Source organism: Cibotium barometz, chromosome 33 (assembly GCF_041138505.1).
Source record: "Cibotium barometz isolate CiBa-2024 chromosome 33, ASM4113850v1, whole genome shotgun sequence".
In the NCBI taxonomy this organism is placed as follows: Eukaryota; Viridiplantae; Streptophyta; class Polypodiopsida; order Cyatheales; family Cibotiaceae; genus Cibotium; species Cibotium barometz.
In genome coordinates, this window is record NC_141078.1 from 32,760,338 (window position 1) to 32,832,426 (window position 72,089).

Here is a 72,089-nt window from a genome sequence, read left to right on the forward strand (position 1 = left end):
TACGGGCGCCAGTCCAAGTTGTAGATTTGGACACCATTGCTTTATATCTTGAATGTATGACCTTTTGGTGTATCTACCTTGACTCCTTGATATAAGATAATGGTATTAGATCTTGTTAACCCTAGGAATGGATTAACATTCCCCCCTTCCTGATGCCGATCGCGTCCTTGTTGATCGCGTTGGAGACCTTTATGTAGGGAGAATTGACAAGCTTGTAGATGGCTTTGATGTTAATTGACATTCAATGGTCATTTTTCGGCTAGTTAGTAAATGAAAATGTTCCTGGTTTTTTGTGAATTCCTAATGGGTGTGTGTGTGGGGTTTTGGTGAATTCCTAATGGGTGGGTGTGTGGGGTTTTGGTGAATGATCTCATTTTTATATTTGTGTGAGCATGTTTTTTTGGGATTTTTTGCTTACAAAAGTGTTACTTTCATCAATATTGATTTTTATGCATAAATAGATGCATAAAAGAATATGTTTTTTTTTATAAAAGTGTTACTTTCATCAATACTGATTTTTTGCATAAAAAGATGCATAAAAGAATATTTTTTTAAATTATAAAAGTGTCACTTTCATCAATATTGATTTTTATGCATAAATAGATACATAAAAGAATATTTTTTTAATTATAAAAGTGTTACTTTCATCAAGATTGGTTTTTATGCATAAATAGATGCATAAAAGAATAATTTTTAAAATAAAAGTGTTACTTTCATCAATATTGATTTTTATGCATAAAATGATGCATAAAAGAATATTTTTTTAATAAAAGTGTTACTTTCATCATTATGGATTTTTATGCATAAAAAGATGCATAAAAGAATTTTTTAAATTATAAAAGTGTTTATTTCAATAAAATAGATTTTTATGCATAAAAGAATATATTTTTATTATAAAAGTGTTACTTTTATCATTATGGATTTTTATGCATGAATAGATGCATAAAAGAATATATTTTTATTATAAAAGTGGTACTTTTATCATTATGGATTTTTATGCATAAAAGTTTTTTTTTAAATTACAAAAGTGCTGCTTTCACCAATATTGATTTTTATGCATAAAATGACGCATAAAAGATTTTTTTAATCAAAATAAGAGTTCACTTTAATCCTATGTTTAAATCCCATGAATATTGGAAAAATGAATAAGTAAAAACTCAGTGAAGGAAAATTATATTGTTATATATTTGCTAGGATGGTAATGAGAAAATTCACAAAAAACTATCGAAGTCGGAATTTAGATAAATGACTAATTTATTCCTCATAGGAATTCGTGTTTAGTTTTGAATTCAGTAAAGTAGTAATTGAAATATTACATTCGAGAAAGATAAGTTAGGGAGAACCTTTCCAGACTCAAATCCTGAATCAGACTATGACCAAGACGTAACTCCTTCGTCAGTTTCAAGAAATGACGATGTGACCAATTCAGTAATCTACACTCAAATCACCCACCGAAATTGAAACTAAGTTGAGACCTTTAATTTTGATCTGAGGATGAAGAATTCAGAATTCAAGGAATTCTGCTTGGGAATCCAGACCTGTGATCTAGAAGTCTTGGGATACGGAATTAAGATATACTCATTGTATTCAATTGAAAATCAAAATTGAAAACTTGCATAGAAACTCTATTTTCTTAAAGGAAGGTCTTACACCAGAATGCTAGAGGGAGCATTTGGTATATGTGTGTTCTAAGGGAAGTTCGGTTGTAACAGCTGGCAGGGAGTGCTCAAAGGAGGGCTCAGGTAGCAGCAAAACCTGTCCAGGTCTTGACCAGCCTCGGTATGGTTAAAATGGTGTGCTTCCGGTACGATGGACCAGGGCCGACGAAGCGGTCCCTAAGTGAAGTGCCAGGACACCTAAGGAGGATCCTAGAGGGTTCTGACCAGGCGATGCATGGGCTCGTGGTGCCGAGGACATCCATGCGTATGTCGTGGAAGATACATATGTATGATGACGAGAAACTTATTGTAATCTGTACTGGATCTCGTTGTTGACCTGCTGGTCTCAACGAAGAGTCTAGAGTGATACTGTTTTGTGAGAAACAAGGATTGAATGGAAATTTTGAGTTATGACATCTGTAACCAATAATTGTTTGACAATGGATTGTTTTATAAATTAAAGTTTAAAGAGGAGTATGTGAGTATCTATTTTCTAAAGCAAAAGTTAAGAAAGGCATTCAATTATGGGTGGGTGAGTACTTGTTTGGTTCTACCAATTCCAGTGGTGGTTGGGTAGTGGCTAAGCCATGGGTTCGATGGGATGATGCTGGAATCTGTAGAGTTTTAACAATAAAATTGATAAATAGGAATACGTTTACAAATCGAATAGTTAAATAGTAACCTGAAGACTTCTCTAATGAATAGATCAATGGCTTTTCCTGATTCAATCAGGAAAAAAGTGTTGATTTCGTCAAGTTAAGTCTATAATAGTTTTCCTTCTAAATCAGATGAAGGTTAATTCAATATCCTGACCTCGTTAGAAAGATTCATTAAATAATTCAAAATGGTGGAATCGTCCTCGCTTTCCGGGCATGGGAATTTTTCCAGTTTCGGTTTTTGGAATGACCACGAGCTTAGTCTCGTGCCTGCACATTCGAGGGCGAGGCCCCGAGTGAGAAACCCTGCCCCGCGCAAGAGGAAGCAACTTTCGATGACTGCTACCATCTGGGAGTCCGGTGCATAGAGGGGATAGTGGGATCTCACAGTTGGTATCAGAGCGCTATTATAATCTACGTAACACCAACAGAAATTGTTTAAGAATTTTAAAGTAAATCTAGAAAAAAAAATGTTTTCGCTTGTTAATATTATGTTGAAGGAACTTCAAAAATTGAAAACTCATAAATTGAATTGGAAATCTATGGATGGATACCCCAAATCTATCTGGCATTTCTGAACTCTCCCAGAGTCAGGATATGATAGCCTTTGCATTCGACCACCTCATCAACTCTGCTATGACCCGAGTAAGCAGAGTGAGACTCGCACGTCATTTTGAGAGTCTTTACTTTCCTGATCCTCTGCAGCAACATCGGTATATGTGGTTCTGTGGAGGATGATGTATTAATGTCAGTACCAGTCAGCGTCATTTTGAGAGTCTTTACTTTCCTGATCCTCTTTAGCGACGTCGGTATATGTGGTTCTGTCTCAGGCAAAATATTTCCTTGGCCATGATTTTGATAAGGCTAGGGCTTGTTTAGCATGTTCAACTCTTTGATCATTCACCCAGGAACTTCAGAACTTCATGCCGATTTTTTAGGCTTCTTAGCTGCTTTATCCCTAGAGATAGAATTACAGCACCTCTTTCTACAATGAATCATGTGTACCATGGCATGTCTCCTTCGCAGTTTCTCTTCTTTATGTGAATACGATTGAGGCAGTGATTTTGGGAGCCGCTGTGATGCTCTATGTATATATCAAAAACTTTTGATAATAAATGATGTTTTGCAAAAAAAAATTCTAAATTGTTTTCATGATTGTGAATATGGTTGATCTTGTTTCATAAAGTATGATGAAATAATTATCTGTTAAAAGAATAAATTACAAAAATTAAATAATCATAAATCTGTTGTCAAAGTTAAGTTGACGAAAATCTTGTTTTGTCAGAATCATGAGGTGCGCAGCTTGTGCAAGGCAACCGGATCCTCTAACCGATGACAAAGAGCTAGATCTGAATGTTCGAAAAGCCCTACACAGATCCCAACCTGGTCCCTTCAAGGGTGAAGGGGAACAGCTAAGTGAAGTAGTGGAAAAGTGGATTGAAGCAATGGAGGAATACTTTGATGTAACTACAATGATAGAAGCAATGGAGGAATACTTTGATGTAATTGGCTACAATGATAGAAGCAATGGAGGAATACTTTGATGTAATTGGCTATAATGATAGAAGCAAGATGGCTCTCGCTAGGTTAAAGATTGTGGAAACGGCCACGGTCGCTTGGAGGAATCACTACAAGACCAACCATCTCGACCGTAATACCCAGACCTGGGCTGATCTTAAAGCTTACCTCAGAAAGAGGTTTTGTCCTCCGGGATTCCTTGAAACTAAAATGAATAAATTCTTGGAATTAAAGCAGGATAGCTGGATAGTTGAAGAGTACCATCAAGATTTTGCCCTTCACCTCAAATATTCCCCTCAGTTGGATGAAGAGCAGCTGATGGCCAGGTTCATTCGAGGAATGAACGAGCCATTGGACACCTTAGTAAAGAATGCCAAACCTGTCTCAATGGTCGAAGCAGTAAGAATGGCGAAAGACTTTGCCAAAGCCTTTGTTGTTAAGGTCCCGCCAAAGTTTGCACCCTCTAACTTTAAAAGACTCCAAACCCTGGGAAGTACTTCAAACTTTCCTCCCCCAAAGAGGTGGCAATGCCCAATTCAAAATCAAGATGCGGGAAGATTTAGAAGTGAAGGAAGACCCTTCCCCCAAAACACTTTCTCAGGAGCCCCACCTATTTCAAGGATTCAGAGGGATAAGCTTTGAAGTGAGAACCGGTGTTTTGGATGCGAGGGTTTTGGTCACCAGCTGAAAGACTGCCCAACTCCTGCCATGTCAAGGGGACAAGGAAGCCAAGGACCGAGAGTGCAAAGACCAACCCCTTCCTATCAGTCAAATCAAGGTCCATCTCGCCCAAGGGGACACGGAAGCCAAGGACCGAGAGTGCAAAGACCAACCCCTTCCTATCAGTCAAATCAAGGTCCATCTCACCCAAGGGGACAGGGAAGCCAAGGATCGAGAGTGCAAAGACCAACCCCTTCCTATCAGTCAAATCAAGGTCCATCTTGCCCAAATCAGGGAAATCCCAGGAGAACTCCAGCTCAGCCATCTTCCTCTATCCAGAGTGGCCTCTAAACTCCTTCCCAGAACTAGGCCAACCAAAGAGAAAGAGTTCCGCCTCAGACTGCAGCAGCCAGAGCAGTCACAATTGTAGAAGTAGTGGAAGAAGAAAGAGGGCAGATTTATCCTTTCCAAGTTACTGAAAGGACTTAGAAAGAAGCAGCGCATTTATCTTGTCAAAATGAATATGGTAGACTCAAAGTTAAAAGCTAAAGAACCTGAATGGTTAAGTGATTATGATGATTTATTCCCAGCAGAATTAATAGAGATGCCTCCAATTCGGGAAGTAGATCATGTGATAGATTTGACTTTCGGAGCTCAGTTCCAGTAGCCGTGTGCACGTACAAAATGCCAGTTCTTGAAGCCATCGAACTCAAGGAACAGCTTAGACAACTGTTAGAACAAGGGTTTGTAAGACCCAGTGTTTCACCTTGGGGTGCACCAGTTCTCTTTTAGAAAAAGAAAGATGGAACGTTAAGACTCTGTGTGGACTACAGAGGTCTCAATCAGCTACTGACAGTTAAGAATAAGTATCCTATGCCCAAAATTGATGAGCTTCTGGACAGGCTAAGTGGAGCCCAGATCCTCACAAAGATAGATCTCAAATCAGGTATTATTAGATCAGGATTAATGAGCAAGATATCCCAAATACAACCACCATCAATACTTGATTATGAATTCACTATCATGTCGTTTGGATTGACAAATGCCCCAGCTACATTCAATCGCTTAATGCAGGACATTCTCAAAGAATACTTGGATGATTTTGTTCTTGTTTTCTATGATGATATTCTGATTTACTCAAAGAATGCAACTGACCATGAAGCTCATGTCAGAAAAGTTCTTGAGATTCTAAGGAAGCACCAACTCTTTGCAAAAAAGATCAAATGCACTTTCTCTGCCGATGTTGAATACTTGGGCTTTCTGGTATCCAAAGATGGAATTTCTCCAAACTATGCAAAAGTCCAAGCAGTCATAGACTGGCCTGAACCAAAGACAGTGAAAGAAGTCAGAGGATTCTTGGGATTGACTGGTTGGTATAGAATTTTTATACCAAAGTATGCTCTCATAGCTTCCCCCCTGACTATTCTTCTCAAGAAGAATATTCCGTTTCAATGGTTTGATAAGCTGAAGACCGCCTTAGTAACGAATCCCGTTCTGAAGCTGCCAGATTTCTCTCTACCCTTTGAGGTAGTAACTGATGCCAATGGTTTTGCCTTGGGAGGTGCACTCATGCACGAAGGTCATGTAGTGGCCTATGAATCCCAAAAACTCAGAACGCATGAGAGAAATTATGCTATCCACAACCTTGAATTACTTTTAGTAGTATATGCCCTGAAGTTGTGGAGACATTAACTATTGGGTCAAATATTCACTTTGATGAGTGACAGATCATCAGAGCTTAAAGTGGATCTTCACTCAGAAGATCCTCAACATGCGCCAAAGAAGGTGGATGCAGACCCTCTAGGAATTTGATTTTGAAATCAAGTACCGCCCAGGAAAAGAAAATGTGGTAGCAGATGCCCTCAGCAGAAAAGCCTCATTGCTTGCAATTACTGTAGTGTCAAATCCTTTGATTATTGAAGCAAGAGCGAAGATCATGCAGGATAGATTCTTTGGCCCTATTGCTACCCTACTTATGCAGGAAAGCAAAACTCCACAGGAGTTGAACCGAGTTCAAGGGTACAACCTGGATGATGGAATTATGTATTATAATCGTAAGCTATGTGTGAGGTGAAAAAAAGAAGAAAGAACCTGCCTCTATAGCTCTTCCACCTCCCAAACTTGGAAAAACTACCACGAATGGGGCACCACCAGCCACCGGCTGGAACACTCTCTCAACATTTGCCACCCACCCACACCATAAGACAGCTCAGAACCACAACGAACAGATGATCATTCAACAAAAAACATATACAGCATCAACCATGTACAAACTCAGCAAATACACCAAAGACCAGGACTCTGGCTAGGATTTACTGCCAAGGGAATACACCCTTGCGTCTGACGACCAAGCCTCTGTCTCCCGGTCCCTGTAATCTCCAGAGGGCGCCCACACCAGCAACCCTTCTTCACTTCTTCTGTAGCTCGGTTACTCTCTGTCCCCAGCTGCTACCTGCCAATTGTCGTAGGCGAGCTCCACTGTCTCCAGCCCACACATCAGCACCTCTACTGCATCCAACACACACAAAAACCCAAGGCTCCCTCTCTGGTCAGCATCCACGCACTGCGTGCAATCACCGCCCACACAAGACCAGCTACTCTCTCCAGAAGGCGCCCACACCAGCAAACCTTCACTCAGCAGCTCCCACTCTCTGTATGTCGTGACCAGCAGCTTCACCAACCACCAGAGCCTCGCACAATCCTCAGCACCACGAACCACTGCTCACCGCCGCAGCATCCTTAGATATCTAGCCCAAGCCACATCACACAATCCTTTCCTAACAGCAGCCCTCTCTGCTGCTTCAATCATCAACCCATACTATCACGATCACCCAAGAGACCTGCAGCCTCTTCTGTACTGTCACCAGCCCCTCTATAACCAACACACACGCGTCCCCAGCTTCCAGTTACCAGGCGGCCATTTCCTTCTCTTCTCTCCTCACCTCTCTGTAACCATAATACCCGCCAGCCACACACCTGCAGAGCTGCCCTCTCTATTGCCAACACCCATCGCCAGCTGCCCCCAGGCGGCTCCCTTCTCATGCACACGACTGTGTCTTCTCTTAACCTGCTGCTGCGCCCAACTCCTCTTGCACTTGCGACTGTACTAGCCACTTTGCTCTCCACTCCAGAACCCGTCGCCAGCAGCTCGGCTTCCTTGGCGTCCACCTGCAGCGCCTCACGCACCAACACCTACGCCGGCCTTCACACACACAAGGCAGTCACTCGCCTCTCCACAGGCGTCCCCGTTTCAGCAAGGCGACGACCCCACTGTCTTTTTCCTCTCTCTGGCGTCTCTTTTTCTGCAGCGCCCGTCTACCTTCTTTCACGCCTTCTCACCTCTCCACCACCTTATAGATGGTGAGTTGGCAGCCCACCATGCCTTCACGTAGCACTCGCCTCTCCACAGGCGTCCCCGTTTCAGCAAGGCGACGACCCCACTGTCTTTTTCCTCTCTCTGGCGTCTCTTTTTCTGCAGCGCCCGTCTACCTTCTTTCACGCCTTCTCACCTCTCCACCACCTTATAGATGGTGAGTTGGCAGCCCACCATGCCTTCACGTAGCTTTTTTTAATTGGCCATGTCATATTATTTTTTATTTTTTTTTCAAAAAAGCCTCAAAGCCACAAGTAATGGCCACCCACTAATGTTTAATAACTCTCCTTCTCCTTATACTTTTTCCAGAAGATACGGCGCCCATAATTTCCAAATAAATGCAAGAGTTGCCCGCCATCTTCATCAGCATCATTACCACCAAGCCCATCAATTTCCAGTCGGTGCCCTCTTTTTAGTAACCACCCGCACATCACATAATTGCCATAAAACTTCAGATCTCCAGCGTCTGCTCTGGAAAACAAAACACGTGCATAAACCAGCTTTCTGCCAAACCACTCGGCCTGTACACTTGCTAGGGCATTCAGGGCAAATTTTATTCACACACCACACGCACCATATATACACTGACCAAAAACACCTTTCAGATTTTAGCCTGACATACTTTGCCCAACCCCTAGCCTGCTGAATCATTTATGATCAGCAGAAAGCATATGACCACGTTTCCCTCCATCAATTCTCTGAGCATCATACAGTGTAACCAACACATCTCTATTCCAGGTGATCCAAGAAACTCTGTCATTCTCCCCAGGTATAATTTTCCATCCCGCATCCCAGCACGGTATATCAGAACTTCTGAAAACAAAGCTCCTGACATATACACCATCCCGTCTCATCTCAACCCCAATATCACTGATATGGTCAGCACCAATATCGGAGAACCAATGCAGCAACTCTTGCTGAGGGTAAAAATTGATGAAAGCTTCATCAAGAAAAACCTGCTGTGCCATAAAATTTCCCTGTCCATTAGCATAAGAAGCCTCACCATCAAAACCAGCTACCACAGGCAAAACAAACTCCTCTTCAACAGGCACCATTGCCAAAGCATCCACCTCAGTTCCTGTATTCTCATCTTCATCAAAACCACCAAGAAATTCATGTATTACAGCATTCATAGACTCATCTATGAAACAGCAGCATCATTCAAAGTCTTCTGGTGTTTCTTTTCCTTCATAGCCTCAATTCTGGTCATGGCTTTCTTAACATTTATGCACATTTGGTCATCCAGCTCCAACTCAGGCGGCTCATCATCCTGTAGACTGTCTATTTCCCACTCATCCCACACAGGTTCATCATCCAAAGACTTAAAAGCAAGCTCTTTCACATCACATGCATACCTTTGCTCATGGTTCACTTGTACCTCCTCGCATTCTTCATGTATGGCTTCTTCCTGTTCAGCAACCTCATCACCAAGCACTTCCTCATCAATAACCAGGGCATCCATCTCTGCATCCTCCTCACTGGATGAAGTATCATCTGTTTCTTCACTAGTAGTGGTACTGGTCGTGTCATCACTCGAATCAGCTTCACTTTCCTCTTCATCATTGACAGGCTTCTGGTTATCCATATTAAACTGATTCTTATCCCCTCTCCTGTCATACAGAGTAATGACCCCTTTCCTCCAATCCTGCACAGCCTTCACTGCTCTCAACCATGGTCTTCCCAAAATAATGGGGAATGCACCCATTCCTGCAGGCATAACATGACAATCCACAAGCACCTTTACATCAAAAGCTTGCAATTCCAACTGCTTGATCATACCTAAGCATTTGACCTTCTGATGATTTGCCAACCGAATTCGAAATCCAGACGCTTCAGTAAAATCAAGACCAAGCCTCTCCACAGCTGCCAATGTGATCACACAAATCTGTGCTCCACCATCTATGTATGCCTCTCCCAGATTCTTCCCTTTATACCACACATTCACCACAGGACATATGTCAGGTAACTCCTGAATAGATAGAACAGTCACTATCCCTTTGGCAGGCTCTTTCTCTCTCGGGTTCACAAGTCTTTTCCACTGACGCTTCAAATTGGGAGCTAACTTTATCAATTGCCCAAAAGTAATATTAGCCTTCCTTTCAGCCATGTCCTCCTGCAAACTGTAGCTATCCTGCCCACCCCCTAGTGGAAAATCAGTTACCTGAAACTTCCTACGAGACTTCCGCTTCTGCTTGACCTTCACATCTTCTCCTTCTTTCACTTTTCCTTTCTTCTTGCTGGGCCCTGCAGCATCGTTGCTTTCTCTTTCTTGTGGCATTTGTTTTCCTAAGGGCATCACATCAGCTTCTGCCTCCTTCGTCCTCTCAAGGGTGACCACATCTATCACCTTAGTTTTTCCCTTCTCTTCAGCTGTGATTCCACTGGGACCTGCTTGATCCCTGATATCAATACCATAATCATTTGACCTGTCAGGTAGCTGTGAAGGTAGTGGGTACATATCACCACCCATACGCTGAGGCTTATCACAATCTGTGCTCAGATGACCAAGCTCACCACAGTTCCAGCATGTAGGGATGAAATGACGGCCCCTACCGTGACCATGTCCATACCTTGCTTGTCTATCTCCCCCTTCAGGATTATTGCCTCGGCCTCTACCACGTCCACCACCTGTACTTCCCATTAAATTTAAGCTCAAATTCTTCATAAGATCAACCATCTGTTTCATATCCTGTCGCAATCCCTCATCAGAACCTGCAGGAACCATAGGTACTCCCTGACTAGCTTGAGGCACCATCTGCATAGCTTGGGCTTCAGTGGGCTTCATCCTCTCAATCACTGCATTCATGGGTGTAGCCTCCACTCTACGAATCTCCGGCTGTGCTACAATTGGAATCATCCCCAACTGATTCATCTGCTGCAGCTTCCAATCTTTTGACTTAGCAATCTCTACCGCATCCTCAAAAGACGTGGGCTTCTTCAATTCCACTTTCCAGCGAATACTCCTCTTAAGCCCGGCTACAAACTTATTTTTCTTCATCATATCAGGCGGTACCTGATTTTCTCCCAAAGCCCTGCATAAAGTCTCCCATAGCAAAGAAAATTTCTTCATATAATCATCTATTGATTCAAACTCACCTTGTGTCAGAGCTTGCACCTCATGCCAAACCTTGTCGGGGTCTTCCACGTTCTTGAACCTGTTGCTAAGTGCTGTCTTTAATCCATCCTCAGTCATATCAATGCATGGAACAGCATCCCTCATAAGTCCTGTACCAGGTCCTTGCATCCCCTTTCAAACAGATGCTCAACAGCCGTAACACCTGTACCGACTCATTAATATGGTTGCTTATACACGCAACCTCCATCCTTTCCAAGAAATTTGCCACATTCTCATTCGGACCACCATAAAACTCTGGATAAGACATCATCTTGATCCCAAACTTCACTTCAATCCCAACAAAAACCTAAAAACACCTTCCTTCAATCTCTCACTCTGGGGCATACACCCTCGTAAGAGAAATCCCTGAGCAATCCTCAGTCAAACAATACCAAAAAGAGCCACTCCTTAGTGGGGGCACCAGAAGGATGTGAGGTGAAAAAAAGAAGAAAGAACCTGCCTCTATAGCTCTTCCACCTCCCAAACTTGGAAAAACTACCACAAACGGGACACCACCAGCCACACCGGCTGGAACACTCTCTCAACATTCGCCACCCACCCACACCATAAGATAGCTCAGAACCACAACGAACAGATGATCATTCAACAACAAACATATACAGCATCAACCATGTACAAACTCAGCAAATACACCAAAGACCAGGACTCTGGCTAGGATTTACTGCCAAGGGAATACACCCTTGCATCTGACGACCAAGCCTCTGTCTCTCGGTCCCTCTAATCTCCAGAGGGCGCCCACACCAGCAACCCTTCTTCACTTCTTCTGTAGCTCGGTTACTCTCTGTCCCCAGCTGCTACCTGCCAATTGTCGTAGGCGAGCTCCACTGTCTCCAGCCCACACATCAGCACCTCTACTGCATCCAACACACACAAAAACCCAAGGCTCCCTCTCTGGTCAGCATCCACGCACTGCGTGCAATCACCGCCCACACAAGACCAGCTACTCTCTCCAGAAGGCGCCCACACAAGCAAACCTTCACTCAGCAGCTCCCACTCTCTGTATGTCGTGACCAGCAGCTTCACCAACCACCAGAGCCTCGCACAATCCTCAGCACCACGAACCACTGCTCACCGCCGCAGCATCCTTAGATATCTAGCCCAAGCCACATCACACAATCCTTTCCTAACAGCAGCCCTCTCTGTTGCTTCAATCATCAACCCATACTATCACGATCACCCAAGAGACCTGCAGCCTCTTCTGTACTGTCACCAGCCCCTCTATAACCAACACACAAGCGTCCCCAGCTTCCAGTTACCAGGCGGCCATTTCCTTCTCTTCTCTCCTCACCTCTCTTTAACCATGATACCCGCCAGCCACACACCTGCAAGGCTGCTCTCTCTGTTGCCAGCACCCATCGCCAGCTGCTCCCAGGCGGCTCCCTTCTCATGCACACGTTTGTGTCTTCTCTTAACCTGCTGCTGCTGCTGCGCCCGACTCCTCTTGCACTTGCGACTATACCAGCCACTTTGCTCTCCACTCCAGAACCCGTCGCCAGCAGCTCAGCTTCCTTGGCGTCCACCTGCAGCACCTCACGCACCAACACCTACGCCGGCCTTCACACACACAAGGCAGCCACTCGCCTCTCCACAGGCGTCCCCGTTTCAGCAAGGCGACGACCCCACTGTCTTTTTCCTCTCTCTTGCGTCTCTTTTTCTGCAGCGCCCGTCTACCTTCTTTCACGCCTTCTCACCTCTCCACCACCTTCTAGATGGTGAGTTGGCAGCCCACCATGCCTTTACGTAGCTTTTTTTAATTGGCCATGTCATATTATTTTTTTTTTTCAAAAAAGCCTCAAAGCCACAAGTAATGGCCACCCACTAATGTTTAAAAACTCTCCTTCTCCTTATACTTTTTCCAGAAGATACGACGCCCATAATTTCCAAATAAATGCAAGAGTTGCCCGCCGTCTTCATCAGCATCATTACCACCAAGCCCATCAATTTCCAGTCGGTGCCCTCTTTTTAGTAACCACCCGCACATCACATAATTGCCATAAAACTTCAGATCTCCAGCATCTGCTCCGGAAAACAAAACACGTGCATAAACCAGCTTTCTGCCAAACCACTCGGCCTGTACACTTGCCAGGGCATTCAGGGCAAATTTTATTCACACACCACACGCACCATATATACACTGACCAAAAACACCTTTTAGATTTTACCCTGACACTATGCATTCCCAATGATGAGGGAACTAAGGGTCAAATTCTGAATAAAGCCCATGACAGCCTTATTGCAGGACATCTAGGTTTCATCAAAACCTACATGTCTGTGAGAAAAGATTCTTTTGGCCTGGTCTAAAAAAGGATGTACTTAATCATGTACGTCAATGTCTGACCTATCAGAAAGTCAAAGCCAAGAGAGAAAAAATGCCTGGGAAGACACATCCATTATACATCCCCCAGATGAAGTGGGAATGCATCAGTATGGATTTTATTACTGGATTACCTTCAGTGCAATCAAGTTACAACTCCATCTTCGTGGTAGTTGATAGACTAACCAAAGTTTCTCATCTAATTCTAGTAAAATAAACCTACACTGGAGCAGATGTGGCTAGAGTGTTCCTCAAGGAAATCTTTAGATTGCATGGCCTACCCAGAAGAATAGTAAGTGATTGAGACCCCAAATTCACGTCAAGATTTTGGACTGTATTTTTTGAAGCAATAGGAACCTTCTTGGATCTCAGCACAACTTACCACCGTGAGACTGATGGTCAAACCGAAAGGGTAAACCAAGTTATTGAAGATATACTTCAGTCATGCTATGGCAAGGAACCCAAGAAGTGGCTAAGCTATCTGCACCTAGTCGAGTTCACCTACAATGCTTCTTATCCCAGAAGTATTGGGATGAGCCCTTTCAAAGCTTGGTATGGACAAGATTGCTTAACTTCATTAACTTGGTCCAACCCATTGATTAGGGTCCCGATGTCCAGACAGATGCTTGATGACATGGAGCAATAGATACAGGCAATTTGTAAATATATAAAAGCTACCCAGGATAGACAGAAGCAGTATGCAGATAAGAAGAGGACAAACAGAGAATTTGAAGAAGCAGATATGGTCTTCATTTGAGTATGCCCCAAAAGAAGTTCTCTATCTCTTGGGAAGTACAAGAAGTTATCCCCCATATATTGTGGGCCATATCTGATTACAAAGAAAGTAGGTTACTTAGCTTACGAGCTTCTTTTGCCTCCTCATCTCAAAGTACATAATGTATTTCATGTCAGCCTTCTTAAAAAGTATGTACCAAGCCCGAATCATGTGCTTGATGATTGATGAAATCTTAACTTCTTCAACCCAAGGGCAGATGGAACTCCAACGTGAAGAAATCCTTGATGTTTGAGAAAATATTCTCAAGAACAAAATTCTGAGAGAATTATTGGTCAAATGGAAGTTCTATCCTTTTGAAGATGCCACCTGGGAGAAAGAAGCCGAACTGTTTACGGGACTACCCCCAGTTTGCGAGATGAGGACATCTCAAGTTTTTCAAGTGGGAGAGAATGTAAGATTCCTCCCCAGCCTCTCAAGATGTCCAGCATCTTCCCCTGTAATCAAATCCCTCTTCAGAAATATAAAAGATCTTGTTTCTAACCTAGAGAGAGAAAATGTTCTAGAGAGATATTATTCAGATTTTGAATATTTTTGGATAGAAAAATATCTCTTCTTATTAAAATAAGTTCGCCCGAAATAGAAGTTCAAAAAGATTTTCACAAGGTGCATTAGAAATCAAGTATAATAATCTGTTCTTACCCTAGGGGTCCAAATTCTCGAAAAATTTTAAATTAAGGTTCTGAGAGGCCAATCAGATTCATCCAAATGTGTGGAGAAGATAAATAGAAGAAATAAAGAAAATACCCCCCAAAGATGAGTAAATGCTCACATAAGATGAAGAGTGGACTAAGGACCAAAGGAGTTCTAAAAAATAGATTTTTAACACCTCACAATAGGGATTCCCCCCCTCATCAATGAGGCGCCTACTTCACACATGTGGTGGAGTTTTAAATCATCAAAAATTGAGATATTTCATCTCTCCTCTCTCCTAATTCAAGTCTAGTTCCAGAAAGTAAGCTAAACTGACCTAAAAATGGTCAAAATTGACCAAACTAGACTGGAAAATTCTAGAATCAGTTTGCTTGGTTAGGAGCTCACTTTTTCCTACAAATAGAAGCCTCCCCCTTTGTTGAAGCATAATAGTGTTTTATGCACTGTTACTCTACTTCTCCCAAGAGCCAAGAACTGTGAATTTCTTAATAATTCACTAGTTTTTTACCATTCCCTCTTCTAAATAATTGGTGGCCACTCTTGTTGCAAACAAGAGTAGAACCCTCAAACCATCAAGCCAAAGGAAAGCTCCCAGAATTCATGTAAGTTAGAAATCTTATATTTTTCTTTACTCTTTTAATGGTTTTCTAATTTTTGTTTTGTTGAAATGATAATCTGATACTATGCCTTCTTGGAAAGGGTTTCCCCTCTCTCATTCTTAAAATCAACCCTTTGTTATCCTAGTTAAGTGATCTAATAATTGAATTAAACTTTTCATATTGTTTCTCTCTTCAAAGTGAAAATTGATTAGTTTAGAATGCTTCAAACCAATATAGCTGCAAATGCACCATCTTTAGAAATGCATTGCTTTTCCACATTTTTAGTATCCATGGACTCTAAATATGTAAAAGTACTCTAAATATGACCTCTTATAACCTAAATTTGAACTTCTATTTTTGGAGATACTTATCTCTTAATAGAACTATTCTTGTCTTCTTATTTCTTTTAGGATTTTTGGAGCTAATATTTTTATTCTAACACTTTCCTAATGTTTTTAGCCTTATTGTCTCACTCTTCTCTAAGTGCACTCTCTTTTCTTATTGAAATCTATATTAAAAGAGACACATACATATATGGCTTGGGAGGGACCTTATAACCTCCCCCACTTAAAAGATTGGAGATGTCCTTATCTCGCGAGCTGGGGTAGTATCTAAGTAAATCCTCCTGTCTCTTTCAAAGTGGTGTCCCCACACTGGGTAGAAATCTTCTTTTATCTAAACATTGTTCCGAGACCCTTATTTCATGTGTTTGGCTTGTTTTGTTGTGCCTCCAAAAGGTCTATTATTCTAAAGTTAATTGGCCTTATTATCCTAAGTTCATGCATCCATATACCTCTCATATGATACGAACCTTCGAATTCCTTATTCTGTACCCCCATGTAATGTGGTACTTAACAAATTGTCATGGAAAAACGTAAGGGAATTAATCCTTTACGCAATATAACCTATGATAGCAATTTCATAATCTTAGTATCGTCTTATAGAATACCTCTATTCATCATGCACATTACTTCACATGAATCTTGCACCAATCCTATTCTATTTACTCATAGAAATACTTGTTGAATTCGATTATCTTTAACCCTGCTATCCCTATTTCTTGACCTAGTTTTGCTCTAGCTCTTGATTTCTTGTAGCCAAGGGTGGGCTTGACGTTCCTCTTGAACTAAGGAACTTGTTCTTGATTAACATGGAAGGACATATGTCCTTCTCGAAACTTTCTATATAAAAAAAACTTTATCATAGTCTCTGGCTATAATTATGGCTTCTGAAATAGAGGATAGTTTTGCATTCTTGACGAGGTTATTCAATGGTAGATTAAGCTTCCAAATGAGTCGATGGAGAAGAGTTGCCTCATCCATATCAATTGGAGAAGTTTAACAAAAGTTTGCTGGTATTCTTATAGGGTCTTTCATTCTTGGGTTAGCTCCAAAAATTCATTCATTTTATCCTTTCGAAATCCTGGAGGACAAAACCTTTCTCAGCGGTGTACTTTCATGGCATCCCATAACTGATTCTGGTTCACGTGGTTAGATTGACAACAGTGCTTCCAACTAATTTGGCATTTCTTATGATTTTTAGACGCGAGCAAGGGTGAACTTGCTTCTTTCATTGTATCCATTAAAAGTTCAAAACTATCAAATACTTATCATAGCACCACATTTGAAGGCAATCAGGACTAATACATCTGAGGTCTTCATTTTTTTGAGAATTACACATCTGGTGCCTTGGGATTGACACATCCAAAGATTATCAGGATTAACACGTCTGAGATGATTAGTTTTCTAAAAATTACACATCTAGTATCTTGGGATTAACACATCTAATAGCATGATCCTCTGGGAATTCCACATCCGAAGATTGAAATCTATATTAAACGAGACACATACATATATGGCTTGGGAGGGACCTTATAATCTCCCCCACTTAAAAGATTGGAGATGTCCTCATCTCGCGAGCTGGGGTAGTATCTAAGTAAATCCTCCTGTCTCTTTCAAAGTGGTGTCCCCACTGGGTAGAAATCTTCTTTTATCTAAACATTGTTCCGAGACCCTTATTTCATGTGTTTGGCTTGTTTTATTGTGCCTCCAAAAGGTCTATTATTCTAATGTTAAATGGCCTTATTATCCTAAGTTCATGCATCCATATACCTCTCATATGATATGAACCTTCGAATTCCTTATTCTATACCCCCATGTAATATGGTACTTAACAAATTGTCATGGAAAAACGTAAGGGAATTAATCCTTTACGCAATATAACCTATGATAGCAATTTCATAATCTTAGTATCGTCTTGTAGAATACCTCTATTCATCATGCACATTACTTCACATGAATCTTGCACCAATCCTATTCTATTTACTCATAGAAATACTTGTTGAATTCGATTATCTTTAACCCTGCTATCCCTATTTCTTGACCTAGTTTTGCTCTAGCTCTTGATTTCTTAATAGAGGATAGTTTTGCATTCTTGACAAGGTTATTCAATGGTAGATTAAGCTTCCAAATGAGTCGATGGAGAAGAGTTGCCTCATCCATATCAATTGGAGAAGTTTAACAAAAGTTTACTGGTATTCTTATAGGGTCTTTTATTCTTGGGTTACCTCCAAAAATTCATTCATTTTATCCTCTCGAAATCCTGGAGGACAAAACCTTTCTCAGCGGTGTACTTTCATGGCATCCCATAACTGATTCTGGTTCACGTGGTTAGATTGACAACAGTGCTTCCAACTAATTTGGCATTTCTTATGATTTTTAGACGCGAGCAAGGGTGAACTTGCTTCTTTCATTGTATCCATTAAAAGTTCAAAACTATCAAATACTTATCATAGCACCACATTTGAAGGCAATCAGGACTAATACATCTGAGGTCTTCATTTTTTTGAGAATTACACATCTGATGCCTTGGGATTGACACATCCAAAGATTATCAGGATTAACACGTCTGAGATGATTAGTTTTCTAAAAATTACACATCTAGTATCTTGGGATTAACACATCTAATTGCATGATCCTCTGGGAATTCCACATCCGAAGATTGAAATCTATATTAAAAGAGACACATACATATATGGCTTGGGAGGGACCTTATAATCTCCCCCACTTAAAAGATTGGAGATGTCCTCATCTCGCGAGCTGGGGTAGTATCTAAGTAAATCCTCCTGTCTCTTTCAAAGTGGTGTCCCCACTAAGTAGAAATCTTCTTTTATCTAAACCTTGTTCCGAAACCCTTATTTCATGTGTTTGGCTTGTTTTGTTGTGCCTCCAAAAGGTCTATTATTCTAAAGTTAATTGGCCTTATTATCCTAAGTTCATGCATCCTTATACCTCTCATATGATATGAACCTTCGAATTCCTTATTCTATACCCCCATGTAATATGGTACTTAACAAATTGTCATGGAAAAACATAAGGGAATTAATCCTTTACGCAATATAACCTATGATAGCAATTTCATAATCTTAGTATCGTCTTGTAGAATACCTCTATTCATCATGCACATTACTTCACATGAATCTTGCACCAATCCTATTCTACTTACTCATAGAAATACTTGTTGAATTCGATTATCTTTAACCCTGCTATCCCTATTTCTTGACCTAGTTTTGCTCTAGCTCTTGATTTCTTGTAGCCAAGGGTGGGCTTGACGTTCCCCTTGAAATAAGGAACCTGTTCTTGATTAACATGGAAGGACATATGTCCTTCTCGAAACTTTCTATATAAAAAAAACTTTATTATAGTCTCTGGCTATAATTATAGCTTCTGAAATAGAGGATAGTTTTGCATTCTTGACGAGGTTATTCAATGGTAGATTAAGCTTCCAAATGAGTCGATGGAGAAGAGTTGCCTCATCCATATCAATTGGAGAAGTTTAACAAAAGTTTGCTGGTATTCTTATAGGGTCTTTCATTCTTGGGTTAGCTCCAAAAATTCATTCATTTTATCCTCTCGAAATCCTGGAGGACAAAACCTTTCTCAGCGGTGTACTTTCATGGCATCCCATAACTGATTCTAGTTCACGTGGTTAGATTGACAACAGTGCTTCCAACTAATTTGGCATTTCTTATGATTTTTAGACGCGAGCAAGGGTGAACTTGCTTCTTTCATTGTATCCATTAAAAGTTCAAAACTATCAAATACTTATCATAGCACCACATTTGAAGGCAATCAGGACTAATACATCTGAGGTCTTCATTTTTTTGAGAATTACACATCTGGTGCCTTGAAATTGACACAACCAAAGATTATCAGGATTAACACGTCTGAGATGATTAGTTTTCTAAAAATTACACATCTAGTATCTTGGGATTAACACATCTAATAGCATGATCCTCTGGGAATTCCACATCCGAAGATTGAAATCTATATTAAAAGAGACACATACATATATGGCTTGGGAGGGACCTTATAATCTCCCCCACTTAAAAGATTGGAGATGTCCTCATCTCGCGAGCTGGGGTAGTATCTAAGTAAATCCTCCTGTCTCTTTCAAAGTGGTGTCTCCACTGGGGGTAGAAATCTTCTTTTATCTAAACCTTGTTCCGAAACCCTTATTTCATGTGTTTGGCGTGTTTTGTTGTGCCTCCAAAAGATCTATTATTCTAGAGTTAATTGGCCTTATTATCCTAAGTTCATGCATCCATATACCTCTCATATGATATGAACCTTCGAATTCCTTATTCTATACCCCCATGTAATGTGGTACTTAACAAATTGTCATGGAAAAACGTAAGGGAATTAATCCTTTACGCAATATAACCTATGATAGCAATTTCATAATCTTAGTATCGTCTTATAGAATACCTCTATTCATCATGCACATTACTTCACATGAATCTTGCACCAATCCTATTCTATTTACTCATAGAAATACTTGTTGAATTCGATTATCTTTAACCCTGCTATCCCTATTTCTTGACCTAGTTTTGCTCTAGCTCTTGATTTCTTGTAGCCAAGGGTGGGCTTGACGTTCCTCTTGAACTAAGGAACTTGTTCTTGATTAACATGGAAGGACATATGTCCTTCTCGAAACTTTCTATATAAAAAAAACTTTATCATAGTCTCTGGCTATAATTATGGCTTCTGAAATAGAGGATAGTTTTGCATTCTTGACGAGGTTATTCAATGGTAGATTAAGCTTCCAAATGAGTCGATGGAGAAGAGTTGCCTCATCCATATCAATTGGAGAAGTTTAACAAAAGTTTGCTGGTATTCTTATAGGGTCTTTCATTCTTGGGTTAGCTCCAAAAATTCATTCATTTTATCCTCTCGAAATCCTGGAGGACAAAACCTTTCTCAGCGGTGTACTTTCATGGCATCCCATTACTGATTCTAGTTCACGTGGTTAGATTGACAACAGTGCTTCCAACTAATTTGGCATTTCTTATGATTTTTAGACGCGAGCAAGGGTGAACTTGCTTCTTTCATTGTATCCATTAAAAGTTCAAAACTATCAAATACTTATCATAGCACCACATTTGAAGGCAATCAGGACTAATACATCTGAGGTCTTCATTTTTTTTGAGAATTACACATCTGGTGCCTTGAAATTGACACAACCAAAGATTATCAGGATTAACACGTCTGAGATGATTAGTTTTCTAAAAATTACACATCTAGTATCTTGGGATTAACACATCTAATAGCATGATCCTCTGGGAATTCCACATCCGAAGATTGAAATCTATATTAAAAGAGACACATACATATATGGCTTGGGAGGGACCTTATAATCTCCCCCACTTAAAAGATTGGAGATGTCCTCATCTCGCGAGCTGGGGTAGTATCTAAGTAAATCCTCCTGTCTCTTTCAAAGTGGTGTCTCCACTGGGGGTAGAAATCTTCTTTTATCTAAACCTTGTTCCGAAACCCTTATTTCATGTGTTTGGCATGTTTTGTTGTGCCTCCAAAAGATCTATTATTCTAGAGTTAATTGGCCTTATTATCCTAAGTTCATGCATCCATATACCTCTCATATGATATGAACCTTCGAATTCCTTATTCTATACCCCCATGTAATATGGTACTTAACAAATTGTCATGGAAAAACGTAAGGGAATTAATCCTTTACGCAATATAACCTATGATAGCAATTTCATAATCTTAGTATCGTCTTGTAGAATACCTCTATTCATCATGCACATTACTTCACATGAATCTTGCACCAATCCTATTCTATTTACTCATAGAAATACTTGTTGAATTCGATTATCTTTAACCCTGCTATCCCTATTTCTTGACCTAGTTTTGCTCTAGCTCTTGATTTCTTGTAGCCAAGGGTGGGCTTGACGTTCCCCTTGAAATAAGGAACCTGTTCTTGATTAACATGGAAGGACATATGTCCTTCTCGAAACTTTCTATATAAAAAAAACTTTATCATAGTCTCTGGCTATAATTATGGCTTCTGAAATAGAGGATAGTTTTGCATTCTTGACGAGGTTATTCAATGGTAGATTAAGCTTCCAAATGAGTCGATGGAGAAGAGTTGCCTCATCCATATCAATTCGAGAAGTTTAACAAAAGTTTGCTGGTATTCTTATAGGGTCTTTCATTCTTGGGTTAGCTCCAAAAATTCATTCATTTTATCCTCTCGAAATCCTGGAGGACAAAACCTTTCTCAGCGGTGTACTTTCATGGCATCCCATAACTGATTCTAGTTCACGTGGTTAGATTGACAACAGTGCTTCCAACTAATTTGGCATTTCTTATGATTTTTAGACGCGAGCAAGGGTGAACTTGCTTCTTTCATTGTATCCATTAAAAGTTCAAAACTATCAAATACTTATCATAGCACCACATTTGAAGGCAATCAGGACTAATACATGTGAGGTCTTCATTTTTTTGAGAATTACACATCTGGTGCCTCGGGATTGACACATCCAAAGATTATCAGGATTAACACGTCTGAGATGATTAGTTTTCTAAAAATTACACATCTAGTATCTTGGGATTAACACATCTAATAGCATGATCCTCTGGGAATTCCACATCCGAAGATTGAAATCTATATTAAAAGAGACACATACATATATGGCTTGGGAGGGACCTTATAATCTCCCCCACTTAAAAGATTGGAGATGTCCTCATCTCGCGAGCTGAGGTAGTATCTAAGTAAATCCTCCTGTCTCTTTCAAAGTGGTGTCCCCACTGGGTAGAAGTCTTCTTTTATCTAAACCTTGTTCCGAAACCCTTATTTCATGTGTTTGGCTTGTTTTGTTGTGCCTCCAAAAGATCTATTATTCTAGATTTAATTGGCCTTATTATCCTAAGTTCATGCATCCATATACCTCTCATATGATATGAACCTTCGAATTCCTTATTCTATACCCCCATGTAATATGGTACTTAACAAATTGTCATGGAAAAACGTAAGGGAATTAATCCTTTACGCAATATAACCTATGATAGCAATTTCATAATCTTAGTATCGTCTTGTAGAATACCTCTATTCATCATGCACATTACTTCACATGAATCTTGCACCAATCCTATTCTATTTACTCATAGAAATACTTGTTGAATTCGATTATCTTTAACCCTGCTATCCCTATTTCTTGACCTAGTTTTGCTCTAGCTCTTGATTTCTTGTAGCCAAGGGTGGGCTTGACGTTCCCCTTGAACTAAGGAACCTGTTCTTGATTAACATGGAAGGACATATGTCCTTCTCGAAACTTTCTATATAAAAAAAACTTTATCATAGTCTCTGGCTATAATTATGGCTTCTGAAATAGAGGATGGTTTTGCATTCTTGACAAGGTTATTCAATGGTAGATTAAGCTTCCAAATGAGTCGATGGAGAAGAGTTGCCTCATCCATATCAATTGGAGAAGTTTAACAAAAGTTTGCTGGTATTCTTATAGGGTCTATCATTCTTGGGTTAGCTCCAAAAATTCATTCATTTTATCCTCTCGAAATCCTGGAGGACAAAATCTTTCTCAGCGGTGTACTTTCATGGCATCCCATAACTGATTCTGGTTCACCTGGTTAGATTGACAACAGTGCTTCCAACTAATTTGCCATTTCTTATGATTTTTAGACGCGAGCAAGGGTGAACTTGCTTCTTTCATTGTATCCATTAAAAGTTCAAAACTATCAAATACTTATCATAGCACCACATTTAAAGGCAATCAGGACTAATACATCTGAGGTCTTCATTTTTTTGAGAATTATACATCTGGTGCCTTGGGATTGACACATCCAAAGATTATCAGGATTAACACGTCTGAGATTATTAGTTTTCTAAAAATTACACATCTAGTATCTTGGGATTAACACATCTAATAGCATGATCCTCTGGGAATTCCACATCCGAAGATTGAAATCTATATTAAAAGAGACACATACATATATGGCTTGGGAGGGACCTTATAATCTCCCCCACTTAAAAGATTGGAGATGTCCTCATCTCGCGAGCTGGGGTAGTATCTAAGTAAATCCTCCTGTCTCTTTCAAAGTGGTGTCCCCACTGGGTAGAAATCTTCTTTTATCTAAACCTTGTTCCGAAACCCTTATTTCATGTGTTTGGCTTGTTTTGTTGTGCCTCCAAAAGGTCTATTATTCTAAAGTTAATTGGCCTTATTATCCTAAGTTCATGCATCCATATACCTCTCATATGATATGAACCTTCGAATTCCTTATTCTATACCCCCATGTAATATGGTACTTAACAAATTGTCATGGAAAAACATAAGGGAATTAATCCTTTACGCAATATAACCTATGATAGCAATTTCATAATCTTAGTATCGTCTTGTAGAATACCTCTATTCATCATGCACATTACTTCACATGAATCTTGCACCAATCCTATTCTATTTACTCATAGAAATACTTGTTGAATTCGATTATCTTTAACCCTGCTATCCCTATTTCTTGACCTAGTTTTGCTCTAGCTCTTGATTTCTTGTAGCCAAGGGTGGACTTGACATTCCCCTTGAACTAAGGAACCTATTCTTGATTAACATGGAAGGACATATGTCCTTCTCGAAACTTTCTATATAAAAAAAACTTTATCATAGTCTCTGGCTATAATTATGGCTTCTGAAATAGAGGATAGTTTTGCATTCTTGACGAGGTTATTCAATGGTAGATTAAGCTTCCAAATGAGTCGATGGAGAAGAGTTGCCTCATCCATATCAATTGGAGAAGTTTAACAAAAGTTTGCTGGTATTCTTATAGGGTCTTTCATTCTTGGGTTAGCTCCAAAAATTCATTCATTTTATCCTCTCGAAATCCTGGAGGACAAAACCTTTCTCAGCGGTGTACTTTCATGGCATCCCATAACTGATTCTGGTTCACGTGGTTAGATTGACAACAGTGCTTCCAACTAATTTGGCATTTCTTATGATTTTTAGACGCGAGCAAGGGTGAACTTGCTTCTTTCATTGTATCCATTAAAAGTTCAAAACTATCAAATACTTATCATAGCACCACCTTTGAAGGCAATCAGGACTAATACATCTGAGGTCTTCATTTTTTTGAGAATTACACATCTGGTGCCTTGGGATTGACACATCCAAAGATTATCAGGATTAACACGTCTGAGATGATTAGTTTTCTAAAAATTACACATCTAGTATCTTGGGATTAACACATCTAATAGCATGATCCTCTGGGAATTCCACATCCGAAGATTGAAATCTATATTAAAAGAGACACATACATATATGGCTTGGGAGGGACCTTATAATCTCCCCCACTTAAAAGATTGGAGATGTCCTCATCTCGCGAGCTGGGGTAGTATCTAAGTAAATCCTCCTGTCTCTTTCAAAGTGGTGTCCCCACTGGGTAGAAATCTTCTTTTATCTAAACCTTGTTCCGAAACCCTTATTTCATGTGTTTGGCTTGTTTTGTTGTGCCTCCAAAAGGTCTATTATTCTAAAGTTAATTGGCCTTATTATCCTAAGTTCATGCATCCATATACCTCTCATATGATATGAACCTTCGAATTCCTTATTCTATACCCCCATGTAATATGGTACTTAACAAATTGTCATGGAAAAACATAAGGGAATTAATCCTTTACGCAATATAACCTATGATAGCAATTTCATAATCTTAGTATCGTCTTGTAGAATACCTCTATTCATCATGCACATTACTTCACATGAATCTTGCACCAATCCTATTCTATTTACTCATAGAAATACTTGTTGAATTCGATTATCTTTAACCCTGCTATCCCTATTTCTTGACCTAGTTTTGCTCTAGCTCTTGATTTCTTGTAGCCAAGGGTGGACTTGACATTCCCCTTGAACTAAGGAACCTGTTCTTGATTTACATGGAAGGACATATGTCCTTCTCGAAACTTTCTATATAAAAAAAACTTTATCATAGTCTCTGGCTATAATTATGGCTTCTGAAATAGAGGATAGTTTTGCATTCTTGACGAGGTTATTCAATGGTAGATTAAGCTTCCAAATGAGTCGATGGAGAAGAGTTGCCTCATCCATATCAATTGGAGAAGTTTAACAAAAGTTTGCTGGTATTCTTATAGGGTCTTTCATTCTTGGGTTAGCTCCAAAAATTCATTCATTTTATCCTCTCGAAATCCTGGAGGACAAAACCTTTCTCAGCGGTGTACTTTCATGGCATCCCATAACTGATTCTGGTTCACGTGGTTAGATTGACAACAGTGCTTCCAACTAATTTGGCATTTCTTATGATTTTTAGACGCGAGCAAGGGTGAACTTGCTTCTTTCATTGTATCCATTAAAAGTTCAAAACTATCAAATACTTATCATAGCACCACATTTGAAGGCAATCAGGACTAATACATCTGAGGTCTTCATTTTTTTGAGAATTACACATCTGGTGCCTTGGGATTGACACATCCAAAGATTATCAGGATTAACACGTCTGAGATGATTAGTTTTCTAAAAATTACACATCTAGTATCTTGGGATTAACACATCTAATAGCATGATCCTCTGGGAATTCCACATCCGACGATTGAAATCTATATTAAAAGAGACACATACATATATGGCTTGGGAGGGACCTTATAATCTCCCCCACTTAAAAGATTGGAGATGTCCTCATCTCGCGAGCTGGGGTAGTATCTAAGTAAATCCTCCTGTCTCTTTCAAAGTGGTGTCCCCACTGGGTAGAAATCTTCTTTTATCTAAACCTTGTTCCGAAACCCTTATTTCATGTGTTTGGCTTGTTTTGTTGTGCCTCCAAAAGGTCTATTATTCTAAAGTTAATTGGCCTTATTATCCTAAGTTCATGCATCCATATACCTCTCATATGATATGAACCTTCAAATTTCTTATTCTATACCCCCATGTAATATGGTACTTAACAAATTGTCATGGAAAAACGTAAGGGAATTAATCCTTTATGCAATATAACCTATGATAGCAATTTCATAATCTTAGTATCGTCTTGTAGAATACCTCTATTCATCATGCACATTCACATGAATCTTGCACCAATCCTATTCTGTTTACTCATAGAAATACTTGTTGAATTCGATTATCTTTAACCCTGCTATCCCTATTTCTTGACCTAGTTTTGCTCTAGCTCTTGATTTCTTGTAGCCAAGGGTGGGCTTGACGTTCCCCTTGAACTAAGGAACCTGTTCTTGATTTACATGGAAGGACATATGTCCTTCTCGAAACTTTCTATATAAAAAAAACTTTATCATAGTCTCTGGCTATAATTATGGCTTCTGAAATAGAGGATAGTTTTGCATTCTTGACGAGGTTATTCAATGGTAGATTAAGCTTCCAAATGAGTCGATGGAGAAGAGTTGCCTCATCCATATCAATTGGAGAAGTTTAACAAAAGTTTGCTGGTATTCTTATAGGGTCTTTCATTCTTGGGTTAGCTCCAAAAATTCATTCATTTTATCCTCTCGAAATCCTGGAGGACAAAACCTTTCTCAGCGGTGTACTTTCATGGCATCCCATAACTGATTCTGGTTCACGTGGTTACAACAGTGCTTCCAACTAATTTGGCATTTCTTATGATTTTTAGACGCGAGCAAGGGTGAACTTGCTTTTTTCATTGTATCCATTAAAAGTTCAAAACTATCAAATACTTATCATAGCACCACCTTTGAAGGCAATCAGGACTAATACATCTGAGGTCTTCATTTTTTTGAGAATTACACATCTGGTGCCTTGGGATTGACACATCCAAAGATTATCAAGACTAACACGTCTGAGATGATTAGTTTTCTAAAAATTACACATCTAGTATCTTGGGATTAACACATCTAATAGCATGATCCTCTGGGAATTCCACATCCGAAGTTAGATCCATGTTTGTCTGAGATGGGTTCAACATCTTGGATGATCGTCCTAGTGTAAAGCATCTAATGGATGGCATTCACACGTCAACTGTTTAAACCTTAAAGGAGTTATAATCATAATAATTTATAATATGCGAACTAATGAGATATATCCTGAAAATTTCTCTAAACAAAGTTTCGGTCTATCCTTCTTGTCATTCAGTCTCTCACTAGTTTCTTAATTTGATCACCCTACGTTTTTCCTCAACAAAAGGTTTCCTCCCTAATCTTATTTCTCAAATTTAATGTATAAATATCTTGTGTGTGCACCTCCAAGATACAAGAACAATTTCATAGGATGATTGTCTCAACATGTGAGGATATTCAAATCACTTCTATGGCCAGTAGAGATGATTGATTCGTCCTCATATGATAAACAATCACTTGTTTTAATCCCTTGACAGCAGTTAACCTTTGAAAAACAAATCCTATGAACTAAGATCGGCTCTGATACCACTTGTAAGGTTTCCCCCTTCCAAAATAGAGAAAACACTTAAGATAGTCCACTAAGTCTTATCTTGGAGATAATTTCCTACTCATCGACTCCTTGACCATGCAGAGATTCAAGGATACGATTCATAGGTAGGACCTAGTTCTATCCCAGAAGGGGAGCGTGGTCTTCTAAAAATCAAATCACCCATAGGGTAATTGATCATAATTTGGGCAACTACTAGTCTTGATTCCTAGAGACAACGCTTTTTTCCTCATGCATGCAAGGCACAGCCGTTGGCCTAGCCTTCTAGAATAGAATTGCCTGAGAACCTATTTATCTAGCGTAGGGCTTTCACTTAATCTGTTGGAAAGCTACCCAAGTAATCGGGTCCACCCATCTGTAGGATGGTGTCGTCGGGGCATTCCATCCTCCCACCTTCCACCCTACTCACGCGGTAGTTTGTTTTCTAATTAATCCTACCACACTGTTTGACATAAATAAACATATTCCTTAATTAAGGCCCTTTTCACACAAGGTTTGTTAAAAAAACCTTTTTTCATAGTATAATAATGCCAAAGACAAGATTTATAAAAAAACTTTATACATGAATCAATTCCATATACAAGCCAAACCGGCTCTCTTATTCTTTTCCTTTATACTGCCGACAATGATCTAGAATTTGGCCTTTGAGCCTCTACATGTTGGGAAAAACCCTACAGGACCATACACCTCATCATCTCGGTGGGCGCGCTGGGGCGAGGACTCAAGCCAGCCTGTCACCCTCTCAGGCTCCGTCGCTCGATGCTCCCGCCCCTCAAAGAGATGTCTACGCAGCAGTAGCGTGGGTTAATTCACCGCACTAGCTTGGGCTCTCAGAACTAGGCAACATCACAATCACTCGCCTCAATCGACAAACCTCATTCTCCCAATGGTATGAGAAATACCATGGGCCAACTTCCGGCCTTACTAACGTCTCCGTCGTCCGGCTATATAAGCACCAGAACGGAGCAACGTCAAGGTAGGGAGAGTTGTACCTATACCTTAATTTAACCAAGATAACAATCCATTTACTCAACTAAACCATAGAACTAGAATCCATGTTACCTTCTTAAGAAAACAATCCTTTTCACAAAGATTTTTGCATTTCAACTTGAGATTGTGATAAGACATTCTTTATTAAGGCATATGCTATTGTTTAAAAGAATACAAACTTTAACTAGTAAATCAATTAAATAGATCACTATTAACAATTAATAGAGGAACCGGGGCCATACCCCAATCCCTAAGAATGATATATAATTGAAAAACAAAATATGTATATACCTTATAGAAATTTGTCGTTTATCGTTACCTTTTCTCTCAATAATAAGAGCTTTAGAACTTGACATATGAGAATAGAGTCTTCTAATACCTTCTCTTACGATTGAAATCATTTGATCATCCCCAAGCTTTATCTCCTCTTACTCGTACTGTGACTTTTCTCTCTTTCTTCGAAGGTCTATGGAAAAATAGCCTTCTCTTGCAGGGCTACGGCATACTATTCTTTCTTTAAAAGAAAAGCTATGGAGTTTTGGTCTCTTCCTCTGAATAGCAATCTAACCTTCTTTTCTAAGATATTAGATAAGAATGAAGAAGGGATATATACATCTCAAGCTCTAGGATTACCTTGAGGCGACTTGCTGCCTTCTTACAGTTTTCCCTTTGTAGAGACCCTGATAGAATCAGAAAATTGTTTCGGCCATACCTCTCTGATAAAAACATGGGTAGAATAGGCAAAAACGTCTGTATATAGCTGCAAACATGCCATCTTTAGAAACGTGTTGCTTTTCCACATTTTTAGTATGCATGGACTTTAAATATGTAAAAGTACTCTAAATATGACCTCTTATCACTTGAATTCGAATTTATATTTTTTGAGATACTTATCTCTTAATAGAACTATTCTTGTCTTCTTTTTTTGTTTAGGATTTTTCAAGCTAATATTTTTATTCTAACACTTTCCTAATGCTTCTAGCCTTATTGTCTCACTCTTATCTAAGTGCACTCTCTTTCCTTATTGAAATCTATATTAAAAGAGACACATACATACATGGCTTGGGAGGGACCTTACAGATTTTATCTTCGTACATGAACTTCTTGTAATAAGCCATTACATAAATAAAAACTTTTCTCTTTTTTAGTGTTGAAATTTTAGAATGTTAGTGTTGGTACACTTGTCTTTTTTGCTGTTTACGTATGTGTCATTTTTTCAATAGAAGACATTATTTTTTAGACTATCTTGAGGATAGTTCAACAATGTAGATCTATGGTAGCATAGTCCTCTTTTGAAGGTGCTTTGGCATGCAAAATTTGGTGTGGATTACTCCAAATTTTTTCATCATCTCAACCTCCTCCATGGCATAAAGGCAAGAGTACATTTTGGCTTAGAGGAGGCAGCGCTTATCTCTCTAGAAACATGTACTTTTCTTCTTAGAACTAGGCTAGAAACCATAGATCTTTGGATGAATATTAGGTATCTTAGGGTGTTATAAGAAGCACTTGCAAATTCTCCCAAGATTCCAACTATATGTCCTATGAATATGTTGTGAATGTGTAAGAGTTGTTTTAAAAGTGAGATTTGTGATGGATTAAGGTTCTAGATCAAATTATGACTATAACTGATGTGTGTTGAAATCAATGACTTTTATGTTGGATTTTGGTCTTTATGTCAATTATCATGAGTAAATGATTAATTATCTTGATTTAAAAAAATTCTTCCATTTTTTATTTATGCGACTTCTTGTACCCTCCATGCTTCTACATGCTTGTGTGGCTACTAGAAGCTTTGGAGTTTCTAAATTATATACATTTTCCCACAAAGGTTAAGCCTTGTACTATTAAGCTAAAAGAGGAAAATTCAAAATATTTATTTTCAAGGAAGGTGTGATTTTTTCAATATATGTTTTCAAAATGTCAACAATACAAAAAATGGTAGAAAATGGAAGCATGATCTTAGTGTTTGGATCAGCATCTACTTCTCCTCAATGTCTTGTAGACCTTATAACAAAATGTTTAGCAAGATTCGTTTGTGCACCTCCATGGGGGACACAATACACTGTTCTGTGGCCTTTAACCTTGTGCTTTACTTGCAACATCGGGAACTTGATTGCCAAAACTGTATCAGGATGTACCATAGCAGGTAGTGCATCATTTAGTAGGAAACAATTTCTTATGCCGATAGGGGATTTTGCATATAGATTCCATATACAACTTTGTCTCCAATGTTAAACACATTGCCCCAACCATTCTTCACTTTCTCTAAGAGGAATATTTTGGGTTACTTGCACATCACCACGTAACAGTCCTTGTCATCTTCATTTTTAGGGGACCTAAATACTACAAAATGGTCACCCATCTCAAGCATATCAACCAACTAGTCTTTATCCATTGAGTATGTTATATCATCCTGCTCTAGGTCTACTGCATTCTATCCATTGATGGGCTCTAGCTTGTGCAAGGTCCATGTTTCATCAATGCAGAATGAACAAAATAATGATAAGCCTCTAAATAGCGCTTGTGTAGGATCTTTGTGACTGAAACCCAATATGTAGTGTGTTGAGCGAGTTCCTTTGATGGTTTGGCATGTCCATGCATTAGACCTATCAACATCACCCACCTTTACTTCCACAAAGAGCCTTTGCTTTTCACATCATCTCCCATCTTCTAATTCAACCATTCCACAATGTCGTGTGCATTCTATAGCTTTGCACCATTTGCATCCTATTGTTCAATGGTTACTGCACGCTTTATGATTGCATCGACATCGTCATGTTCTCCCTTGCCACGGCCACTACCAAAAAAGCTCCACATCATCCGAATGCTAGTTAAAGAGCAGTACATAGCACAACTAAAAGAGAAAAAAACATGCTATATAGCACTCTAAAACATGTGGCATCTTCACAGTGATGTAGAAAAAACAAGGGGTTGTAGTAGGGAATGCCTAAAATGGGTGCGCTACCTTGCAATGAGATGCTGCCCCATCTAACCAAACCCAATGTATTTTAAAGTTAAGGCCTTTAGTGGAGCATAAATCTATGTTGTACGAACAGTGTATCATGTTGTTATCATCTGAAATGTAAAAGATGGCTTGTTTTCTCATCTCTCCCATTTCCTTCCAATAGCAAATCTGAACCATGATGGTACATTGGTCATTATGCCAATGCATTGATTGGAGTACTTCATTGTGCACTACCTTGAATGTATGACAAGATCTTCATTTCTCAGTAGAAGTATGCAACATAGATCTTGAAGGCATTTGGTATGACAGATTACAAGCCAATAAGTACACCGATGGAGATAAACTATAGGCTTTCTTTTGAGGATAGTTCACCTTTGGTTCACATCAAGATGTTAAGGAAGCTTGTTGGGAGTTGGTTTTCTTGTGAAATACTAGACCAGACATTTGCTATGCACTTGATGTGTTGAGGAGACTCTCAAAAAAACCAAGAGAAAGTCATTGGAATGCACCAATGCATGTGCTCAGGTACATCAAAGGTACCATTGAGTATGGAATTACATACATGTCTGTGGTGACTCCTTAGTGGGATATTGTGACTCCGATTGGGTTGGAGATTATGACACCAGAAAGCCACTTTATGGATATTTCTTCACACTTGGATCCAGTGTGTTCTCTTGGATTAGTAAGAAGCAACCCACAATGGCACTTTCTTTAACTAAAGTAGAGTATAAGGCCGCTTGTTTTGCTACCTATGAGGGATTATGGTTAAGGAGGATTCTAGCAGGTTAGCCATGACCTTACGATGCAACAATTAGAGTTGCACGACCATTGCAAATAATCTCATGTTTCATGCTCGCACAAAGCACATTGGTGTGGGAGTTGATTGAGTATGAGATTGTGGAGCTCTAGTATTGTTCTATGGAGCAGAACTGCATGCCTACATCTTCACCAAGGCTCTTGAGAAGGACCAGCTCATTTGACATCTTCATGGACTTGGCATTAGGCCAAGAAACTCTTAGGACATTGAGGGGGGGGGGGTGTTAGCATGTGCTTAATGCCCGCCTATCAGCATGTATCTCTCATTGATGTATGGTGCACATTGGTATGCCCCTCATTTTGAGGAGAAGACATTGGTGCACATATCTTTAGTGGGAACCCCAACTTAGTTGGGGTCTAGGAAATATCCCCTCGGATAATAATCTCATCATTAGTGGGCGGTGCTCGGTTGGGACGTGTAATGAATACACGGGCAGTGAGTTGCATTAATGCAACATATGCGCCCACGTCTTGGATGCATCCACCACACTACCACAACACTACCGTTAGTACACTCTTCCCATCCACAGTCTGTCTAGATTGCCATATAAGCTCTACACTAGAGCATAATGTGGACAATGCCATCATATTGTACCTATCTCTTGTCTGGTATAATCATGATTTTTAAGATTCTCTCCATTTTAGTGTACTTGAAAGATCTCTTGTTGTATCTTTTTCCACTGTGCCATATTCTGACATATTTTGACCTTTCTTTGTAGCAATTTTACCTTATGGAGGGATGTAAAAAAATGTGTTGAAGGAATTTCAAAACCTACCCTGTGAGGAGGGATGTAAAAGAATGGGTTAAAGGAACTTTGAAACCATTGGCTGAAGTAGAAAACGACCGAGAGGTTGATACCTCACAACATTTGAGGAAAGATAGTAATACTCCTAGATTCATCCAAATTCCAACTAATCAATTGGGACATCAATATGTAAATGATGACATAAATGATTCCATTCCCTATCTATCAAAATAGATATATTAGGCAACTGTGATCCTAGATGGCGGAGCAAGATTGAGTATCATTACTAAAAAATGTTGGGAAAAATGAAAAAAAAAAAGCCTTAGAACAAATGGATCTTAAAAATATGATGGATGGAACATCAGCAACACCCATGAGAGTCTTACAATGGATTAAATTGAAAAGAATCTCCTTCCAATCTTATTACATGTTTATAGTAATATCATCACTCATGCTGATATCATCACATGTTTTTAACGATGAATTCTTGCATCGACCAAATTTGTATGATGTCATACTTGGCATACCTTTCATGAGGGAAGTAAGGCATGATTGGGCCTTGGACCAAGTCTATTTACAAAAAGATGACCAAGTTCTAAAGGTGGATTTGCAAATCTTTGGAAATGAGTTAGTTACCGTCTCGCTGACCACACCACATTAGTTTAAGTGTGCAAATGAGAAATTGTTATAGACAAGGGTGAAGAGGAATATGTGATATATGCATTTCCTCCTCCTCTAGATTTTAGTGAAAAATGGAAGCACATGTTGCTAGCAAAACCAATGGACTTCCTAATAGAAGAACCACTTGATTTGAGTTCGACAAAGCACGGTCCTTTTAGACTTTCTAGATGGTCGAGAAAAACAAGAGAAATGGGGCCTTGGCAGAAGAAGAATAGGGAGCCAAGAGGATTTCAGCCCAAATTGAGGCAAAAAAAGATGATGTAATGGACTTAAAACCAAGAGGATTTCAGCCCAGATTAAGCTAACAGAAGATGATGTAATGGACTTAAAACTACTTCCTAAGCATTATAAATCATATACAATGGGGTGACTGAACAATTGTTTGCCTTAGAGAGCTCAATGATCTAAGAAGGAGCAAGAACGAGTTTCACATGACTTTTTTTATCTCACTCTAAAGTTAAGGAAATAGACTTAGTTGGACCTAGGGAGGAGCCCAAACTAGCATTCAAGGATCTAGCTCCATATGAGGAAAAGGACCTGGTAGGTTTGTTAAGAGAATTTAAGGATTGTTTTGCTTGGAAATACACCAACATGAAGGGAATACCACTTGAGATGTTATAGCATGAAATCCCTATAATTAAAGGATCCAAGCATCCATACCTGAAAGGTAAAGACTTTATCAAATGAATCCCAAGTATTTAACCATTTTACACAACAAGAGATTGACAACTTATTCCTCCAGGGGATTCATTTACAAAATTGAGCTCACTAATTAGGATTCACCCAATTTCATTATGCCAAAGAAAAGCGAGAAGTTGCAAGTGTGTGGGGACTTAAAAAAAGTTAATTCCCCACGTGAAAACATCATTACCCATTTTTGTTTATTAAACATGTTCTAGAAAGATTTTCTAGGATGAAGAGGCCCAAAGCTTCTTGGATAGTTTCTCTGACTATAACCAAGTTTCCATCACACTCAGATTAGCACAAGGCTGCATTCACCACTATGGGTGTGGCACATTCACCTATATTGGGTTATGCCCTTTGGACTAATCAATTCCCCATATTCCAAGCGTGACCATTAGGGGGAATTTGGACATATTTTGGGCCTTTTGCTAATGAAAGTAATTAGCAACAAACAAACCAATAAGAATAGAGGATTGTGCAGATTTGCTCTCCTTTGAATATAGGGAAGGAGACTAGGCTATAGAGGCTTTCAGTGTACTAATAATTACACTTGTCCCTTAAAAAACGTAGGGGGTTTAGGGTAGGTATGGTCCCACCATTTTTCGTGGCTCAAAAAATCCTTAAAATTTTGAAATTTTTGAGATTCCACCAAAACTCACATTTCCCCCCAAAAACCTATCTCGATTGTAATGAAAAATTTCATTTTCAAGTCTGCTTTCCCTCTTGAACGTCCAAATTAAACTCTTCCTCCCTTTCTCTCCCATCTCTATCTCATTTGCCCAACCCTAATGAAACCATCAAACCCTAAAATTTGTCCTCCATCTTAATCTCCCTCCCTTCATCTCTTTCATCTTCAAGGCTCCTGTAAAACCCTAGTCTGCACATCTCTTTCCTTTTTACTCTAAACATAACATTTCTACTCTAGCTTCGAAGAAGATATGGCCACACCAAGAAGACCAAAAGATGAGGTTGAGGAGATATCCTTACACAACAAGAAGGACGATGATGGTGCTTGGGTGGGAGAGGCATTTTGTAAGTTTGTTTTATCTACAACCTACTACAATCATGCCTCACCGAGTTTGACGGTGAAATGTACTGGAGCACCATTGGAAAGGTCATTTACAAGACTTCAAGAAGGCAAGCAATGGAAAACTAGTGGCCACAGTACAACATGTTTACACAGCACGAGATATCCATCTTCACCCCACAAACTCGATTTCCATACAATTGTAAGTATCGCAGGTAGAAAGGGGCATGTGAGATTTTTTGATAGAGATGTTTCAATCTAAGTCAACTTATTTTTTGTTTGCAGATATTTTTCCTTCAAACATGGTAGAAGAGTAGCCATTGGAAAGCCTTACCACCACCAGAACATTTCAAGCATTGCATGATGCAGACATTGGTTAGGCAATGTTTTCTTGTAAAACAAGTGCAGAACTTCTTAAGGAAAAGGTCTTCTTTTACCGGCACTCCTATTTGGTGCCAAAGCAGAATGGTGGGTTTGGTAAGCTACAGATAATCACATCTCCACCCCTATCTTCTATAGAATGGCAAATTCCAAATGCTTGGATTGTAATGGTCATGAAATTAAAGATGCTTTGTGATATACAAGGGTCTTTGAAGTTTGCAAAGCCCTCTCGATCTGTGAGTCTTAGTTGGGTATGCCCAATACATCTTTTTGCCAAGATACTCAATCAATTTTGTTTCTCACAAACACCTACCATGTGGGTGTGCAAGAAGGTATTACGTGATGACATGGCAACCTTGCTTTGGAGACCAGTGAAGGACTGTAGAAGGGATACATAAGGATGGCACATTCAAGTGCAATATAGTAGAGTGTCTCATTTCGGTATCTCAAAGCTCGTGCCACACTAAACATATGCTTCTATTATGAGCGGTGGATGAAAAAGAATAGTTGGGTCCCAATGCATGCAGATGAACAAGTTGTTTTGCCTCTCGATATATGCGTTCGGTTGCCCAGTGGTGCAGTGGAAGTTGTAGGTGCAAGTAGACATTGGAGCCTCATAAATATTAGAGAGCACCTCAATATCGTGAGAGGTGAGGATATTAGCAGAGCACAATTCAAGGCGAATAATAGGACGATTAAAAAACGACTAGAGCAAAAGACCTTGGTAGATCCCAATTGGGATGTTGATGGTATATCGCTCAATTAATGGGGATTTTGAATTTTGTGAATTTTTAAGCTACTTCAAGTATGTTAATTTTGTAAAGTACTTGCCCTCAAAAAAGTTTAGTAAGTAATGAATTTTTGTCTTATAACAGCTATGAATTTAGATTTTTATATTAAAGTTAACTCAACAAATTTACTCTAAAGCTGTCTTGTATGTGCACAATAATGGTGGTTAGCTCAATGTAGGTACTAGGGTTCCTATTCCAAAATGGTTTAGTGGCACACAGATTTACAGCACATGGTTTTTTTATGTCGATGGATTCAGAGTCCATCCAAAACAGTATATAAAGACCACTCCATAAGGGAATTGAGAACATAATATCTTACAACTTATAAGCTCTATACAAAAGCCGCCCATGGATGCAAATTCTTCTAATGAGAGGACTATTCCAAGCAAGGTTTCTAGGCCAGCTATTTTAGCTGTTTCTTCTGATGATGACTCCTATTCCTCTGTTGGGGATACAGATGACCAACCTATCTAGATATCTAAAAGCTTCAAAAAAGACCTTGAAGATGTAGACAAACTGATAGATGACGCCAAAGAGGTGCATCAAATAATTCTTCAGATGAACAACCTAGAGAAGAAGACGGAGAAAAAATCTATCGCGTGCAAAATTAGAAAGGTCTTAAATCGATGGACTTAGGCCCAATAGAAGTCATTGTTGTAAGACTTGTACTAAACTGTTGTATCTTAGCAATGACTAATGTGATGAAAAATTTCTACATGGACGTGTCTACTCTACAAAGTACTCATAACAATTTTGAAGCAAACGTCTTTAAAGTTCAATTTTAACCAAAGATAAGTTATGAGAATAAAAATTCTCAACAATCTATTTTATTATGGCAAAGCACAATATACTCACAAAATATAATAATGAGTAGGACTCAATAAAAATATAGAATGTTTATACAAATATGAGCCGAGCTCAATAAAAATACAAAATCTTTACAACATTGTCTCTGGACATACAAAATGCCTCTAAGCGGTTTTGGGCTCTGTAGCCTCAGCCTTGGCCTCCTCCTTTAACTCAGCCTTGGCCTCCTCCTTTGACTCAACCTTCTACACCTTGGCCTCCTCCTTTGTCTCCTTTGTTGGCACCTTGCCTACCGTGTCATCCTTGCCCTTGCTGCTGCCTGCAAATGGAAGCTTCCTCTTTGCCTTGCCCTTGCTTCCCTTCTCAGGGACTCCTTGTTTAAAGTTGAAATGCTTAATAGGGGAATGAAACGACATCTTTTTTCTCTTCTTTGATGCACTAGTGCTGCCAAACTGGTGGAAGTGGCGAGTCAGGGTCATCAGGCGCAATTGCATTATTGAGGATAATGTTTATTGCCTTTGCTCACACACTCCATAGCCAGAACTCCTCTCAGAGAACATACTACACAACAACATAAAAGTCAATTAGAATAATGCGGGATCTCTCATGAAATGAACATAGAGAAATTATATTATAGTGACACAAGAAACTTACACAGCTGGTCAAAATTAGTGTACTTGGAAAGGAGGACCTTCTAAAAATTTGCGACTATGTGCCAGCCACAAGAGTGCGAATCCTTTTGCATAGGAACGGGTTGGTTGAGAAATTTCCACTCTATATCCTTTTTCAGTTCAGGACATATAGTTTCAATCAATGAAATTTCCCTCTTACATGCCCTACACTCAACGATATAAAGAATGACTTACAATCAACAATTAGGAAGCAATAAGGAATGATATAAAGTATAATGACTTACAATTTAGACAGTCTGTGCATTCCGAGAAGTCTATTCATAAAAATTGTCTGGCATTTCATCACATTTATTAAACAAGCAGACCGGTGCCCTCTGAAATTGAGAAAGTAAACAAACATTATAAGAAACCTAACACACGCAACTAATAACTTAAATTTCATCAACAGCTTTAAGTCCAAAGAAAATACATACTTCTCTATATATGGCAGCACAACAAAGCTGGTACCCGAACTAACTCCTTGGAAATAAGGAGCAAGGTCCTTGTCACACCTCAACAGGTCAATCAAGATAGTTGATACCAAAGGATCACAAATATATATTTGCTTTGCCTGGTCTGGCAGCAAAAGCTCTTTCAATAGTACCCTACAGATTGAATTAAAAACATTAGGAAAGGGAAAAAGAAATCAAAAAAAGAAAGCATTCAAAAAAAAGGCGAAGAGTACACACCTTAAACAAGTTAGCACAATACTGTCATTGATCTCTCCATTCTTTTCAACGAGCATATAAACATCCATTGGAGCGATCTAGAGGTAATCCTCCTGCTCGGCACTGTATGAGACATTACATATAATCTGACTAGGCACCGCCTTCTTAAGTCTGTCATTATTCTCTCCCTCCCACTTTAGAAGGCTTTTGCCAAATCATCCCTATTGACATTCTCTTCTAATGTCTCCTTTCCTTTCAGATTCGCCCCCTTTACAAGCCTCTTAAGCCCTTGTTGACCTGCTGTTGTCACCTCTTCAATAACCACCTTATTGGAAGCCTTGTTCTGCTTCAAAGCAGGAGGAATGGAGAGGATTTCTGCTGCCTTCCTATCCCCAAATGGTAGAGGTCGCATGAACTTATCATACCTATACCTAACTCTGCTTACTAATGTCATGTCCTTGTCCATTAGTGTGACCCTCCTAGCATGGGCAACATAAATGTTACTATCATTTAATAAGTCTATTAGGAAGTCCTCGCATGACTCTTAAAGACATGCGACGGCGCTTCTCTACCATTTAAAGTAACCTTTCCACTTTATTCCATCGCTTAGGGATCTGACAATCCTCAAGAAAGGAGCTTTGGGGATGAGGAGATTGACAGCCACCTTCGCCTTCCTTATCTCCGCGAGCATTTTTCTTTGCCTCTACTGCAAAGTGACCTTGGCCTTTGGAATGTTCCTGCTACTGCTGGTGCTGGGTTGTTTGACATCAGGAAGCATAGGTTCACTTAAGACGTCCTGACGGTCTGTTTTCTCTGGAGTATCTGAAACTGGATCAAGCGCTGGATCTGGCTCTGGCACTGAAACTCTCCTAACGGTCTATTTTGTGCATGCCATTATAGTACTAGAAGAGAGAAGGCAAAGTAATTAGCCAAGTCACACGAACACCATCCACCACACGCGATAAGGGGAATCCAAATCTAGACCAATGTTCTTTTTGCACGGTGAACAAAACAAGAACATTTAAGTAAAATTTTCAAACCCATCCATGGAGCGATATTCCAATTCGAAAATATGGAGAATAGGTATATCGCAAGGTGAACAAAACAAGAACTTAAGTATAAATAAAATTTGAGACCCATCCCCACCACGGAGCGATATTCCAATTCGAAAATATGGAGAATAAATACATCGCACGGTGAACGAAACAATAACTTATCAATAAAATTTTCAGACCCGTCCCCACGGAGTGATATTTCAATTTGAAAACATAGAGAATAGATATATCACACCATGAACAAACTCTCTTATCAATAAAATTCCCCCAGCCGTCCCCACGGAGTGATATGTGGATTGGATTTCACATGGAGAATAGCCATATCGCACCATGAACGAAATCAGTGAAAGAAAAGGGGAAGAGAGAGAAAAACTTACAAGCGCTTGAAACAATGGCTGGGATGGATCGATTGAGCGAGCTGCAGGACAAAAGTGTGGAGAAACACAATTGGTAAAAATCGTGAAAAAACCATGGAAAAGAAAATATTCCTCCTTTTTATAAAGCAAAATGCAATCATACGTTGACTGCGTCAGCCCTACATGTGGCAATTCATGAATCGATGATGACATAAGCCCTTCAACACATGGCATTCGATCCTCGATCATGTGACGTCAACCCTATTATTTGACCTATATAAAGAGGGTGCGAGTTTTTTTTCTACTTTTCTCTACACTCAAAATTTTCTCGCTTTCCATACCGTCCACGGTGCAGTCAACTTTTTCCACAGCCATACCATCCACAGTGCAATAGGTGCATTTTGGCGTCATTTCTTTCCTCTTATCGCACGGTGAACGGATTCCACCTCGACATTTCGATTATTACTACAATGTCTTTCTGAGTAAGCTAGTCATATTTTTTGATCAATGGGTAATCGATGGAATTATCAATGGAACTAGTGTTTTGAGCCTTTTTGGCGTGGGGAGGTGCAAAATATGTGGGAAGTGGTAGAATATATTATTATTCATTTGGATTATTTACTGGAATTATCCCACTACTATTACTAACAGTTGTCGCTTCTCCAATTACTTAAGAAAGGCTCCAATTCATGTTCATTTCTTCTCACTACTACTCATCTTCCCAGGATCAGAGAAGCGATGGAGCTTAAAGGGTTCTCACTTGTACAATGCGGCATATGACGTGGATGATTTATTGCTGGAGGAGATTAAGAACGAGCCTAGCACCACAGAGCATCGCTTTGATCTGCTAATAAGGAGGGTTGGGCAGCAGGAGAAATCCCTTTGCCATGTAGAGCCTATGTTCAACGTTCCTTTTAGTCTAGAGGAGATTATCAAGGACATGGAAAAAGGACATCCCTGGAGGGAGAGTGGACAGACTATTGCAAGTTGGTCGGTGGAGGGACCGTCTCTTATGGGTCCATTACATATGTCCACATGTCAAGCCTCACAGTCACCTTGTCAGAATTCAGGCATGTCGAAGAGCTGGGACACTTACACAGATGATCAACGGATCAAGATTTGTGTTGACATGTGCCCAATGCATGGCAGGAAATGCAAGTTGCTAGAATATCATTTTGGGTGTGTTGCCTATCTCTTTCTTCATGCTGATAAGGAGGATTACACAAAAGAGGAGCTCAAAGGAAGGATGGATAAATCAAAACAGTCCTTTATTTCAAGTGCTCGGTCTGCAGAGTAGAAGAAGAGGTCATGGACCTTGTGTCCGAGAAGGAGGATGAACTTCTCAGCACAAATTTTGATGTGGCAGAGTTTAAGGCTCCACCATCATTGATGAAGGAACGCCATCCATCTGTAGGGAGCGATTGACATCCAATTTTGTCATGCCTGGGCTACCGTACGCGTCCTTTTCTAATTAATGGGAAGTATTACCTTCTCCTCTCCCACATTCAAAAACTCTACAATTTTAGGGAGGATTACTGTCTTGCTATAATAGTAGATGGTTGTGAAGCTGTGTCTCGTGTTCTTGATGTAGAGAATGAGCATAAGGATGAATTTCTTGCATTGGACATAGAAGTGACAGAAAACTTATTAGATGCCCCAGAAGCAATGTCCTTGTGCTTTAAAAAAGCTAAGGAGAATGAAGCTTCTCTTCCTTCATAAGAGGAAGAATTTCAAGCCCTTCAGCAAGATATGGGCATTTCTGAGTTTGTTAAGGAACCTGTTCCCGAACTTGACCAAGAAAATGAAGAGGGCTCCATCAACCTTTGGGATGCAGCGCGAAGTTGGAGGAGGATGAGAACCAAAAGGTAAATTATTGCTTCTATTACCTTAATTAATTATTTCTCTAGATTGTCTGGTTTAATTCTTATTGCTTTACTCTGTTTGGTCTAATTCTTATTGCTTCAGTATATTTGACTTATTTCTTACTTTAGTTTGTTCCCTCCTAGTTCTTTGTCAATGATGCAGATAGAGCTTGACAATTCCAATGGATTTCTTGGGGAAGACGAGGTGGTGCTGGTCGTACAAGATGTCGCTCTTGCACACTATGTCTCTTCTATCGACAAAAATATATTGATTATATATCATAGCAAGTACTCCAAGGATGCAGAGATTCGACTCCTTACACTGAAAGCCCTATCTAGGTATACAGGGTATGCATTTATACCTTATAATATACATAAAGTCATGCTTATAGAGAAGTGCACTGCCATCCGTATCTTTGGATACGGTCCTGGTTTTTGGCCTTCTCGAGCAGGTTATTTTCTATGTTATTTAAGCTATATCCTAGGTGCAGGAGTGGAGGATGTAAAGTTACTCAAGGCGATAGTTGTAAGAGGTTTTTGCATTATAGAGGGAAAATGCCTACCGAAGAGGGGGAGCAAGAAGAGAAGAGACTCAAGAGCAATTAGCTCTTTTTGTTGTAAATATTTTCATCGTAGATCTTCAATATAATGGAATGGTGCAATTATTTTTTATTTTCAAGTCAAAAAGCTTTATAACTTTCTTTTAAATGTTTACTTCCAAAGTCAAAAATGTTTACAACTTTATTCCAAATACTTTCAATTTCAAAGTGCTATTTCTACTTCCAAATTCTTCCTACGTGTCTTTGTGAAGATCTCCATGCTGCATGATGTGATGGTCCTGTGCTAGCTTTCCACTTTAGTGATCTTCTCTATTTGGCCTTATTTCATGCTGCCCTTGCTAGATTAATTATACGTGTCCTTTCCATGGATAATTTTTGCCCAAAAGTGTATATGTAAAACCAATTAAACATCTTCGTAAGGTAATTTGTACGAGTCTTCCCTCCTCCATGTCGGGTGTTTTTAAAATATACTCCCCTAGCTTGATTGTGAGATTTCTCCATTCCTTGTGTGATCCACATGTCCGGAGAACCATACTCATTCATGAAGTATGCACCATGAGCATAAAGAATGTGCTGTAAAAAAATTAAGAGAGTCAGTAGTAGTTATTCATACTCATTTCTTAATATCCAGTAGGAAGGAGCAAATGTGTTTACCATGTGGTGTGTAATGTCAGTTTCACCCCATGTATCAACCATGGACTTCGTAAAATTAGAAATCTCGTCTTTAAATTTTGGTTGCTCCTTTGTGGTTGTCCTGCTTTTGGTCAAAAGTTTCACCATCTTATTGAAGTCTGACCAAACCTTCTCATGTAGAATTACAAGGCTTGAGTTGGTGCAGTCAAATGTTGTACATTTACATAAATCCTTCCACAAGTTCCAAGGCTTGGTTGAGTCCTTGGCATTTTTTGGATTCTCCAAAAAACGTCTTGTATTATTTCCACTCATGGACACTTGTTGTGCAACCTCATGATTCATGCCAAAGGTCTTTTTATTAACAATAATCTGCACATTGCCACCATATGGCACCCAATGGAGTTGAGTAGTTGCTCTACTTTATGAAGAGCTTCTTCTTGTCCTTGCATGGTAAATGCATAATCTATGTGACACTTGAGCAAACTATCAAGCACACGCATGAATGCATGCAATGTACATAAGTGGACATTCTCTCAGTTGTTCAAATGGAATTATAGAATTCCATTCTGGGATTCTCAAATGCCTATTTGGCACAGCTAGCATGTTGGCAGACAAGACACCTCCAACCTAGTTGCCAGCATCGTCCATGGGGTCATGCTCAATATCTTGATTCTAAGCATCCTCTTCTTTCCCGACTTTTGTTTGTTTTCCCTCACAATTCTCATGCACCACGGACAAGGATTTGGGGTGTTATCACCTTCTGGGGACACCCAAGCAAGCACTTAATTGTCTCCAGGTCACCCCCCAAATGCCAATCTACTGTATAAGTGCCCTTGCCCTCTACCTCAAGTTTTTCTCCCTGAATTTGTGCTTTGATGACAGTGGTGATCCAAGGTATCCTATCAAACATCCAAGCGAGAACTTTATGTGTCTCTTTTTGTACTTCAAATGCCCCAAGCCACCATATCTCTTTCTCAAATTGGACACTATATGAGGGAAGGTCTAGCTTGCAAATCCTGTCCCTATCACAAGTTTGGTTGATCTCGGTATTTCCCTCAAATGTGTTTGCACTGAGAAAAGACGATAACTCTAAACTTTTTGCATATGCCATAGCCTCATTCATGAGTGTGGTACTCATTCGCTCTATCCTCTTTCCTTTCACAATCTGACACTCATTCATTTTCAACACAAATCTAACTTTATCACCTTGCATACAAACAAAATTAAATAAGCTTTGATTTTCATAGACTTTTTCAACTACTTTCAACTACTTTGCAGGAGATAAAGCTTACTTACAATTATTAGGTAATCCATAGAATAAGATCATAACTTTTTGAAGACATTGTAGATCAACAAATATATTGTTGAACTTGTTGTAAAGGAACCACAATATTACCATTGTTGCCTCACTTTTTCCCCAAGCTCTAATGGTCAGCACATCATTGACGCAGCAGTACTCTTCAATCTTCTGTTGCACATCTTCGTTGCATGTCCTCTTTGCTAATCTTAATCTTCTTGGGGTAGGAAAAATATTTTGTGTGATGCCTTGTTTTTGCGAAGTGTATCTTGCAGAGTAATTGATGGAGAGCCTGGTATCCTTTTGTGCTTATGCCCACCTCATCGCATGCATTCTAAACTTCCTCAATGTGTAAGATATTAGTTATATCTTTCATTATCTCATTTGCAAGTATCTGTCATACCTTCTTGTAGATAGCGTGGATCTCGAACTATAGAAAGAATGTCATGTTTTCTCACGCAGCTAGGTAACATATCTCCAATATCTTGAGGACCATTATCACCACATGCATCTTTAAGAAAGGTCTTGTAATGAACTAACAAATATTACTTATAGCAATAATATTATATATTAAATTAATAGTTAATGAAAAAAATCAAACAATAGATACACTCTAATAAGAATAACTTATAACCAAAAATCAAACAAACCTTACTGCATGAATTCTTTGCTTGAGAGCATCACCACCAATTGCAAGTGTCTGAATGTTGTTCATTGTCCTCTTTTGCTCTCTCGCTCCCATGGGTGTGCTCTTCATATGCGAGATTGTATCCTGTAACTTGAGGATGGGGTCCTCTTTCTATTTGCCCCCTCTCTGTAGCTGTAAAATATTATTCTGTGTAATTTCGAGAGCTTGTTGCACACTACTCAAAGTGACTTGCAAGCTATGAATTTGTGAGTTTAGAAATTGAATCTTCCATGCATCACATATACTTAAGCGTTTGCAATATCCAAGGAGCCCATTCTCACCCTCTCCAACAAAATGAATGAATGAGGATAGGTCTTTGAAAGGTGGAGAGAAATTTGAAGAAGGATCATTAGGATATAAATACCCATCAACCCAAAGATCCACATTACAATGACCCTGCTGTCTTCTTTCTTGCTTCTCTTGTGCATTTAGATGTTCTTTTCTGATAGGTGCATATTCATTCAAGATGCGAATATGCAAGTCTACCTTCCTCACTCATGATGAATTTGAGGTGTTTGTTATTTCTGTGAGTGCCATAGTAGACACAAATGGAAGATGGTAGATAGCTTGGATCCCAGAGAGAAACTTGAAAGAGAGACCTACTGCAAAGAGAGAAGGGCTTGGGAGGGAAAGAGAGAGAGAGAGAATCTTTTAGTTGTTGAGTCGGACAGAGAGGAGATGTGATAGTAATCAATGAAGAAAATGGTTTTTAGGTGGGTTTGCTATAAAATATAAAATTTAAATTACTAGCCTATCTGAAAATTTAAATTTAAATTAAACTTTTAAATAAAAAAACATTAGTTTTTCTTGTCTCTTAATGACTTGATTTAGAATCTGTGGGAACTTCAAAAATGCAATGAAAATATATTAAACAAGATTGTCTTTTAATGACTGTTGATATGAAATTTAGAGGAAACTTCAGAAACGCAATGAAAGTGTATTAAATGTGATTGAAAGTTATTTTGAGACAATTATTCTGAATCGTAATAAAAATATTTTTGGAGCCCTATATGGACAAGATTGATGATGTTTCGAGAGTTTTAGTGGCTAGAAAGAGAATCCTAGAGTGAAAATCCTAGAGAGGGAAAACTAGAGAGATCCTTTACTTTTAGGGTCAAAAGTAGGCGTCATTTTATGAGGTTTGTCTCCTGAAGCGTCAATAAAATTAGTCTTAATCGCTTAAAATTAGGGATCCTTATAGGGTCCTTTTTATGTTCAAATGCCCCCTAATGCGTTGGAGTGTTGGTTTATAAATTCATGTGAAGACAAATGCTAAGGTCAGTTGACATCATCAAAAGTCTTCCATTTACTAATTTCGTGGGTCTTTTAATTTGAGATTCTCTATTGTGATGTTTCGCCCAATGTACACTTTCATTGCCATATTTTGAATATAGAATGACCCCTCATTTAAATGACAATTGTTACCTTCCTCAATCGCATCTAGTTTCTTCTCCATGTTTTCTTTTCTACCGTGCTTTTTGTTGTTATGTTTTTCTTTTTCAGCACACTCAATCACTGTGTGCGTGATGTCTACTCTATTTTCTTATTTTTGTTATAATTTATGCTCATCTTGCCCAATTTAATTCCAATTTTATGGCTTAGTCTTTGTGTATTTGTGAGTTTTGTATTATTCTTCAATTAAGTATTTCAAGATCTGATGTCAGTGTTATCAAAGCTACATACCAAGTACAAGATCTTTTCACATGCTTGAAAAACAAAAATCAAAGGTGTGGGTTATGGAAAACATTCTCTACCTTCTAATAAGATATCACTACAATAATGTCCAAGATTAGTACTCATTTTGATTTGTATATTTTGTGTGGATATACAAACTTTTTCATTAAAACTTAATGAACTTAAAGATGTTTTCTTGTATTTGATATAATAAGTGACTAGACTTATCCATTTCTTAAAAGTTCCCAAAATCATTAAAAAAAACAAGCATCAAAAGTGCCTAGATTCATTATACGAGATCCACGAGGCATGACAAACAATAGTCATGTTTGCTAGCAAGTTGACTAGGCTCAATTCATATTGGATGATTCTATTGATATCACAAATTCCTCATTATGACGATATCCACGAGGCATGACAAACAATAGTCATGTTTGCTAGCAAGTTGACTAGGCTCAATTCATATTGGATGATTCTATTAATATCAAAAATTCCTCATTATGAATAGATCCACGAGGCATGACAAACAATAGTCATGTTTGCTAGCAAGTTGACTAGGCTCAATTCATATTGGATGATTCTATTGATATCACAAAGTCCTCATTATGACATTGGTGATTTTATTTATTATCCTCAAGAATATCATATATATGCTTTTCGTTTAAATGCGAGCCTTTAAGGCATCCCCAAAAGCAAGAGCCAATAGGCACCCTACATGTTTTAATCAATATAATAGGTTGAAACAACTTTATTTCAAAAATATACCAAAGTCCTCATTATGACATTGGCAAGTTTCTTTTATTATCCTTAAGAATATCACATATATGCTTTTCGTTTAAATGTTTACCTTCAAGGCATCCAAAAGGGAGGGCTATTAGGCACCCTACATTTTTCAATCAAGAGAATAGGTTGAAATAACATTTTTTCAAAAATATCCACGAGGTGTTTAATACAAGAACTTTTTTATTAAAATTAATGGTTTCACTTTTTCATGACATAGAATTAGTGCTCTTGGTTTTACATTTTGGTGTGGTTTTTTAGTGAGTGTTTATGGTGGCAAGATTCTAAGAGAAAATGGTCCGCTTTTCTATTTGTCCATTTTTTTCACCAAGAGTGAGATTTGGAAGCTCACAATTTTTTAAGTTTTAATGATGATACACATCATATATACATAGTAATATTATGCTAAGCTCACCAATATAATAAATGAAAAATGACATGGAAACTTACGTGCACAAGGACATTTCAAAGTTATCTTTTGTATACTTAATTTTTTGAAAGCTCAAAGTGGAAAAAAACTATATGTAAAATTTATAAGCTTTATATTGTAGGTAGACTAAATATGACCATATCTAGATTTGTTTTTTGAGAAAGCTAAGTCCATTTTATAAGTTTACTCCAAGAGGAAGACAACACTATTTATCTTTTCTTTTTTTGTACATGTGAGGTAGATGAGACTATAATTCTTGTAGAATCATTGATTTAAAATAAAAATAAAAATGAAAGTGTAAAATTTATAGTTTTGGCATGTTAGATGGACTTGTTGGGCCGGTCCAGTCGATTTGAGTATAAACACGACTACTTTTCGATGAGTTTTGAGTAGGTTATGTCCATTTTAAGTATTGGGTCTAGGCCTAGAAAAGTTAGCATGGTTGGATTGTCTAGGCCCTTGAGGCCCAAAACTTTAAATAGGCATAACATTCTCAAAATTTCTTTAAAATCATGAAGTTGTATAATTAAAAAAACGATGTGATTATATATACAACAAATGAATTATCTAAAAAACTAGCACATAGGCATTCATGCATGTGAGATGATGATCATCACATATTGCACACATGTACACATTCATGAAAGCATGTGAAATGATGATCAACACATATTACACACATGCACACATACATAAGTATATGGATACATGGACATCCATATTTAACCTTATGATGCACATAGTATAAGCAACCTAGATCATATAAAAGTAGCATGAAATTTATACATACTTTATTTGTAAAGTTTGGGCAAGTAGATTTGTAATTCGGCATTGAATTCTCACTTCAAAGGTGATGTGGCATCAAATAAGAAATTTAACTCCTTAAAACACCATATGAAGGAAAATTTATGAAAAACAAGGAGTACATCCTATGGATGTTCACAAAGGGCTTGTCTATATTTAGAGAGAGAGAGAGAGAGAGAGAGAGAGAGAGAGAGAGAGAGAGAGAGAGAGAGAGAAGCAGTAGCCTAGAGAGATAGAATATGATACCGATATCATCATCAAGGGTTTTTAAAATAATTAGATGAAGGTGCCCATTGTAAAGGGTAAATTAAAGGGTTGTGTATCTGAAAATAGGAAGATAAAAAATGGAAGGCATGTGATTATTTATCTTCAATCCTTCTTCTTCTTCATTCTATTTTTGGCAATTAAAACTCTATAGAAGTAGAGCTAGGGCTCATTTTATTTTATGAAGGAGAGAAGGGTGCGAGGTTTAGAAAAAGAGGGACAGATAGAAGGAGAGAAAGTAGGAGGTTAGAAAGAGAGGGAGAGATAGAAGGAGAGTAGGGGGGAAGAGGAATAAAAGTAGGGGTTAGAGAGAGAGGGAGAGAAAGTAGGGGCTCCGAAAGAGGGACTCATCATGAAGAGATGGCTACATGATTTAATAAAATTTTCTACTTATTGTGCTTTGAAAACTTCCCTAGCTAGCCAAAAACCTCAAGGCCAAGAAGTAAGAATACCTCCTAGTAGGTCCTTGTTGGACAGACAATCATAAGCTTACAAACTCTGCACACCTTTTGTTGCATACGTTTAGTCTTATGCAAGTTATGTCCTTTTTGTGCTTGATATGACCTTGGCCAAGGATTCGACGTGCACGGGTATCATTGATCAATCTAATTATCATTTTTAAGTGAGTTAAGTCACCTTAATTTCACATGAATCAATGGGAAGGTCAAGGTTGATGAATCTAATTATCATTTTTAAGTAAGTTAAGTCACCTTAATTTCACATAAATCAATGGGAAGGTCAAGGCTGATCAATCTAATTATCATTTTTAAGTGCATGAATCAATGGGAAGGTCAAGTTTGATCAATCTAACTATCATTTTTAAGCGAGTGAAGTCACCTTAATTTCACATGAATCAATATGAAGGTCAAGGTTGTGTAGAAACAATATAGTGCATTGGAACTACCTCAAAAAGTACATATTGGCGTCTGAGTAAAATATTGCCCTCCGTAGGAGGGATCACATGGGCATGCACGAGCTTGTCCCATGCTGAGGCCGACTTCACAGAAATCACACGTCCAATCCTTTTGAAGCCCGGAAAAAAGCTTAACATTATTATACAAGCATTTCGTATATACGCGCAGTCTTAGAGAGAGAAAAATCAGCTTGGGATAGGATAATCAGTCTTAAGGTTACAGTATGGAGCAGCAAGCAGCAAGAGATTATGATGACAATAATCGTAATTAGTCTAAGGGTTACAGTGTGGAGGAGCAAGCAGCAAGAGGTAAATGATGGTAATAGCCATAATTAGTCTAAGCAGAAAGAGATTAACAATAATTAGTCTAAGGTTACAGCATGGAGGAGCAAGCAGCAAGAGATTATGATGATGATAACAGCGCGGGGGTGTGGGTATTTGCTCGTGTTGTATTCTTCCTTTGTATCTTACTAATGGTAGCATGGTCTGGTTTTCCGAGCGGAGGCGAAAATGTAAGGTTTCAGGTGCAAGCAAAGCGCTGGCTAGTTTGCGCCCACAGTAAGTGGGGCAAGCAGCAGCAATTACCTCTAATTAGCAGAGAGCCAGAATTACAGAACACCATGAAACATGCAGCTCTGTTCATGAAAATCCAGCTTTACACCGCCCCGGAAACTCCAAGAGAGGCTGTTAAATCGGTTACCTTGCTGTTTGAGGATACTATAAGCTTGCCATTAGTCACCATAAACAGCAATATTCACATAAGCTGCAAGTACATTAGCCTCAAAAGCTTTGAAGGCAATGCAGATGCAGAGTTGGAGAGGCTTATTTATGCAGGAATGGCTCATGTATGGCAAAGGCGATGCTCCATTAGGGTAAATGGGTGCCATGGCCAACTTGCTGACTAGATTTGCAGGATTTAATACCATTCAAGAGGATATAGTTACGTCTTCTGATCATCTGTATGCTACTGAAGGTGAAGCTGGCCAGCAGTGGTCATGGAGTTTATGGGATTATTATCGTGAGGAGCCACCTCTCACCACTTCCTTTCTTCAATTCTGCGAGGAGGGCAAGCCAGGCTTCTTGTCAGCCCTAAACTCTAAGCTAGAACGGGGATGGAACCAAAGCTACTTCCAAGAGCTCATGAACAGAAATGTAGAGGACCTTTGGGCAGATTACACAGCTCTCAAACCCCCCACATTGAGCACCTCTCCTCTAATCTCTCCCACAATAAGACTGTAGTCCTCCAATCATTCGTGTTCAAATTTTAATGACATACAACACCATTTCGCTACACCATCTAGCCGCATGATTCTCTATTACACGTCTAATTAGGTTCCATAAGGCTCAATTAGGTCCTCCTCATCAACACAAAATATCTAATGTTTTCATTTCTCGGCTCGTAAATACATGCTGTTTAATTAATGATGAAAACATTTTGGCTTTTGTGAATTGAAAGCTTTTAGCTTGATTATTCTTTTGATGCTCTCACAACTTGCTTTTGGGACTATTTTATACCTTAGGATTCAAAGGTATTTACCAAACTTGAAGAGATATCATTTTGGAATGAAATATCTTATGTTGTACACAGTTGGCAATAATTAAGCATGAACACTTCTTCTTCTTCTTCTTTTTCTTCTTTGAGAGAGAGAGAGAGAACCATGATATGATCATTGTTCTACTACTTAAAAGAAAGATATTCTGCATGGGAACATCCCTGATGAAACTAGTAAGTGTTTATTTTCTAATGGAGAATATTGAAGATACTATGCTATTTAGTTTTGATGGGTGATAGGTTGTATGTATAATGTTGCCTTTAGAAAATAAATAATCTCTTTCTTATAACATGACCTTTTCTTGTGGTAAGCTAGATGGTTGTGTTAAACACTTTAAAATATGTTCTTTAGCTACCTCTTCTCAAGGAAATAGTTGTATATAAATCTTCTTTCCTGTGTAGACTATTAATTTGATATGAGAATGTTATGTTAATGAAACAAATATCTTACAATATTATACTTTATCAGTGCGGTTGATCTTGATTTTATCTTTGTACTTTATCAATGTGGTTGATCGTGATGATTGATTATGTTTTGTTAATCATGGCTCCAACTAAGGGTCTCTAGTTTTACTTTGTATACCAACTTTGTTTTAATATTTCATATTGTTTAAATTGGAAAATACACACTAGGCATTACTTGACATATCAGACATCGTTGATGGTGACCAAACTTTGCGAGCATGTGGAGAGAGTCCCTCCCACATACTCGCAAAGTTTAGTCACCATCGGATGATGTTTTGGTACAATTGCATGGGGAAGAGAAGGATTTTTTAGGGTCTCTTGAGCATTAGGAGACTTGTAAAATGCACACTGGGTATTACTTCACATATCAAACATCATCTGATGGTGACCAAACTTTGTGAGACGAGCGTGTGGGGCGATCACTCCACACGCTCGTAAAATTTGATCACTATCAGATGATGTTTAGGTACGATGGCATGGAAAAAAGAATAATTTTTCAAGGCTTCTTGAGTACGAGGATACTTTAAAAATGCACATTAGGGATGCTACTTGACATATTAAGCACTATCCAATGGTGACCATACTTTGTGACCTCCCCACATGCTTGCAAAGTTTGGTTACCACCATCGGACGATATTTGGGTACGATAGCATGGGGAAGAGCATGATTTTCCATGGCTTCTCGACCACTAGGACACTTGAAAAATGCACACTAGGTGTTACTTGACATGTTAAACATCGTCCAATGGGGTGACCAAACTTTACAAGCTTGTGGGGGGAGGACCTCCAACATGCTCACAAAGTTTAATCCCACCATCGATGTTTGAGTACGATGGCATGGGGAAGAGTGAGATTTTCCAGGGCCTCTCAGTACTAGGCAACTTGAAAAAATGCACACTGGATAATGCTTGACACATTAAGTATCATTGGATGGTGACCCCTCTACATGCTCGGCAAAGTTTGCACACCATCGGTGATGAACGATGTTTGGATACGATTGCATAGGGAAGAGGAGGATTTTCCAAGGCCTACCGAGAACTAGGAGACTTTAAAAAATGCACATTGGTGGGTGGTAGTTGACATATCAAACATTGTCCCATGGTGACCTCTTGATGGCATAGAGAAGAGAAAGACAATAGTAAGAGACTTGAAAAATACACACTAGGCACTACTTGTATATCATACATCACGTTTGATGGTGACCAAACTTTGCGAGTGTGTGGGGGGGCCCCATGCCATCGTACCTAAACATTGTCCGATAGTGACCAAACTTTGCAAGCATATGGGGGGTCCCTCCACATGCTTGCAAAGTTTGGCCACTATTGGACAATGTTTGGGTACGATGGCATGGGGAAGAGCGGGATTTTCCAAGGCCTCTTCAGCACCAGGAGACTTGAAAAATGCATGCTTACCACTACTTGATATATCAAACATCGTCCAGCGGTGTCCAAACTTTACAAGCATGTGCGGGGGTCCCCCCTCCACATGCTCACAAAGTTTGGTCTCACCATTAGATGATGTTTGGGTACGATGGCATGGGAAAGAGCGAGATTTTCTCGAGACTCTCGAGCACTCGGAGACTTGAAAAATGTACAGTAGGTGCTACTTGACATATCAAACATCGTTTGATGGTGACCAAACTTTGGGAGCATGTGGGGGTGACACTAGGTGCTACTTGACATATCAAATGTTGTTCAATGGTGACCAAAATTTGGTACCTTCCCACATGCTCCGAAAGTTTGGTCACCATCGGATGATGTTTTGATATGTCAAGTAGTATCTAGTGTGCATTTTTCAAGTTTCCTAGTGCTCAAGATGCTTGGGAAGAGCGGTATTTTCCACGGTCTCTCGAGTACTAGGAGACTTGAAAAATGCACATTGGGCGTGCTACTTAACATATCAACAAAGTTTTGTCACCAGTGAACGATGTTTGGGTATGATAGCATGGGGAAGAGAAGGATTTTCTAGGGTCTCTCGAGCACTAGGAGACTTGAAAAATGCACACCTCGACACTACTCGACATATCACAACAAAGTTTGGTCTCACAATTGAGCAATGTTTCGATACGATGACATGGGAAAGAGTGGGATTTTCTAGGGCCTCTCGAGCACTAGGAGTCTTGAAAAATGCACTCTCGGTGCTACTGGACATATCAAATATCCTTCGATGGTGACCAAACTTTGCGAGCATGTGGGGGGGATGCCCCACATGCTTGCAAAGTTTAGATGATGTTTGGGTGTAATGTGGTATGGGAAAGAGTGGGATTTTCCAGGGCCTCTCAAGCACTAGGAGACTTGGAAAATGCACATTAGGCAGCACTGCTTGATATATCAAACATCCTCCTATGGTGACCAAACTTTGCAAGCATGTAGGGAGGGACCCCCCCACATGCTCACAAAGTTTGATTTCACCATTTGGACGATGTTTGGGTATGATGGCATGGAGGAGAGTGGGATTTTCTAACAGACAATATGATAGCCAAAGTGTAAGAAAATCATAAACCATGAATATTAACTAAAATGCAACGATCCTTAATAAAGGCATATCTCATAAAATATAACTATTAACTAAGTACATCATAAAGTGAGCTAATAACCCATCTACTTTGGGTTTGGCCACTATTGCAATAGATCAAAGTAAAATGTAGATGAACTAGCCTAGCTAGTCTAAGTGTAGTCACTGCCAATTAATCTGAGTGCAATGTCAGTGAGCTAACCCAGCTAGTCTGAGTTTAGTACAAAGTAAGTGAGCTAACCCAACTAACCTGAGTTTAGTACAACGCAAGTGAGCTAACCTATCTCAATAGATCTAAGTACAACATAAGTGAGCTAGCCTAGCTAGTTTGAGATTAGTCACTATATCAAAGGACACCCAATCAATATCGTCATCTCTAACTAGTGGTTGACCTGCATGTCGAGGATGTTGTGCACATTGAGGAGCCTATTACAGACTGCAAGGGGTCATTGAATCTCTACGGGGAGGTCTACATCAAAGGAAAAATCCCTTATGAAGTGGGGCATTGATTTTGTGGGCCCATAAGTCTGGCTGCACATAGCACCCAAGCAAGGTACATTATAGCTATGAATTATATCAAGAAATGGGCCAAATCAAGAGCTTTAAGAAAAGTAGATGTTGTGGTAATAGCTAAGTTTCTTTATGACAATATCATTACCCACTTCAGTTTTCCTTTTGAGATGGTAAGTGACCAAGGGAAATATTTTATAGCCTTTTTGCATCTTCCAATAGTTGATCCATCTGTAAGATTCTCCCCCAGCCTTAGAGGTATACAGGAGTAAGAATCTCCCTTTCTGATCTTATAATTATTCTCTCTCTAAAATAAAAGAAAGATTCTGTTTAAAAAAGGAAGAACCTTTTTCCTGAATACTTCTCAAGAGTCCCACCTGTTTTAAGATTCAGAACAATGAGTTCAGAAGTGAGAATCGATGTTTTGGATATCAAGATTTTGGTCTTCATTCGAGTACGGCCCAAAAGAAGTTCTTTATCTCTTGGGAAGAAGTTATCTCCCAGATATTGTGGACCAAAGAAAGTAGGTGATTTAGCTTACGAACTTCTTTTATCTCCTCATCTCAAAGTTTGAATGCCTTCTATAGAAAAATGTGCCAAACCCAAATCATGGAAAGACGGTAAAACTTCAGTGGCAAGTTACCGTTGGCTTCTAAGTTACGCTAGCTCCTTCCTTTAAATAAGTCGTAACTTTTACTTGTCGTTCACAGTAATCTTACTTCCATCGATCTCCTTTCTTTCTTAATCTCCTTCATGGCTTGGCAACAAGAATTAGTTTTATCCATGATGATTTCTCACCTTCAAGACGCAAGGGAGTCTGTGAAGAAAGATTTTATAGAGCAGTATGAGCGCTCACTTTTCCCTCACTTGGGAACTTCTGTAGCGCAGACAAAATGGCGGACCTATCAAGACATAGCTAGGGTAACACCCTGGGGTCAGCAGCACTTTCGTAACAATGTCCGCTTGGCCATGGTTATTGAAGCTTTGGGTTTGGGTCCCCGATACTACTGCGTCATGAGATCAAGGCATCCTGGGTTTTCTGAGCGGGTCTTCTTACTGGCGTGTTTTCTTCCTCATGAGAAGATATGCCTTTACCCTGTTTTTGGCTTGCCTCTCAGAGGTCCTTTTCTTAGAACACCTCATACCACTGAGATAGGCGCAGCAATAACCCACAGAATCATTCCCATAGATGAGTTACCTTATACTTGTGCAGCTTGTGAGGACTGCTTTTGTGACCATATGATGGACGGGCTTATGGAAGTGTAAAGAGTTCCTCTATCTTTACTGTATAAGTTTCGAGAATGAATAAAGTTTAAATCTTGTTCGTATTTTGAATCTTGCTCTCTTTAAGACTTATCTTGGTGGTTAATCTTGATTAAAATTTTTCTCTAAGTCTCATATTCGTGCATCTTGCGAAATTATCCCAGTTTGCGAGATGAGGACATCTCGCATTTTTTTTAAGTGGGGTAGAATGTAAGATTCCTTCCCCACCCCCTTTTTGATGTCTAGTATCTTTCCCTGTAATCAATCCCTCTTCAGAAATATAAAGACCTTGTTTCTATCTGTTTTAGCCTAGAGAGAGAAAAATATTCTAGAGAGAGAATATTCAGATTTTGAATATTTTTGGATAGAAAAATATCTCTTCTAATTCAGATGAGTTCCCCTGAAACAGAAATTCAAAAAGAATTTTCCAATGTGCAATTGGAATTAATTGAAAATAGCTATAAAGAACCTTAGCCTAAAGGTCTAGACTTTCAGAAATCTTTAGACTATGGTCCAATTAAGGTTCCTATGGACCAATAGCATCAATCCATGTGTAGGGAGGAGATAAATCCAACTTGTAAAAAGAAAATATCCAAAAATGAGTAAATGCTCACATGAGGTGAAGAGTTGAAAATGTACAAGGTTTATTAATAAAAAATTATGAGCAATATTAAAAGTATGACATATGTAAGGAAGGGGAGTTCTTTAAAGGAGGTGCATATTTCACATAAGATGAAGAGTTGAAAATGTACAAGGTTTATTAGTAAAAAAACTATGAGCAATATTAAAAGTATGACATATGTAAGGAAGGGGAGTTCTTTAAAGGAGGTGTATATTTCACATGCTTGAATGAGTTTTAAACTCATAAAAATTGAGATATTTCATCTCTCCTCTCTCCTCATTCAAGTCTAGTTCCAAAAAGTTAGCTTAACTGACCTAAAAATGGTCAAATATTGACCAAACTGATTTAGAAAATTCTAGAATCAGTTTGTTTGGTTAGGAGCTCAATTTTTCCTATAAATAGAAGCCTCACCCTTGTTGAAAAATATATAGTGTTTATGCATCGTTACTCTACTCCACCTAAGCCAAGAACTATGAATTCATTTAATAATTCACTAGTTTTTGGAGCTTCCCTCTTTCTTCAATCCCCATTAGTGGCTCCATCAACATACTTAACCAATTGATTGGTTGGGGGCCTCTACCGTGAACAAAGAATCAAGCAAGTTGTAAGGTAATTAGTGAATATTTATCTTTCTATAATTTCTCAATGTTTCTCTCTTCTCAACCCCTCTCAAGCTTGAGAAGTTTAATTGGTATGGTTTTTTTTAAATGCTATTGAAGTTTAAATAGTAGTGAAGAGTTACATAATTTAATAAATGCTATTGAAGTTAATTTTCATTTATGTTTAAATTCTAATGATTCTTATGTAAATTCTCTCTCTCACTCAAGAAATGGTCATACTCATGACCCATTCTCAATCCAAATCAAGCTTTTCATAAAGCTTTTCCTTAACCCAAGATAAAGCTATGCTTGAGGCCAAATTAATGGCTTTTTCCTATGCTTTTAGTTTATGTATATTGATGATTCAATCCATTATGGATTAAGGATCCAATTAGAGAATCATTTTAATTATTTCCTTAATGATAAGCTTTATCCCTTAGAAAAATTGAGATTTATCAGTCATAGCAGCGGAGCTATGGCAAAATTTTTATAAAAATTATGCATAAAAAAATTTCATTCAAAGCATAAAAAGAGGACTTCCTACCATATTCTAGGAATCATCATCCTAGATTAGTTGAAAGAATTTCATTATAATCATGGAGAAATTGAATTTTAATATTATGCATAAAGGATAAATTTTTATATCAAAAGTGTTATTTTTACCATTTTTATTTTCATGCATAGAAGTATGCATAATGGATAAATTTTTATATCAAAAGTGTTACTTTTATCATTTTTACTTTCATGCATAGAAGTATGCATAAAGGATAAATTTTTATATCAAAAGTGTTATTTTTACCATTTTTATTTTCATGCATAGAAGTATGCATAATGGATAAATTTTTATATCAAAAGTGTTACTTTTATCATTTTTAATTTTCATGCATAGAAGTATGCATAAAGGAAAAATTTTTATATCAAAAGTGTTACTTTTATCATATTGGATTTCATGCATATAGGTATGTATAAAAGATATTCTTTTTATACTAAAAGTATGATTTTCCTCATAAATGGATTTTATGCATAACTTAGATGCATAAGAGAAATTCTTTTATTCTAAAAGTATAATTCCCTACCAAATTGAAATCATGCATAAGAAGATGCATAAAAGATTGATTTTAATTTCGAAAGTGTTAGTCTCCTTAAATGGAATTTATGTATAAATAAATGTGTAGAGAAATCTTATATCAAATAAAAGAATTCTCTTTAAAAAAAAAAAAAAAAGATATGAAATGTGATAAGATGTGATAAGAGGTGTATGAGATGTGATAAGAATTGATAAGATGCGTATGGAAAGTGATAGGATGTGATAAGAGGTGTGATAAGAGGTGATAAGATGCTTATGAAATAAGTTAGGATGTGATAAGATGAATTAAGATGTGTATGGGGGGATGAGGTAAGAAGTGTATGTGATAGGATAAGATGTATATGGGTTGTGATAGGGCGAGAATGGATGTGATGTAAAAGATTAGATGTGAAAGTATATGGGGTTATATAAATGGGAATGTGAAAATGGATGTATGTATGTGGATGTGTGGATATGGAGATGGGAGTGTGGATGTATGAACATGAAAATGGATATATGCATGAAGATGTATATGCATAGATGTAAATGTGGATGTAGATGTGGATGTATAGATGTGAATGGAAATGTGGATGTGGATGTATGTGAATGTGAATGTAGATGTGGATGTATATGAATGTGAATGTAGATGTGAATGTGGAATGTGGATGTATAGATGTGGATGTATGGGAATGTGGATGTGGATGTATGTGAATGTGAATGTAGATGTGGATGTATAGATGTGAATGTGGAATGTGGATGTGGATGTATGTATGTATGTGGATGTAGATGTGGATATATGGATGTGTATGTATGAATGTGGATATGGGATGTGGATGTATAAATGAGGATGTGAAAATGGAGATAAGCATGTAGATGTGGATGTATGGATGTGAATGTGGATGTGGATGTGGATGTATGGATGTGGATATGGATGTGAATATATGATATGTGATGTGAAGGAATCTGAAGTGAAGAGATGGAAAAGGAGGTGATTGGATGAGTACACATATACATGGAATGTGGAATAAGTAATGTGGATTAATGAGGGATAATGTGGAAAAATGAGAGTTAATATAGAAACTGTATTTGTAAACTGTTTGTAAATGCTGTTTGTAAATGGCTGTTTTATGTCAAGAATGCTGGGGAAGCATTTTGATCGTCTTGTGATTAAGGTCGTGGAGACCTAACTGATAAAGTTGCAACTGCTGACGGAGAGTCAATGGAGGACGTCTCGCGTGGCAAGGTCGACCGAGGTCTTGACCAGCCTCGATTCGATTAAAATGGTGAGCTTCCGGTACGGTGGATGAGGGACCAAGGAAGCGGCCTATGAGTGAAGCACTAGGTCACCTGCGAAGGATCCTAGAGGGTGCTGACCATACGGTGCTCGGGCTCTGGGTCGCCTAGGATACCCACGCGTGCATCGAGGAAGATATTGGAACACGAAGTAAGAGTTGTTTTGTGAAACCGGGCATGGATCTGGTTGACTGACCTTGCTGGTCCTCAACGGATGAGTCCATGGCTCTTTTATATGGATCTGTTGGTTGATCTTGCTGATCTTCAACGAGAGTCCATCTTGATAAGTGATTATATTGCCGAGTATTATGGGCTAGGAACTATGGAAACGGCCTCTGTGTGGACAGGTGGTGAGCGTTCTAGTTGCCAATGATGCCATAGATACTCTGATGATGGAATGATGGGAAATTATGAATCAACTGGATAAATTGGGAGATTGTGATCAGTGGTACTATGGTTTCATTAAAGGATTGTTTTAAAGTTAGCTGATGCTAAGAAAAAGGCAATTTTCATATTGGGTGTGTAAGTGGTGTGGCTAGTTTTATGTTTGCATGAAATTCCGGCTAGGGGGCCTTGGAACTCTTTTCCTTGGTACCCGGGACAAAACCTAACCAAATTCCAAATTGGATCCCATCACTACAGTGGTTGGGCGGTTGGCTAACCCATGGGATCGGATGGGGTTAGGCTGGACTGATGGATCCATAAATCGAGACTCAACTTTGTTTTTACGATAGATAAAGTAAATCCCGGATAGAAATTGTTCTATGGATAGGAATCAACGGCTGTGCCTCTTGATGGGGAAAAAGCGTTGATCCCAATGATCCAAGTGCAAGTTTCTACCTTGATTTGACCAAGTACCGTTAAAGGTGCAGTCAGATCAGTTGATCCGTAATGATCTTGACTACGTTAGAGTAAAGAGTTATCCTGGTGGAATCGCCCATGCTTTCCGAGTAAAGGAAGTTTTTCTAGTTTCGGTTTTGGACAAACCGACGGATTAGTCTCTTGTCCAGATATCCGTGGGCGAGGCCCCGAGTGTGAGACCCCTACCCACGCATGATGTGTTACTTCCGCTGCTAGTACCCCGAATCCGTTGATCGGTGGGGAACAGGGATCTCACAGTTGGTATCAGAGCCGCTTTTGAAAGCTAATAAAGATAATTAAATTCTTATCTCAAATTGGTAATAAGAATTCAGAAACAGCATTTTCATAATTTATTTTCATCCCGTAAGCTTCTTTAATGAAGAAATTTTAATCAAAGAAATTGTTTTTATAGATGGAAGTTCCACATTTATCTGGTATTCCCGACCTCACCCAGTCTCAAGATATGATTGCATTTGCCTTCGAGCATCTCATCTCTTCCGCTTCAACTCAAACAAGCCGAGTAAGACTTGCACGCCATTTCAAGGATTTATATTTTCCTACCCCAGTGGAGAGAATACAACATAAGTGGGTTGCAGGGCAATATGTCCACGCTCATTGCAACCGCCGTACAATGCTGTGGCAGAATCTCTCATTGACTATGATCCTGTTAAAGCTGAAAATGGTGCGTGGTGTCATTCTATATCATTCGACACCTCGAAATTTCAGACTTTCATGTCAAATTTATAGACTCCTTAGTCGATTTATCCCTAAGGAGAAAATAATAATTTCCTTCGCAGTTAGAGAACTTATGTAACAGGGCATGACTATGGCCCAGTACCGTCGTCTTATACGTCTCTCGAAGAGATTTTGAATTTTGGAGCCGAACCACTCTATGTAATTATTGCAACTTGTATATAAATATACAAATGTTTTTTTTACGGACGATCGGATAAAGAAAAATCTATTTATCAGACTTAAGTCATAGATCTCCAATAAGATCAACTCAGGAGCAAATTATGTCAAAAGTTTATCAAGACGCACAAAAAGGTTGTAATTGTTGATATAATTCATACAAATTGTTAATTCAAATTGAAATTCGTAAATTAGTAATTGGGTCTTCAATTGGAAGTACCGCAATTGTATGGAACCCTGACTTGCTTGAGACCTAGACATGATGGTATTTACCTTATAGTTTCGAGTATCATGACTATCCGTATATACCGAGGGTATAACTGCAGCTCTTTACCGATAGTATATACGAGTAAATCTAAGACTTGAAATTATAAGCGTTAATGCTATCCAGATGATGATTTCGAATGTGGTTGATATGATTTTTAATTCTGTTTGAAAATTGATGAATTGAATTGGATTCTGATTGAAAAATGACGATTTTCGAAATTTAGTTGAAATGTAATAAGCTGAGCGAAACCACAATGAGGATGAATGGGACGAGTCCCAGTGATGATATTCATAACTGGAATGATGATAATGATTTCAGCAAATCACTATGAGATTAGTGGATTGTGCTGTCAGATTGCTACTGTTAACACTTGAGACGGTAGATTAAGTTAAGGGATGACAAATTGAGAACTTGCTTAACTAAAATTCCTGTGGAGGAATGTTCAGAAGGAAAATTTTCAGACTAATGGACCATTATCGTGTTAAAGATATGAATGATATGATCTGAATGAATTGTTATTTAATGATGAGTTCTATATAAGGGATAATTATCCCCGTATTCTGTTGGGTTGACCAGAATATAAGGAACCCCAGAATAAATTGGATCTTAAGAAAAAGAGTTGTCCTCTACCTTGCGAGATGAGGACATCTCGCACTTTTCAAGTGGGGTAGAATGTAAGATTCTCCCCCAGCCTTAGAGGTATACAGGAGTAAGAATCTCCCTTTCTGATCTTATAATTATTCTCTCTCTAAAATAAAAGAAAGATTCTGTTTAAAAAAGGAAGAACCTTTTTCCTGAATACTTCTCAAGAGTCCCACCTGTTTTAAGATTCAGAACAATGAGTTCAGAAGTGAGAATCGATGTTTTGGATATCAAGGTTTTGGTCTTCATTCGAGTACGGCCCAAAAGAAGTTCTTTATCTCTTGGGAAGAAGTTATCTCCCAGATATTGTGGACCAAAGAAAGTAGGTGATTTAGCTTACGAACTTCTTTTATCTCCTCATCTCAAAGTTTGAATGCCTTCTATAGAAAAATGTGCCAAACCCAAATCATGGAAAGACGGTAAAACTTCAGTGGCAAGTTACCGTTGGCTTCTAAGTTACGCTAGCTCCTTCCTTTATATAAGTCGTAACTTTTACTTGTCATTCACAGTAATCTTACTTCCATCGATCTCCTTTCTTTCTTAATCTCCTTCATGGCTTGGCAACAAGAATTAGTTTTATCCATGATGATTTCTCACCTTCAAGACGCAAGGGAGTCTGTGAAGAAAGATTTTATAGAGCAGTATGAGCGCTCACTTTTCCCTCACTTGGGAACTTCTGTAGCGCAGACAAAATGGCGGACCTATCAAGACATAGCTAGGGTAACACCCTGGGGTCAGCAGCACTTTCGTAACAATGTCCGCTTGGCCATGGTTATTGAAGCTTTGGGTTTGGGTCCCCGATACTACTGCGTCATGAGATCAAGGCATCCTGGGTTTTCTGAGCGGGTCTTCTTACTGGCGTGTTTTCTTCCTCATGAGAAGATATGCCTTTACCCTGTTTTTGGCTTGCCTCTCAGAGGTCCTTTTCTTAGAACACCTCATACCACTGAGATAGGCGCAGCAATAACCCACAGAATCATTCCCATAGATGAGTTACCTTATACTTGTGCAGCTTGTGAGGACTGCTTTTGTGACCATATGATGGACGGGCTTATGGAAGTGTAAAGAGTTCCTCTATCTTTACTGTATAAGTTTCGAGAATGAATAAACTTTAAATCTTGTTCGTATTTTGAATCTTGCTCTCTTTAAGACTTATCTTGGTGGTTAATCTTGATTAAAATTTTTCTCTAAGTCTCATATTCGTGCATCTTGCGAAATTATCCCAGTTTGCGAGATGAGGACATCTCGCATTTTTTTTAAGTGGGGTAGAATGTAAGATTCCTCCCCCACCCCCTTTTTGATGTCTAGTATCTTTCCCTGTAATCAATCCCTCTTCAGAAATATAAAGACCTTGTTTCTATCTGTTTTAGCCTAGAGAGAGAAAAATATTCTAGAGAGAGAATATTCAGATTTTGAATATTTTTGGATAGAAAAATATCTCTTCTAATTCAGATGAGTTCCCCTGAAACAGAAATTCAAAAAGAATTTTCCAATGTGCAATTGGAATTAATTGAAAATAGCTATAAAGAACCTTAGCCTAAAGGTCTAGATTTTCAGAAATCTTTAGACTATGGTCCAATTAAGGTTCCTATGGACCAATAGCATCAATCCATGTGTAGGGAGGAGATAAATCCAACTTGTAAAAAGAAAATACCCAAAAATGAGTAAATGCTCACATGAGGTGAAGAGTTGAAAATGTACAAGGTTTATTAATAAAAAATTATGAGCAATATTAAAAGTATGACATATGTAAGGAAGGGGAGTTCTTTAAAGGAGGTGCATATTTCACATAAGATGAAGAGTTGAAAATGTACAAGGTTTATTAGTAAAAAAACTATGAGCAATATTAAAAGTATGACATATGTAAGGAAGGGGAGTTCTTTAAAGGAGGTGCATATTTCACATGCTTGAATGAGTTTTAAACTCATAAAAATTGAGATATTTCATCTCTCCTCTCTCCTCATTCAAGTCTAGCTCCAAAAAGTTAGCTTAACTGACCTAAAAATGGTCAAATATTGACCAAACTGATTTAGAAAATTCTAGAATCAGTTTGTTTGGTTAGGAGCTCAATTTTTCCTATAAATAGAAGCCTCACCCTTGTTGAAAAATATATAGTGTTTATGCATCGTTACTCTACTCCACCTAAGCCAAGAACTGTGAATTCATTTAATAATTCACTAGTTTTTGGAGCTTCCCTCTTTCTTCAATCCCCATTAGTGGCTCCATCAACATACTTAACCAACTGATTGGTTGGGGGCCTCTACCGTGAACAAAGAATCAAGCAAGTTGTAAGGTAATTAGTGAATATTCATCTTTCTATAATTTCTCAATGTTTCTCTCTTCTCAACCCCTCTCAAGCTTGAGAAGTTTAATTGGTATGGTTTTTTTTAAATGCTATTGAAGTTTAAATAGTAGTGAAGAGTTACATAATTTAATAAATGCTATTGAAGTTAATTTTTATTTATGTTTAAATTCTAATGATTCTTATGTAAATTCTCTCTCTCACTCAAGAAATGGTCATACTCATGACCCATTCTCAATCCAAATCAAGCTTTTCATAAAGCTTTTCCTTAACCCAAGATAAAGCTATGCTTGAGGCCAAATTAATGGCTTTTTCCTATGCTTTTAGTTTATGTATATTGATGATTCAATCCATTATGGATTAAGGATCCAATTAGAGAATCATTTTAATTATTTCCTTAATGATAAGCTTTATCCCTTAGAAAAATTGAGATTTATCAGTCATAGCAGCGGAGCTATGGCAAAATTTTTATAAAAATTATGCATAAAAAATTTTCATTCAAAGCATAAAAAGAGGACTTCCTACCATATTCTAGGAATCATCATCCTAGATTAGTTGAAAGAATTTCATTATAATCATGGAGAAATTGAATTTTAATATTATGCATAAAGGATAATTTTTTATATCAAAAGTGTTATTTTTACCATTTTTATTTTCATGCATAGAAGTATGCATAATGGATAAATTTTTATATCAAAAGTGTTACTTTTATCATTTTTACTTTCATGCATAGAAGTATGCATAAAGGATAAATTTTTATATCAAAAGTGTTATTTTTACCATTTTTATTTTCATGCATAGAAGTATGCATAATGGATAAATTTTTATATCAAAAGTGTTACTTTTATCATTTTTAATTTTCATGCATAGAAGTATGCATAAAGGAAAAATTTTTATATCAAAAGTGTTACTTTTATCATATTGGATTTCATGCATATAGGTATGTATAAAAGATATTCTTTTTATACTAAAAGTATGATTTTCCTCATAAATGGATTTTATGCATAACTTAGATGCATAAGAGAAATTCTTTTATTCTAAAAGTATAATTCCCTACCAAATTGAAATCATGCATAAGAAGATGCATAAAAGATTGATTTTAATTTCGAAAGTGTTAGTCTCCTTAAATGGAATTTATGTATAAATAAATGTGTAGAGAAATCTTATATCAAATAAAAGAATTCTCTTTTTTTAAAAAAAAGAAAAAAGATATGAAATGTGATAAGATGTGATAAGAGGTGTATGAGATGTGATAAGAATTGATAAGATGCGTATGGAAAGTGATAGGATGTGATAAGAGGTGATAAGATGCTTATGAAATAAGTTAGGATGTGATAAGATGAATTAAGATGTGTATGGGGGGATGAGGTAAGAAGTGTATGTGATAGGATAAGATGTATATGGGTTGTGATAGGGCGAGAATGGATGTGATGTAAAAGATTAGATGTGAAAGTATATGGGGTTATATAAATGGGAATGTGAAAATGGATGTATGTATGTGGATGTGTGGATATGGAGATGGGAGTGTGGATGTATGAACATGAAAATGGATATATGCATGAAGATGTATATGCATAGATGTAAATGTGGATGTAGATGTGGATGTATAGATGTGAATGGATGTGGATGTATAGATGTGAATGGAAATGTGGACGTGGATGTAAAATGAGAGTTAATATAGAAACTGTATTTGTAAACTGTTTGTAAATGCTGTTTGTAAATGGCTGTTTTATGTCAAGAATGCTGGGGAAGCATTTTGATCGTCTTGTGATTAAGGTCGTGGAGACCTAACTGATAAAGTTGCAACTGCTGACGGAGAGTCAATGGAGGACGTCTCGCGTGGCAAGGTTGACCGAGGTCTTGACCAGCCTCGGCTCGATTAAAATGGTGAGCTTCCGGTACGGTGGATGAGGGACCAAGGAAGCGGCCTATGAGTGAAGCGCTAGGTCACCTGCGAAGGATCCTAGAGGGTGCTGACCATACGGTGCTCGGGCTCTGGGTCGCCTAGGATACCCACGCGTGCGTCGAGGAAGATATTGGAACAAGAAGTAAGAGTTGTTTTGTGAAACCGGGCATGGATCTGGTTGACTGACCTTGCTGGTCCTCAACGGATGAGTCCATGGCTCTTTTATATGGATCTGTTGGTTGATCTTGCTGATCTTCAACGAGAGTCCATCTTGATAAGTGATTATATTACCGAGTATTATGGGCTAGGAACTATGGAAACGGCCTCTGTGTGGACAGGTGGTGAGCGTTCTAGTTGCCAATGATGCCATAGATACTCTGATGAAGGAATGATGGGAAATTATGAATCAACTGGATAAATTGGGAGATTGTGATCAGTGGTACTATGGTTTCATTAAAGGATTGTTTTAAAGTTAGCTGATGCTAAGAAAAAGGCAATTTTCATATTGGGTGTGTAAGTGGTGTGGCTAGTTTTATGTTTGCATGAAATTCCGGCTAGGGGGCCTTGGAACTCTTTTCCTTGGTACCCGGGACAAAACCTAACCAAATTCCAAATTGGATCCCATCACTACAGTGGTTGGGCGGTTGGCTAACCCATGGGATCGGATGGGGTTAGGCTGGACTGATGGATCCATAAATCGAGACTCAACTTTGTTTTTACGATAGATAAAGTAAATCCCGGATAGAAATTGTTCTATGGATAGGAATCAACGGTTGTGCCTCTTGATGGGGAAAAAAGCGTTGATCCCAATGATCCAAGTGCAAGTTTCTACCTTGATTTGACCAAGTACCGTTAAAGGTGCAGTCAGATCAGTTGATCCGTAATGATCTTGACTACGTTAGAGTAAAGAGTTATCCTGGTGGAATCGCCCATGCTTTCCGAGTAAAGGAAGTTTTTTCAGTTTCGGTTTTGGACAAACCGACGGATTAGTCTCTTGTCCGGATATCCGTGGGCGAGGCCCCGAGTGTGAGACCCCTACCCACGCATGATGTGTTACTTCCGCTGCTAGTACCCCGAATCCGTTGATCGGTGGGGAACAGGGATCTCACACCATCCATACCTCCTTTGACAACCAAGGAATATAGTGATGGTCCCAAGTGGCATACCATAGCTCAACCGAAAATTCTTATCTTACCCCAAAATTTTTAATACCCTTAGTTTTAGCTCCATTGAACAACAAGCAGAAGAAATAGATTACAACTTTTTGACGGTGATCTTTAAACCTATCATCCTCGAATGGAAGCTTCCATAAAATCTCAAACCACTCCAATCCATTTGCAGGATTAACTATGGAGAGATTCTAGCATTGAAATAATAAAAAAAACTAGTTAATACAAAAAAGTCTCCAAAGAAGAGATCACATATAATAGTTTACAAATATGGTGAAACATGACAATTATAACTTAATCTTGCCATCTTTCAATTGTAAGTCTTGATGTTGATGGGTGCATAGTACCCCCCAAGAGGATCCTAACAAGCTAAATAATTCCCAAATCATACTCTTGCGTGGACTTTGTTGGTCCTCTCAGCTTGACCATCTTTCGATTGTAAGTCTTGATGTTGATGGGTGCATAGAACCCCCCAAGAGGATCCTAACAAGCTAAATAATTCCCAGATCATACTCTTGCGTGGACTTTGTTGGTCCTCTCAGCTTGACCATTTGCTTGTGGGTAGTATAGTGGAGTTGTAGTGTGAGATCATGAACGTTGTGGTGGCTATGGCATTGGAGAGTTACCTTTCCATGTGGTGTGGCGACGTCCTTCTTGATGAGGGTTCCCTGGAATGACTGGGTATAAGGGCCCAAGAAGTTGGTTTTTAATTTGCTGGCGCTCTGTATTCGTTGACTAGTTTTCCAGATCTTGCACACCCCCGACATTTCAAATTCCATATTACCGACTACCACCCTCCACAAATACTTCAGGGAGGATTCACCTCCCAAAAATAAGCATTCGTTCCCATTGCAAATCAATATGGAAACCATGGACGATGCCACACCCTCAAATTTTGTTGATTTAGAGGAGAAGACACTTTGCCCATGTACTCGCTGCAAATACCAAGTGGCTTGACATACATCATCATGAATTATGTGTATGTAATATGTATTGAGAAACCTAGAGGGGGTTGACATGGACATATGCACCCTAGAGTCAAAGATTTTGAATTTGAATGAAAAGTAGCGATCATATCAAAATAAGCGTTGAAAAGGTCGTGGTGGGAATAATCGTGGAAAAGGTCATCAAAATCAGGGTGGAAAAAGGCATCGAAACATCCTCGAAATAAGCGTGGTAAATCTATGTTTTCGACTCTTATTTCCACGCTTTTGCCAACGAATGTTTCGATGCTTTTTTCCACCCTTATTTTGACGCTCTTTTCGACGAATATTAAATCGACAGTGCAGGTTTTTATAGTAAAACAGAAACTCACTTTTTTTTTGCATTTTTGTTCGCGCACGTGCGTTTTGCTACCACATTAGGTACGCCTCCTTTGCCCTCACTCCCCTCTACACTTGGTTACATGTACATGTGTTGTAAAATGTATGTGTGTGTGATTAGGGGTAATTTTCTTGTTTTTTGCTTTCTTCTTTGTTTTGCAGGTTCTCTCTCTCTGCCAAGCTCTTCTCCACTTCCTTACCACTCAAGCAGGTTCGCCTCCTTCTTTGCCCTCCCTCCCCTCTCCTCTTGGTTTTGAGATGTGTGTGTGTCTGATTAGAGATAATGAATGTTTTTGTTTTTTACTTTGTTCTTTGTTTTGCAGGTTCTCTCTCTCTCCCAAGCTCTTCTCCACTTCCTTACCACTCAAGCAGGTTTGCCTCCTTCTTTGCCCTCCCTCCCCTCTCCTCTTGGTTGTGAGATGTGTGTGTGTGTTGAGGGATAATGAATGTTTTTTTTTTCTTTGTTTTGCAGGTTCACTCTCTCTCCCAAGCTCTTCTCCACCTCCTTACCACTCAAGCAGGTTCGCCTCCTTCTTTGCCCTTCCTCCCCTCTCCTCTTGGTTGCACGTGCATGTGTTGTGTGTTGTGAGATGTGTGCTCTTATTCATGTGTATGCTCTTATTCAAGTGCCCATGTGGGCTTTGTTATGTGTGTGTAGAAACATGTCCCGCACTCCATATGAGACACCGGCTTACTCTCCATCCTTCTCTCCATATGCCATGTCGTCTGACCAGTTTATGGGTTTTTTTAGCACAAGCCATGCCCGAGCAAACAACGATGGTACAACAATATTTTGGGGGAGGGGCGAGCACTTCGGCCGCACCATCGGGCACCACCATCCCTAACCCTAGTTCACCAATAGAAACCCCATGAAGAGCCGCCAGAACCCCTCCCTCAGGTCGCTCGTCCAACACTCACAGAGAGGACAACGCTCGAGTAGTGTTGGAGGTGGCTGTTGTCCAAGTGGGGGCATGGATGGGTCTACGCTCCCACGTGAGCGTCCTTCCCCATCTAGCACTAGAAGCACTCCTTGCTCACGATCATCGCAACGTTTTGACACACACCTCACACCCGATGGGGAACAATATTATACAATTGTCAATGGCAATGTGGTTTTGGGTGATGTCGGGGAAGAGATGAAGAGCCGCATCCGCGAGCTTTGCCACATTGTCTTTGCTAATGACTTTATGACTTCATGGCCAAAGTTGGATAAAGATAAGAAAGATAGAGTCATTAATCAAATCAAGGATGGGTACAAGCCAGCCGTCTGTTGTAGTGATGTCGTCCCCATAAGGTGGATAAAGGACCACATGGTGGATGTCATGAAATATTGGCGAGGAGATGTAACTAGGAGATTGAAGGCAGGGGGTGAGAAGCCTTGGTACATGAGCACCGAGGATTGGAATGAGGAGAAGCAAAAGTATGCAAGAAATCCCCAATGCTACAAGCAACAAGAGGATGCGGCGAAAGCTTGAATGGAGAGTGTAGGAAGCTCTCACCTTGGAAGCGGTGGTTGGGATGCATTCCATGTCTACTTTGTAAGTATCAATGCTTATCTTGTATGTTTCATTTGATGTTATGTCTACTTTGTAAGTATCAATGCTTATCTTGTTGTTTTGGTACTTTTAGAATCGAGTGGTTGGTTGGCCGATAACGAGAGAAGAGGACATTGCTCACCGCCATAACACGTACTTTCTTTTGGAGAAGCTTGAGGAGCGAGACGGCGCCAACTTCAATTGTGGGCGCATTGTGCAAATATGGTAAGTGAGAAAAATGATGTTGCAACTCTATAAACACACCATTGCAAAGGTGCACAAAGTTCAATGTTCTAAGATTATAATTTTTCCACTTTGAAGTTATCAATTCTAGTCTCGTGAGACTAAAGGGCTCATAATATTTTTCATATTTGATATATATTGTCATTGAAGATCCATATACAAGTATCTCTTTTTAGAAGTGGAGACTGAAGTGCATAATGCAAGGTAAGTAGCCACCATGTAGCAAAAACAATTAAGTATTGAAAATATCTTTTTACTTTCTTAAAGATAATACAATTGTGACCTCTCACATGTCAAACTTTTAGCCTAGTCTCCTTATTTTTTATTATAAGAAAATAAAGTCTCACAATGAATGGTTCTCACATAAAACAACACCTTAATTCTTTTAAGTGATACAACAATATTATGC